The sequence below is a fragment of the Cygnus olor genome, chromosome 7 (genome assembly GCF_009769625.2).
Source record: "Cygnus olor isolate bCygOlo1 chromosome 7, bCygOlo1.pri.v2, whole genome shotgun sequence".
NCBI classification, from domain to species: domain Eukaryota; kingdom Metazoa; phylum Chordata; class Aves; order Anseriformes; family Anatidae; genus Cygnus; species Cygnus olor.
Genome location: NC_049175.1, coordinates 33,689,026 through 33,761,114, shown reverse-complemented (window position 1 = coordinate 33,761,114; position 72,089 = coordinate 33,689,026). Strand labels below are relative to the sequence as shown.

The following is a 72,089-nucleotide window of genomic DNA, read 5'->3' as shown; positions in this document are numbered from 1 at the left end:
TGTCACATCACCAATATTCACTGAGTTGTGCTGTGGCTATCTGCAAAATTGACAGCTTTCAGATTTCTGGCATCACTTTACCAAAAATTTAAGCCAGGAAGCACACTTGTGCAACTGTGCAAATAATTGTTATATAGTTGTTATCTGCTGCAAAAATAAGATTAACAGGATTTTTTAGATTAAAATTATGGGTGAGCTAGGCCAAATTTTGATTACTTTATTGTAAGTAGTACTATATTGTAAGGTGCCAGGTTGCTGCTTTTCAGTTCTTCCAGCTTGAAGACCAGGTCAAGGGCATTGTATTCACCTTTGTCATAAAGGACCAATGGCTGCCTGGTTTGTCTGTGCATAGGTGAGTGATGACTACAAAAAAAAAATTATTCTTTTAGGAGAAGAGTGGATTTCTCCACCTTACTTTAACCAGTTATAGGAAAATCAAGACATCGTAAGTAAGAGCTTGGGTTCACAGGGCTCTTGCTGGCTCCCCGATCGAGGACAGGATCCCAGCCATCCCACAGGCAGAAAGAGTTGTGCTAGATAGCCCTGGTGTAGCTGCTGCAGATACCTACCCAGTCCTTCAGGCCATGTCATCCCTGAGGACTCAGGTTCTCCAGGATAACGCTCCAGCAGCATTGCTTCTCCCAGGCCTTCCTACCATTTTCCATTCATGTTTCCTTTCTCTGCAATGCCCAGGAGGGGAGCATCCAGATCAGTGGGTAAGGTGGTTTCTAGCAACAATATTTGTGTACCTTTCCTATACCTGCTGAGCGCTACCCACTTCACCCTCCTGGCAGCCACTGTCCCTGCACACCCAATGTACACCCTGCCCAAGTAGCACCCTGTGATGTTCACAGACTGGTATTTTTGTTATTTTAATTTGCTCAGCGACAGTTTTCAGAGGCCATACACCAAAAAATATCTCTTTCTGCAATAGTTGGAAGAGTCAAAAGTGAAAACCTTTTCAATTTTTACAACCTTGCCTTTGTGGCAGGCCAAGTCATTTCAGAGCCTTCCTGGGCAATTTGTCTGGAATCAGTCTATTTCCCCAAGCATCCAGAAAAATCAACTTTTTTTTTTCTTCTTCTCTTTTTTTTTTTTTCTTTTTTGCTCTGCCACTTCACAAACAACATGAAAAAAAGCCACCTGAAAAAGAAGCATGCCACTAATGCTAAGCAAAGAAGCTGCAAGAGAAATATCTCCACATGGAAAACCATAAAAATGAGAATGTGTGCAATCTTGGTGACAGTTATTCCCTGATCTTAACATTTTTTGTCTCAGTCTTCAAAGCTCTGATATTTTTCATTTTGCATCACCGAGAATTTGTTTGGGTTTAGGTTTAATCGCAGACCAGTGTATGATATATTAAAATATGTCCATAGGCTTGGATATGCATGTCAAGAAGAAAAAATATAATAACATGGGCAAATAAAAAGGAAGGCTAGATGATGTCACTTCTGATCATTTTTATATGATTCTAATAATTTTAATAAGTAATCAGTGTCTTTGTACAGCTTTTGTTTTGGAACAAGTCTTTAAATTTGAATTGATCATTAACGACCTAAATCTAAAGTGCTTACTCTGGCATACTATACATAAATCTGGGGCAATACCAGCAGAGTTAACAGCCACTGCACATGGTCCGGCCCTTCCCAAAGTCACAGCTGGATTCTGTCATCACTTTTACATTTTCAAACCAGACCAACCCTGTCTTGAAGCAAAAAGGAAGTATTATGTAAGGCTTCCCGTGCTTTACCAGCAAACCCTTTCCTCAGTTTCACTCACAAAGAACTTTAAGAACAAACTTAACTTTTCTAAACAAAAATAATTTCATCATTTTGTGTGGCATTAACACCCTGCTATTTCTATATGTTATCTATATTTTTCTTGTTGACATTCAACCAATTCAGAGCTAAAAATCCATCCTGCACTTTTTCTGGGGTCGTAAATCATAAAAAGGTTATATTTTATGAAAGCTGAAGCTGAGAAGTAAACAGCATATTTGTATCAAAAGAGTTTCATCTATTAAGCAGCAATGACAGGGCCCTCTGGGCCAAAATCTAGTTTTCTTACTTAAAAAGCTTAGTTCTTTTGTAGACTCCTGCAGGGACCTATAACAGTTGGAATTGGGTTTTTTATGCCTTTGAGGCCTCCAAATGAATGTTACAGTTTTCCATTATTTTCTTTTTTCTTTTGAGAGAACGAGGCTACCTGCTTATTGCCTAAAACCTACACCCTGCAATTGTTCTGCTGTAAAATCTGTCTTCCAGCCAGTAGCCTCACATACGATCAGGCATCCTTAGCATTTCCTTCCTATTGCACCCGATGCAGGGACAATGTACGTGAAAAAAAGAATTGCAGCACACAATCGTGGACAATTCAACATTTCATGCTAAAGTTTGTACGTCTGCAAGATTTCTGAAATTACCTTTGAAGAGCAGAAGCTTGCAAAGACGTACGTGTGTTCCCTTTATATCCTGCGAATATGCATGTTTTTTATTGAGATACTTATGTGTCAGTGGTTGCAGAGGAAGCCTGAGTGTCTGCAGGCTGGCAATTCAGGCAGGCTCATTTCTTTTTCCTTCTCTGCTTCAGCCTCTTACTGTGACCTTAAACTTCCAGGCAGATGCTGGAGTGTTTCTTAGAGCCAGAAACCTCTGTATCCCAGGGGGCCCCAGGTTGTGTATCTCTGTCTCCCACTTCAGAAATCCCTCCCTTTTGCACCTGGATCTGAGGACAAACACATTAGGTCCCTGTGGTACCTGGATACCGTGGTGTGGGAGTCATTAAAATATCACCGCTGCTTTCCAAGGCGTTGCTCAGAGAGTACAGCATTAACACGTCCGAATCAATCTCTGTATGATCGGGACCTGCCTGCATTAACCTTAGCCATCCTCACCCAGCAAAAAGCCTCAATTCTGACTGGGGCAGATTCCTCCCAGGTACAACCCAACCAGTCCCTGTCAAGCTGCACCGAGGCTGGATTTGGCTCGGCACCCAAGGTGATTGTCCTCCCATTCATCCCAGCGCAGGTGCAGCTGAGATTCTCCGGAGCACTTTGTAACGTACGATAGATGTGAAATGAAGACGTCCGTCTGCATCTTTCTTGTCATTAAAATGTTGCTATTAATCCACCTCCAGCTATTAGAAGATGATAGGCCTGACCCTTTTTGAATGGTGTAATTTACAGCCGTGAATATCTATATATTACACTCTGATTACATCACAAGCACGAGTTCAGAGTCAGCAAATTTACCACCTCTAAACTAGTAGAATAATCACTAACAATTAACGAAATGATATATCTAAGTCACAGTAATCTTTTTAGCCACTTTGAACATATATTTGTTCTTTTGATGTCCTGTGTGAATAGGAGTGCTTTATCTGACTGATGATGGGCTAAACAATGGTTCAGAGTTGTAATATAGAACTCAATTTGCTGGAACTATCATCTGAAAGGCCTGGACAATTTATTGAACACTGCAGATGAAAGAAAGGGGAAAAAAAATTTAAAAACTGACCACTTCTAAAATGAAGAAAATAGAGCAGTAAAGGGTATTGTAATATACTTTAATCTTCCTTAATGTAGAAAAATATGAAATGCCATTAAAGCCTCCTTTGAAATGGATGTGTCCGCATGGCTTGAGCACCAAAATCTAGTTAATGAATCTATTGTTAAAGCAAATAAACAGGAAAGCAGCAGAGAAGGAGTGATCTATGCTTTACACTGACTAATTCAGAAGATGAAAGCAGAGAAAAATTAAAGTTAAATTCATATAAATATTACAGCCAAGGAGAATAGTTGCAGGTGTTAAAATAGAGAGAGAGAGAGAGAGGGAGGGAGTGATGAAGAGAGAGGCAGAGAAAAGGTAAAGCACAAATTTTCATTGAATTTGCAAGTCGCAACCAGGCGACATTTTTTGTGTAAGAGCAAAGTCAGGCAAGATGAAAGCTTTTCAAGGGGCACAATAATTAACATTTTAAAAGGTTTTAGCAATAAAATAATGATTCCACAATAACAGCAATTTAATCGTTTTATTTGAGAAATTAAATTGATTGCTAGTGTTCATTTGTAAGAAGTGGCATTTATGCATTTGTAAGAAGTTATCAAATCACGTTTTCAGTTTTAATAGTAGTGGGATTTTTTTTTATTATTATTTTTTTTAATACGTATTCGACATTCAGACAGGGGAGAGACGTTGCTGTCACTTGTCTGCCTGATGTTGCATTCGTCATGTACATGCCCGTGTTTACAGCACGGAAGACGGCCGCTGATTGCAAGCAGGCAGGAGCCGGAGACACCAGCACTGCTTAGCCAAGGTTTCAAGCAGAAGGAGCTGGAGTTCCCAGTTCCCCCTCAATGACACACCAGGAGCTGGCAGCCCATCACTGGTGATGTCTCTTTTAAGCCTCTGAGGATGCTAGAAGGGAGATGTTTCCAGACCTCTGATGTGACCTGGCCGAGCTTAACACCACCACCTCACCTCATGGTGATGCTTTCCGAGCATCAGAGGCCAAAGCTTTTCTTCTGATGGTGGTGGAGGGTGGCTGCACTCGCACACGGGTGTTTGTGCAGAGCATCCGGGGGGTGAGCAGGCTCTTCGTGGTCTGTTTTGAATCCTGACTGGTGAAATATGTGGTCAGGAGGATCCCACAGGGCTGGAAAGCCACGCACAGGGAAAGAGTGAGGCCCAGCCTCGCTGAGGTCAGTGGAAAGATTTGCAGCAAGTCCAGAGGGTACAAGCACAGACTCATCCCATGTAAAAATATATACATACGTGTATATACACGCACATACATACAAAAAAATCCTTCAATTTGCTGACATAAAGCATGCAAGATGGGCCCAGCTCCACTTCAGCTTAGGTCCATGAGAGAATGACAGGGTCCTAACTCTGCGCATCTTTTGCAGTAATTAAATCACAGCACAGATAAAGTGAGCAAATCATATATCATCTCAACCAGACTATCCATATAATTGTCAAAATCTAATTTATATGACAGATCCGCTGCAGCATACGTTTTGTGTACGTTTAATGAATTTGTATTTCCAGCCCATATATTTTAACTTTCTGATTGCATTAGTTCTTTGGTTGAGTGTCCACACACCAAATAAACATCTCTAAGATAATGATAATGCACCGCTCTGCTTTCTATATCTGTCTGGATCAGAATGTAAGACGAGATGAGGCTCTCGTAGCTGACAGTGGCATGTGCTCTTTTTCTTCCTTTTTTTTTTTCCCCTCCAATGTGCATTGTTCAAAATTGGGCTATTTCAATTTTCCTTTTAAAACTATAAGCTTTAACTCTCAGAGGTGGGAGTTGTGTAGGAAGAAGCTGCCAGGTAACAGATGTATGTGTTAAAGTTGCTGCTTGAGTGTGGACAGTAATAGGATTTCCAGAAATGAACTGCTATTTTGTGAGGCACTAACACAGAAATGTACAATGGGAAATGAGAGCTTGAACTTTGCTTCTCCTGGAGAATTGAACTGTCTGTTTCAGAGGAAAAAGAAAAAAAAAATGAAAACAAGCCATTTTCCATTGCTATCCTTTAATTTATGTTTAATAATATGAGCAATTTTTTTGCTTTGTTTTGGCAAGCAGAAGGCCAAAATCACATAGGACAAATTCAACCTGAATATATCTCCATATCTTTGTCTCTATCCGCATCTGTCTTTCTGTCTCTTTTTTGCCCACGATAGCTCAGCATAACAAGGTGATGTTTTACAAACAATATTTCCTTTGATGGGACTACACCAAGGATGTTTTTTGTTCCTTCTGGGCACTGTGCAATGCCTTTATAGTTTTTAAGATGGCTGAAAAGATTTGTGCCAACCCTTAACAAAAAAAAAAAAAAAAAGTCGTGTCCATTAAAGCAACAGCTTGATGAAGGCTAAAGGTTAGGTCCATGGAGTGACTGCAAAGGTTTCAGAAAACACTAAGAGAGCTCACGGTACTGCACAGCTCCTGACCTCCTCTGGTCCACCCCTCACCTCGCCCTTCCCCAGGCAGCGCTGAGGGCACAGCCCTCCCAGCCAGAAGAGAGACAACTTCTCCTTCCCCAGCTGACTCCTGGGACTGCCACAGATTCTGGCAAAAAGGCTGGTGATTATAAGATCTTCTGTCTTCCTTTCCCTCAGTAAAAACTGTATTTTAAAAGAAAGAAAGCAAAAAAAAAAAAGGAAAAAAAAAAGAGTGAGCTGGTTGTGTCATTCCAAATGCAAATCAAAATTAAACAGGCATAGCAACAAGGTACAGCAGAAAGCAGTAAGATCAGGCAAGAAAATGTATGCTGTTTTGAAAACAGGCTCATTAAACACATTTTTCTTCAGTAGCAAGTCAGGACATTTGCTGCCCCATGTGCTATCTTTCAGGCCTCCTATGCCCACCGTGTGACCATGCCCTCTGGTTTTAAAGGGTTTTAACCTGACTTCCAAAACCACATGCCCAGCATGCAACTTCTCATCACGCTGCTGTCACTAAGTGCTGGGATCGGGCCCCTAATTTCTTTCTCTTGCTTTTTCTTGCAATTGCTAACACTTTGATAAGTGACATTTCATGTGGCAGCCTTCCTATTACACATTTAGCACCTATTCCCTGCTTGGCCGATAAGCTGTTTGCAGCCCAGCACTTGCCTAATTTTTTTTCCTGTTAGCTTTCTAATTCTCCTCTTCACCCCAATTCAGTTGCAAAATTCAATTAAGGCTGGTTAAAAACTGCAAGAGCAAGTGAGCAGCACCTGGCACGAGGGCAGGCTGCGGAGCCTGCTGGTGCAGGCAGCATGTCTAGAGGGCTGCTCAAACATTTCGATTTGCTTCTTGGGTTTAGGGTGGTTGGCTTGTTTTTGCAATTATCTTGACCTCTTTATGATTTTACCACGGCTACCATAGACAGCCAGATGCCCTCAGACCGTGTTGACAACCGTTTCCTATTTTTAAAGCTGTATATACATACATATAAAAATTTAATTTCACCTTTTGCTTTGCCTCATATGGGGTTCTGAATTTAATCAGCAGCTTCAGCAGGGATAACGCCGCTGGGGCTCGGAGGCGTGATGCTCAGAGAGCTGACGAAAACTCTGCTAGGAGGAGGGGGGGTCTGGCACCCCCTGGAAGAGGGAAGTTAGATCACTTTGGGCTTTTAGAAGCACTATCTTTTAAATAAAATTGCAAGATGGTGAATAAAGTGCAGCCTGAAACAAAAGCCTTAGTGATCTTTGGCAGATTACTTTGGGAAAAGTATGGCCCATTTCAGAAAAATCAAAGCAAAGAAAAACATTGACTACAATTCAGAGGCCTAATGTATTATTATGGCTTTTTATGGATTTTATATATAATTTCCTGTAAAGTTAAGAGGTTGAAGTGATCTCTTACATTCGGCTGCATTATCAGCATAGCACCAAACAATTTTCTACATCTTATTATGTTCACAGTTGACATACTATTAGAGAAATGTGCAGCTGTCTTACTCTGCTATTCATTTCCTCATTACTATTTTATAAATATATGATTAACAGTTATTGCAGCTGCCTAATTCACATTTATTGCAAATGCAACCCCACAAATGAATGTTCAAAGCAAAGAGATGTGGTTTTAGAGTAATTTAAATTTTACAGTTCCATTTACCCTGCTTTTTAATTTACTGTATAATGACCCTATTAGAATAAAACACATCTGGAAGTTCTTTGGGGAACATTTAATTTTCTGTGGCTTCAGTACTAACAGAACTTGTACCATAAAGGCCACAGATGCTTTGAACACTGTACAAATTTTCACATTTTATGCCAAGATGCTGGTTAATTGTACAGATGAGACAATTACAGCAAGGCAAAAGATAAAGTTCTCTGTACCTTGAAAGCAAATGAAAGCACCTTTCCCTTGGAAAACGGCTTTTTGGTAATGGCTGTCTCTTACCCTCATCTCTGGAACAGGGGAAATTTGAGTTGGAACATAAAATTGACCCTAAATTTTCATATCAAAAACAAACAGCCTTTTTCAAAGTCCTGAGCTCTTCTTAGTCTTAACACTCTTTAAAGTAAAGGGAAAATGCTCTCTCACGTGACTTTCCAAGCTTCATTGCCAGCCTCCAAGCTGCTCGTCATCACTATTAAGTGAAATAGTAAATCAATGAGACCAGAGAAGGCTTTGGAGGTCAGTGAGCGATTTTATAAGCATCCCCTATTTACAGTCTATGGCAAGGATACAGATGCTGCGAGTCCCAGCCTGCCATATTAGCAGAATCATCCTGAGAATTTGAAATTGATTTGAATATTAAATACAGATCACTGCAGCAGAGCTCTTTTACAAGAAAGGATGTGAATCCATTCTCATTGATTAGTTAATTTATGTTCTACAACTAATCGAAACACAAATCTCATTAGCCACAGGTCAGTAGACGTGGGGAGGGGGAGAGAAGAAAATCATTTGGATAGCCCGGTTAGCTGTAAAGATATAATTATAAGCCAAACTCTTTTAAAGCCAGTGCCTTGATCAGCATGTGCAACGGGCTGTCAGAAAGCCATTGTGTGAGTTCTCCCCAACGGTACGAGTCTTAAATCTGTTTTTAAGTAAGATGGTTGCAGGCACTCAGCTATTACAGAGAGAGCAACAGTACCGACTCATTCAGAGGCAAGGCAAAATGACACACCAAAAATATATATATATATATATTCACGCAGCATACACACAGCTTAAGGAACCACAAGCAGCATTAATTAATTAACTGTGACCTCCTACTAATTTGAAATAACTAAAACACTCTCTTTGGCCTCATGCCCTTTGCCTAGATATGTTTCAGCCACCTCCAGTAAACCACTACCAGATATTAACAACAGTAAATGTAGTCGGATCAGAGATCTGTTGTCTGATTCTCATGGCTCTTCTGTAATAATTCTACACCTGTGAGCACCAGCTTTAACCTGATGCCTTTTCAGATAAATAACTGACACAGTTTCCAGCTTGGAGGTGTATAAATATGGAGACATTCATGCTAGAAACATTTTCAGTTCATTGCTTAATATTGTTTGATGAATTAGAATTTGACAACTCTATTCTAATACAAATTATTTGTTAATTAAATGAAAATTTTCCATGTGGTATGTAGGTTTTTTCCATTTATATTAGAAGTAATGGGAGTCATTTCATTAAAAGCTCATATGTTGCACTACAATTTTACCCTGAAGTCTTTTAGCAACAAAGTTTCCAAATCAAATTATTATTCCAGGCAGATCTTTCCGTATTTCCGCAGTACCTTGCATTCTGTAATTGCTTTCCAGTATATTAAATGCATAAAATAATATTCAGTATGTAGGAATAATAATAATAACGAGCCCTTTGGAGCTGCAGAGCTCTGTACACATGCCAAACCAGGAGAGACAGGCAGATAGCAAGAGTTGCATCACTTCTGCAGCTGAGCAAGCTGAGGTGAGACGTGCCCAGGTGTGCACACCTGGCCAGCATCTCTCCCAGTGTGACAGCTCCTCTCCTTCTAGCGGGGGCTCGAGAAGAAGCTGGAAGGCCAGAGCAAGGCTTCTGGCCCCATATGTTGTGTTCTTCATCTCCACCGGTGCTTCCAGCATGGAGGTGGTGGTCCCAAAGACACACAGAAGAGCTCAGAGGGAGCATCATGGGCAGATGGAGACCTGGGGGCCACACGGTTGCCCACCCATGGCCATGCCTCCTGCAACTCAGTCTCCATGTCCACAGGGCTTGGAGGAGCAGCACCAAGACCCATTTGTCACGTGGAGGCTTTCCACGTGGAGGGAGAGGGACACCACTGCAGCAACAGTTAAAGATGGCAAACATAATTAAGTCTAAACACCCTTGTTGTGTTGGATCAGCATTAGATTTAATTGTGTTTGCCAGCTTCCATGTGTTTACTTTGCACAGGGTTGTGTTTGTTTGCTTGTTTGTTTTTTAAAAGACAATTATATGTTGCAAGGACCAAAAAAGCCTGTTTGCATTGCAGCACTTCTGCTCTTCGTGGTTGTTTCAGTGAGAAATATGGGAAATATTGCTTCGTGAGCTTCAGATTTCTCCAGTGAATGCCAGGCTTTGATGCCTCCTCAAAGCAGCAGCACAAAGATATAGCTGAGGTTGTGCTGGTCTCAAAATCTCTCTGCTTTACTATCAGTCACAGCAAAAGACAGAAATCTAGGAGGTTCTCATATTTTATTCTCAAGAAATTCAGTGACTCATTGTATAACCTTTGGGAAGTCACTTGACCTCTTTGGCATCCATTAACCAACATGAAAACTCAGTAAATGGTAGGACCCTGCTGAAAAGCAGATACTTAAAACTGAATTTTCCTGGGTAAATAAATGAGAAAAACAACCAACAAAGAAAGGCACTGTTCAAAACTCATCCCATGACCCCATTATTCATGGATCATTAGTGTAATAGGCCACATGGGATCCATAAAAGACATTATTGCCTTTTATGTCATTGCGTATTTAGAGAGTGATAATCCATATATTATTGGAACAATATAGACTCTAGCAACTCCTTCCAACCTATTTTATGAGATCCTGAGATTTCAAAAACAATACCCCACGAGCATCCCTTATATCTGCATGTTACTTATGAAGTAATAGTAACTACAGTGCATTTACAAAGAAAACTCCTTTTAATCTCTGGACTGAAAGCATCTAGTTCACATTATGGTAAGTAGTTGGCAAATGATCATTTTATTAAGTTAAAGGCACTCATTAGTGCTGCTTTGAAAAGGCTATGAACCCTACCCCTCCCTGCAGAGAAGTATTAACGTGTTAGATGGCTGAAAATACTCATAATCAAATGACGTGCAAACAAAAAAGCTGGATCTAACGGGACATATGCAATATTTTCTGTATTCTGTTCTCTTTTTTTTCTTGTCTGCAACATATGGAGACAGATACTTTACTCCACATCTCTGAAAGAGGCATAGGAAGCTACTGTCTTGAAATTGTTTCTAATAATAGTCACAAAGGAACAAAACCAAACCCCATTTGAAACAGAAATGTGTTTGTACAATATAAGGTTCTGCCACTGCCTTGTATCTTAGCATTATCTTATTTTTGTTTTCTGCATTCTGCATCCTCAAAGTATTTCAGCAGGAATTTGGTACATAAAAATAGCTTAGAATTTGTACCCAACATACTGAGTAGAGCCCTAAAACATATAAAGAGATACAGACACTATTCTCTCCACCTAGACGAGTGGAGGGAAGGAGTCCACTAGCCTCTTTTATATTCTTATTTCCTACAGCCATCAGCACCCAGTTAAGATATCAGCGCACCTTACACCACCATCAGCATCCTCCTAGGCTCCAACTAGCAGGTCAAGAGACAAATGTCCCTGGTTTGTGACCCTATTTGCCACAGCGACCATCCTGCAGATCTGCAAACTGACCAGCTCACGTGGTTGCTCCTGAATGCATTTCAAAGAATGGAAGCATGTTAGTACAGATCTGCTACTTCAATGACCCCAGCTCAACCAACTCACGTTGACTGACAGTGAGTTGGGAAACAAGCACCCAGAGAGCTCAACCAGAAGCTTGGAGGAGAAATCCACTTCCAAGGGACTCGGGGAATGACAACAGGCCATAACCTTTTCCATCAGAGATGTGAAGGGAGTGCCTAAATGGGACAGCTGTCCTAATTTTAACAGTGTCATATGTTGTCAAAATTATGTAAAACTCCTTTGTTAGAGGCTAGGAGCAAGCTCTTGGTCCTTATCTCCAAGAGCATACCGCTGATATGACACAAAACATTGCAGTATAGCCAAGGAAATCAGGAAAGACCACAAGGAGATTACAGAGTCAGGTAAATTCAGGCCACGGTGAATTTTAATACGTAGGCAGCATCTCTGCTTGTAGATGTGACAGATATGTGTGTTGCCTTGCACCCATTGTCAGAAACATTCCACAGAAGAAATAGGCTCCTATATCCTCCCCAACTTCTTAGGCAGTCAGGTTTTGAATTTACAAGGAAATAAGATTTTGTGAGCCTATCTTTATTACTGTGTGATTAGGCTACTATTACCTGGAAGGGGGCAGAAACATGAATAAAAAAAGATTTTCTGCATTGACCATAATCATCCTGCTTATTAAACACTGCCTCACTCTGGCAAAATATGAAAAAAATAAAAAAGAAAAAGAAAAAAAAAAGTAATATTTTATCAAAACACCCATTAAACTGTTACAGGCCTTTTCTGCCTTTTTCTCCATCCCAGCTGATTACACAAGGTGCATATCTCTAAGTGTAAACACCAGCTTTCTTCTTTTATAACCAGTCATCTCCCTCCTTCTCGTCTGATTCACTCACAGATGCCAGAATCTAGTAGATGTTGTATTGCAATTGCTTCCAGGGCGATTATTACCAAAAATAAATACATTAAACTCTATCTCCAATATGACAGTGGAAAATTCAAAGCCATAAGTTTCTATAGTGGGGTGGCAAACCACAGCTAGCAAGAAAGGAGTTGGATTTTTTTATTTTTATTCAACTTTCTATTTTTTCTTCTGTCAGTATTATAAAATAGTTGGCTCAAAATCCCTTCATTCTTCTTTAAAAATAAAAATAAAATAAAAATAAAATATTTTTTTGAAATATTTGTTCTTCAGATGCCTTGGACTGATCTTTTATGTTCTTGCAGCACACATATTTGCCAAGACATACTGAAGTGCTAACAAGATTGAGAAACATCATGAAGCATCCTCAAGCTTCCTGATGAAATTAAAATGTACTTTTCACTTTTATTTTAAAATATTGCCTTCTCTCTCAGCAATTTATGCAGTTCTTTTTTTGACACTGAGTCACCCATGTGCCATTTGGAGACAAAGAGCCTAGCACTCCACATAAACTAAATACTGTATGACTATAGTGGGTATATTTTTTCGTATTGTCTCTGTAAGGCACAGTCAGTCACGTTATAACACCTTTCTGTAGGGGAAAAGAAGAACATGGAGAAGGCCTCAAATCTGATTATTCATAGGCCAGCTCCACAGGAGAGTCCACATTCAATAAGCCCCCACACTGCCTCTTTACTCATGAGCTTTGCCTCCAGACGAGGAGGTAAATGCTCTACATGTTGAATTTGCATGCTCCGATAGAGTCATGCCATGGTTTTGCTTGAATAACTCTGTATTCAGAAAAGACAGGTTGAGGTCTCCGGGCTGTCAAACTCACAGTTTTCACAGACTCTATCAGGATTTAAGTCCATGAAGCCACAGTGATGTATGTTAGCTAAAGGTCTGTCCGCTTAAGTTTTAACTGAAAAACTAGATATATGTCAAATAGTATTACATCCTGCTCAAATTATTCTTCCTAATTTGGTCTGTAATGGCTACAAAAGAGCTGGAGTTATCCTCAAGGCACAAGTAGCCATATGAATATTATAGATATTCTGTCTGGTTTATTGGGAGAATTTACTCACAGCTGCAGTCACATTGAGACATCAGCTAGGATATGCAGGCGGGCAGGTTAAATGTTAATTTCCTTTCTACTGTACCATTTTCTAACCTCCATCCATGAATCAAAGTGAGTAAAAGGTTCTTCACTTAGAGACATAAAACAAATTGAACAAATTACGTTACTTAACTGAGGAAGAACCAGCTAGTTCATTGATTTTTTGTTTGGCTTCAGATGTCCCTTTTTAATTAATATGAATTTTCAAACATGATTTTTAATTTTAGACCATTACGTTCCATGTAATCAAGCCAGGTTTTTCAAAGTAATGCAGGTCCAGAAGTGCTCATGTACCTCAAACTAAAGAGAAAAAATCCTGCCTTTGGTTGCAACAGTTTGACTTCATTAAAGCCAATGGCCCCATGGTCTGCTCCTCGACAAGCGTAAGTCAGGGGCAGCTCCACCAAAGGCAGGTTCAGCCATGGGAGGAGTACGAAACCAGGCCCCATGGGGACTGAAAGACAAAACAGCCACTACAAGACCTCTAAATGAATGTAAAACTAGACGCCAGGAGACCAGAGCACAATGCGGTTATCAGGATACGAAAACCAGCCATTAACTTCCCAGTTCTTTTAGATAGGTCATGAATCACGGTCATCAGCAGCAACAAGTTTCTTAAGCTGACAATCTGCTATTTAAGGAGTACAAGGAGAGAGGGGATTTAAGCTTGAGCCAAGCTGAGGTACATTTCTCTTTCTATGGCAACACTGACAGCATGAAGAGGAAATGTTTAATACTAATGGGGACTTCTAAATTTTTTACTTAGAGGATATTTTGGTAAGTATCTAAAAATTGTCTGAGTTTATTCCTACATTGAGGGAGCAAAATTTCTACCGTATTCTCTAAGCACGTGTGTAGAAATGGTACACAAATGCAGGTTTCAGAAAGACGAATGTACCCGTGATTGCAGATTTTGGTTTTGCAGCTGACACTTATTCTAGACGGTTCATTCTCTTGTCAGTACAGCATTAACAAGACATCCTAGTAACAGGAAATATGCTTTCATTTTCTGGTGCTGGTGAGCCCATTTCCATCCTGCCCATTAGCTCTTTTTCCTCTGGAAATACAGCCTTCTCCTGAATTACTCATTCACTTTCTTAGCTCAACTGGTTTCTCAATAGTTTAGCCTGTTGCATACTCATGATGTGGATATATGTGATAGATTTGGATCTATCTCCTATCTTCCACTGTAATTTCTCAGACTCTTGGTTGTGTTGCCCCAGGTGTCCTGGCTTCCTCTGGCAATGGAGACCACACTCAGACTAGACCTGCATTTAAGAACTTTCTGCTGCAAATCGGTATATCTGTAGGGTAAGAAAATTCACAGTGATGGTGCTTATGCACCTGGATTGCCCGTGAGTAATGAACAGGGAAAAGTGTATGCACAGGTGTTTGCATGAAAACACTTATTCCATCATCATGTACCCAAATAATGATGTATCCCAGTAATGATGTAAGGGAGTGATATGCTCAGAACTGCCTAGAAAACATTACACTGCCTAGAAAACTGCGGCTCAGTGCTAGGACTCCTGCAAATGATGAAGAAAAGAGTGGCTGTTTGATGCTAACTGGGTAGAAAATGGGAGGCAAAAAATAGCTTTTGAAATATTTGTCTCAGGAATAAAGGTTACAGCACAGTAGTGAGCAACACTCCATCCAAAGCCAAGATGTCTTTCCTTCCCCACTTTCTCTTTCTGTGTTGAATGCTGATACACACAGATAGAGCTGCTGTTTAGGTTTCACTGAAGGGCCTTCTAGCAAAGATTCTCTTTTTTAATTCGCATTTACCAGCAGAATACATGTGATACAGCTCAAGATTTACAGTTGTGTTTATATTTATCCACTAGAAGAATGGTACAGAACTTTCTCCCTCTCTCTTTTAATGATTTTATTCCCCTTCCTTGGAAAAAGATAGACTAAAAAAGTTGATGAAAGTGACTTTTTCTTCCAAAATAAAAATTGTGAAAAATAAAAGTTATAAATAAAACTCTCATCTAGCACTCTGGCAGAGAAAACTTCACTTTAAACATAAAAACAGCTTCTCACAACAATTACCAGGCTGGATTTCTTTTTTCTTTTGCTTCCATAAAACTACTTCAGAGATGCTTCTTGCTGATATTCGGCTCTCCTGGAGCAAGGTTCTTTCATTGCAAGGAATGGTCGCAATTTGGTTTTGAACCTTGTACCATCTGGAAGAAGAACTGGGCAGCAGAGCAATCAAACTAACGCAGGGTCTCCCTGGGACACCACGTAGGTACCCCCTACCCAGGAGCCGCAGGAGAGGAGACGACCACAAACCCAGGTGGCCAAGGCTCCACCACTCCTGATTTCAAAGTATGTGCTGAAGTCTGTGGTTGTGTAAATCTTGTTCTGATATCAGTATGATATTGTACCTTTCTTCTGCTTGCAGTGTTAAATGTTAACCTAAGGCAAAAATGTAAGTTATGGCATAATTTATTAAGAAATCAATACCATATTCCCCAGTAATGGCACAAGCTTATAATAGCTTTACTGTAGTACTGCATTTTTTTATCATTACTTTCCAATATGATAACGCTTGTTCTAAGGTCAACAGACATCACATGACCAGGTAAATATTTTGACAAGAGTGAGCTGCCAGAGTGGGTGCAGCCTTAAGCTGGTGCGTGCGTCGGGCTGAACTTACTGCAGGGTGGGATGATGCATGCTCAAAAAGTGCCGTAATCAGAAACACGCTGTAGACCCCTGTTTTCTGTCCTTAAAAGCATTATGCCATGTGTTTCCTTGATGGCTCTTTGAAGGGTTTTCTGCAAAACCTCTCCTCTCAGGAGTAGGTCCCAGTCCTTTACTACACCAAAGCACCTCCAGCTACTTGCCGAGCACACACCGCTGCACAGCACACAGCCCTGTATCCCCAGAACACAGGCTGTAAAGGGATTCTTTTAAAATTCATTCCTTTCTTCTCCTGGTTGTCTCATTAGTTGCTAGGTTATCTAACGTACATGATGCAAAGCTCTAAACTAAGGAGCTGCAAAGGCACTTTGTGTATGCAGTTGGAGCAATGAAGAATGTGCTCAATGAGATTATGCTAACTTTATATAACTTATTAAAATGAATATCAAACTTTGTTTTGCTTCATTCAATTTTTGATGTTAATTAAGTAAGCACAAGCATAAGAAAGGAAATTGGATTTGCTACTTAAGGAACTTCCAATAAAGCCATGGATGTTAGTGAGATGAGTTTCTAATAAACATTAATAAGTGTCTATATAACAAGCAGTGCTTGTCTTTTAAGAACATTGGATTTTTCTCACAGGATATGGACAGCAATAAAATACATTTGCAAATATGAAGATATATTACAGGCACATTTTTCACTACTAGTCTTAACAAGCCTGTGATCCCAGCTTTCTGATTTTGTGACCTTGGGAACAATCATGGGCCAAGAAATTTAAAAAACCATTTTAAAATTCATACAAATGTAATTTAGGAACAGCACTGGCTAGATGGGAACTTTAGACAAGATTTTTACAGTGAATAATGCTTTTCTTTGTCCATTTCAGACAAATTTAATGTTGCTACTACATTTGACATCAATCACCCAGCCATGAGCAGCCACATCCTTGCTCAGCCTAATGAGAGGAGAGAAAGGTGTGCAGTCCGGACACTTGGGCTGTGCATATGAAACCGCAGGGACAGGCAGAGCTTTTATTTCCACCCTTCCTGCTGCAGCCAGAACAAAGCTATTAGAGCCAGGGAGAAGGGAAGCATCTCCCTTGCTGTTATGCTCATTTATTGCTCCTAAGATTGGGTGTTTTCTAAGAAATTCATAACTGGGCAAGAGCCTATTGCCGACATACAAAACAGTGTTGGGAACAGATTTTGTATGCCTGCTGCCCTTGCACTTGGCAGCTGGAATCAGTGACAGATGCACAAGGAGAAGAATTGTTGAGCAAGATGGTGACATTTTCACATCATCTTTTGAGCATAAAATGCCACCTTTTAAATGCAAAGGCATTATAGGGTGCTGAGGGTGCCACACATGATGGTTAAAGTCATAAATCTGGTGTCAGTGAAAACATATAGCAAAAGAGCAGAGCTGCTTAAAAAAAAATGAGATCTTTTTCATCAAAACAGAAAAAAAATACTTTTCATCCACATTTTCACATGAAAAGGTTAGCTTTTCAGAATGTATTTCCATTTAAAACTGCTGCCGGTCCAGAAATGTTATTTCTGTACCATCCCTGATTACAAGAGACTTCCCTGCCTGGACTGTCCTGCAGTGCCCACATCCTCACTTTGGATAAAATAAACAATTTCACCGAGGAGCGCCATGCCTAAAAGCGGTCTCTTTTGCAAGCTGTGTTTGCCTTCTCCCCACTAGAGGCTTACCTGCCTGAGAGCCCAAACTTTACTGAACTGAGAGCTGATTCTCTTTGGGCGAGGAGCTGGCTCTCCATATGCTCCCATTACATGAGCAGGGAAAGGCACATCCTCAGCACAGACATCAAAAAGACCAGTTAACACTTCTAGCAAAACATTTGCACCATTTTCTGCCAGTGTAATGAACATCGTAGGCTATTCCTTACCTCACTGTTCAAACCTGCTCAGAGGCTTCTGGGAGAGCTGCATAAATTTGTTTCGGGTTACATCTGGTTTTATCAGTTATTCTGCCCATTTGAGTGTGGGTTGTTCAAAACAACAAAGCCCAAAGAAGGTTCACTGGGGGAATGACTAATAAAATTCAGCAAGCCTTTTAGCAAGACAAACTTCTGTGCTGCAATTACTAGTCAGGCAAACATACAGCAATTTTCAGTATCAAACATATTATGGCACCAGAGATACTTCTGGCACCGACTTGCCCACTGGCATCAAAGTTGCTAACTTCAAATATGTGAATTTATTTGCCCATAATTAATGTGATGTATCTCAGCCCATTCAAAATAATAACTGCATCCCCTCCTGGTAATGAAAAGTGATTAATTTTCAATTATGATAAGCATCCAATTTTTCACAGTGCAGCACTGGTCTAAGTCACCCTATCTCTAACGGTCTAATTACAGACATTAAAAGTTCCTTATAATTATTGCAGAAAGATCAGTAAAATTAAAAATATTGGTTACTTGCCGCTATTATTACATTTGCTCTAATGCAGCCAAAGCTTAAATTTATGTCTGAGCTGCCAGCCATTTCATCAATCTCTTTTTGTGACTTGTTTAGAACAACTGGTTTTATTTCACGGTCTCAGTAACTGTTCCAACAGGTCTATTAACGGTTTGGCACTCTACATTTTGTAAAGCTTTAATTAAGTGAAACAAGCTAAAAATCACTAATATGTGCCTTTAGCAAAGTAGCAATGTAATTATCTCATTTAACAGATAACTACTTGTATTTCATTTTTCAAAGCACAAAGAGAAAACTAGCTCTAAATGTCACTTTTCAGGCTCATTAAACTCACTAGAGAAATATCAAATTAGAGATTTCCACTACAAATACTATAATAAACTCTATGAGCTGATATAAACAATGTGAGTATTTGGGGAAGGGACAAGTATTATAAAATAATCTGTTTTGCGGAATAGTTTTTAGTTACTTATTTACAAACATCTTTTATTGCAATATTAACTAAAATTCTGGTCCTCTTTAAAAGAATCCAGAACTTCAAATTCTATATTGTATATAGCTGATACTATAACATGCAGAATTTTATATTCAAGAGACAAGTTCTTTTTTCTTACTCACCCTAATCATCTTTTTTTTTATTATTTTTTTTTCCGTAATTAAGCTTTCCTAGATCACTCTTCTGAACTGCATAAGAACTGGCTGATGTGAGAAAGTAGTGCAGATGTGAGTACACAGTTTAGAGGTATGATTTATTTGTGCATGCATCTGATGTAAGCACTAATGAGGACGTGATCACCTGGCATAATCACTGCTATCTCAAGCCAAAACATTTACATGAGAGCCTAAGGCCTACACTACAAAGTTTTCATGCAATAATCACGGAATAATGCATAGATGGCCATTTGTTCACTCGCACTAACACTTTAATATTCCTGGATGCTGGGCATATTTCCGTAAAGGAAGCCTTACCTATATTTGCATATATTTCAGTGTACGTGTGGATGTATCTGTCCCACTCAAAATTCTCCTTGCTGATGCCAAAACTAATGCCCACGTATAACGTTTACGGAAAGCCTATGAGATGCCACCACAGCAGAGAAGCCAATCAGCTGGAAAGGGCAAAGGGAACCCTTGCAATTCCCAGCGACAACAGCTCCACCTCCTAGTGGGTGTTATAACCCTGCCCTATAGCATTTCAGTGGGAACAGCCCTGACCAAACGCGCTTACAGAGCTCTTCTGCCCCAGCACCTAAGTTGTGCAGAGCATTTGGCATCCCAAAGACAGAAAGGAAAAATATCCAACTGGTGGCTGAAGACCCCACAGTCTCGGTACAGCCCCACAGAAAAACCAGCCCCCTGCTTGGTTGCTTGCCCAGCCACCCCATTTCATTCTTCTGTCCTCTTTAAACACCGCAGCCCACCCTATTTAGCAGCACAGCCAGAGTGTGGCTGGCCTCAGGAGCCCACACAAGCCACCAGGAGCAGCTGAATCCATCCCCTCCGAGCCGGTCTGGCAGGGCAGAATCAATGAGGTTACACCAGGGATGCATTTGGCTCAGTGTGACCGATTCACTGGGGTATTCCTGAGAGTGCAGCCACAGGCTTTTGGAGTAAATACACAGAAATGGTACTGCATTACAATGCATTTGTATTCTGTTGTGTTTCTTATTGTGTATTATAATATGGCTTATAAGCCAGCTGTAAAGAAAGTTGAAGCAATAAAGCTTGACTGATTGATTGATGCCTCGCCATTTTTAGGGTCCGTTGCACAAACTATTTTGATAGTTGAAGCCCATAAAGTATAATGTCTGTGCTAAAAGTGACACAGTGAAGAAGATGATGCACCTGCTTCAATTTCAGCTTTGAGTCATTATTTAGAGCTGGGGGTCTAGGAGTTGCAAAATACTGCCTTTCTTGTTCCCTACTGGTTCGCCAGAAGATAAATGTCTAAAACTAAGGACCCCGGGCGCACAATAATAAAAACCTTTTTAGAGTCTAGACCCTTCCACTAGTTAAAGGAAACCTATTCCCATTTTTCTGTTAGGAAAAAAAATGGGATGCAGTTTCCCAGTGGCAGAGATCAAGTTTTTTATTTGTATTAAAAATGCAGGATTGGAAAAAAAAAAAAAATCCTTGTGCGGACAAGACCAGTAGGATGAGGGGTACATCTGATCCCAGCACACTGCAAAAGTGTGCAAGACTGGCCATTTCTCCATGGTTAGACACTGCCATGAAAGCCCAAGTGCCGGCACAGCAGCCACCACCTGCAGCATGGGGCAGAGGACAGCACAGACTCATAGCACTCCTGCTGTTCTCATCCTCTGCCTGCCACTGTCACCTGCAAATATAAAAGTTATCCCCAGCTTCCTCCTGTCTTTATCAGCACCATAACCCTCAAGTGGAGGCGCGAAGAAGCAAAGCCAGAAGACAATCCTCCTCTGCAGCTGGTAACTCCAATGGGGAGGGTTTTGTTTGTGTTTTTTTTTTTTTTTTTGATGTTTGTTTGTTAGTTTGTTAGTTTTGTTTTGTTTTTTTCTTTCTTTCTTTTGCCCTATACTGATCATCCTGCTCTGGAAGCAACACCTAGGCTTATTCTACTCACAGATGCTGCCTGGGATGTCCTGTCTAGATGAATTTCCAGGTGGGGAGAGTGGGGCTTTGTGGGCCCCACGCTGCCCTCCCTTTTCTCTGCCACAGAAATGTCTTGTGCAAAACAAAGGAGGCAAAATGTCAAGTCCCCAGCTATTCAAGCTGGCAAATTTGGGGATCTGGAAGATCCTAAGCAATAAGATCTATCTGGGGCATCACCCAACACAGGGTTCAAATAGGACGCAAAGAACAGGAAAATTAGGATGACATGGAGGAAAAGGAGCTTTATGCTTTCAGTCGAGCCTGCACCTTTCAGTATCAGTGGGACTTCAGCAATGGGCTTGGGCAGGGGAGGTGCCAGGGCTCACACCTGGCAGGAACAATGGGAGAGCTGTTCAGGGACAGTGTAGTTAGCCATTGCTAACTTTCTTGCCTTTCACAGCGACCATTGCTAGGTGCACGTCAGGTGTGAAGAGGAATGAAGTCAGACTTTGTTCAGAGACCATAAAGAAATTTACCTTGAAACGAACCTTTCTCAAGCAAGCTCGATAAATAGATGTTATTCTTTCTTCTGTCACATTTCTAGCATGCAGGTTTGTATCTGTGAAAATTGTAAGCGACTTGCTTTGTATTTATGGGGAAGTGGCATGGATATCAAATGACCAAATAGCGCTGAAGAAAGGTTAAAGAGTGTGACCTATTGAACACTAACCTTCAACTGCTCTTGCAGGAGATACATTTTCCCTCAAGGAAAATAACTAACCTTTGAACCTCAGACCTCCATATTTACCTTTTGCCTTCTGGCTCTCACTGACAAAGTTTCAGTAGAAGAACAGTCCTGAACAGATCAGGTTTGCTTCACCCTTCTGATCAGATTGGGGTACATCTGACTATATTCTGCCCTTTGTACTTGCACAGGAAAGCTAGATCCCATTAGGTGTAACTGGCAACATCTCAAACCAGAAATAAGTCTTGTTTTTTCAGTCATCATCCCAGAATGCATAAATACTAGATCCCCATCCATGCAGAAGTTAGTTAATCTACTGTAACTCACCATCATGAGATCTTGTATCTGCGTATATTATCTGCAGGATTGCACTATAAAGCAATGGCAAACATCCTTTCAGATCAATGGATCCTACTTAGAAATTAAGTATCCTGGATAAGCTTTGGACATTTGTGTAGCATCAGGAGACTATTATCCTGCAACAAACTTCTTCTCCACTGACATTATCTCTTAATTTTTACCTGTTGTAAAATAAATTTGCATCTATCAGACAAGGAAAATACGTACAACATTCTCCACTTTGGTGTCATCACAGCTGTCATTAAAAACTTTACTTTTGAGGGTTTTCTACTCAGATTTTCCCCGCATCCAAGCAAGCACCCACACTTTTTATAAATTATAATAATAAAAAGAATATAACACTTCTGTAAGCTACATCCATCAAAAGGCTGTATGCATCCTTCTTTCCCTCATCTAACACGCTCAAGAACTGCCCCATGGTTTGCTGGTCTGCTGTTGGGAGAAATAGCAGGTATGAGCTACAGTATGCAGTGACTCAAAATACTGGCCAAAATTCCTAGCTGTTTCACAAACTTTCCTTGTAATTAGCATTTAGTTTCCCTCAGGCAGATTACAAACTGCTGCTGGTATTCTGGTGTCTGCTCACGTATGCAAGCAGATTTATTAACACCAATGAAGAAACCTAGAATATTTCCCTCGGTCTCCTTGAAAAATTAGATTATTGTCTCTTCCCTTCTTGGACCCACCATCTGAGTCCAAGACAGAAAAATGGATTTTCAGCTGGGTTGAGTTGAGTTATACCAACTATGCCAACCACTGAGGACTGGCCTAATGGAAGAACTGTAAGAAAACACTAAAATATTGAAGACTAGCCCAAAGCAGTCCTTATCCCATAAGCATTTACACATGCAATTATAACCTAGTAACTCTTCAAAAGGGTTAGGGTTTCTCCCATTCCATTCTCCAGCCATGACCATTTTCCTGCATTTTGCCAGTCCACCTACACTACTGCTTCATTAATTATATTAGTTTTATGCTCCTCAAAAATGTCTGAAATCATTGAGAATGAAATCATGAGATGGAAAGATGTCCATTTGGTCCACCAAGATGATTAGTGGCATCAGCAATGCTGTGCACAATGCTTTCTGACAAGTGCTTTTCTCTCTTCCTCTTCTCTCCCAGTAGTTTCAGACTGAAATACTGCAGCTAACTGCATCTAGGGCTGAAGATGAAATCTGTGCAGACCAGCTCCCCACCTACAAGTAATCCAACAACTCAGCCTAAGTCTACAAAGTAATGAACAGGATGGGGAAGCTCTGTCCATCAACCACCATAACAACTGTACTCTTCAAGCTTTGACAATTTCTGATAGCCAGGGTAAACTACATGGACACTAAGGATTTTGCTCTGGAATTAATTTCTCCAACACTATTAGATCAATCCAGTCTGATCACTTTCTTTCAGACCAGGCTTTCTGCTGAAGTTAAAATATATATATCCATTTCTTAAATGGTGTCCTCTGCAAGCAAGGAGACCAGAAGACGCCACTAAATCAACTATGCTCTTCTTGTGCAAATTTAATATGCCTAAGATCAAAAGAACTGTGTTAATGATGACCAATATTTGGGAAGCTATTTCCTGACTTTCTCTCATGGTTCTCCTGATTCATACCAGCCCTGGCCTTCAAGCTCCCTCCTATTTTACGCCCAGGCCTCCCCTGAGGTGATCGTTTTTTGTTGTTTGTTTTTGTGGACAAATATCCACTAAGGACCATTCAGCTCATCTTTGTGTATAGGAAACCTCATCAAGCTCTGACAAAATAAACTTAGCCAAAAAACAGCTTGTTACCTCACTCCCTTTTTGAACTAGCAATGCAAAATAAATAAATAAACAAATGCAACCCCTCACAGGAACAGCACTAGGCAGAGCCCATCCATAAGATGCCATACAAGATTTCCTATGGGTCTCAGTACCAGGAAGCTCAGGATCTCTTAGCTAAGCATCACAACCCATATGGTATGGAAAATGCTGTACTGTTTTAAGAGTACTACAATGTCTTATCACAATGGAGCAGATAAAAAGGAGGACTGCAGCTTTAACTTCATATCTCTGGCTTTTGTTGGCTGAAGCTAGATCCTTGGTGTTATTTTAATGCAGTAGCAAAGAGCTGCATTTAATACATGATGGGCTCAAGATGCTTCTTTTTTTTTCCCTTTTTTTTTTTTATATCTGTGCTGAATATCCAGCATGTAATTGAAAAAGGAAAAGGAGCTGCTTGTTTGCTGCCTGATCCAGGAATGATTAAAGGTAGAAGTTTTTCAGACATTACTGACAGAAAGGGTATAGTTAAAGCTGCTTTAAAAAAGAGGGCCTTCATAAAGAGCCAGTACTCAAACCGCTATTAAAAGCATCATGCTTGTTAAAACCTGTAAAAAGGCAGGAAATCAGTGAGTGAAATGCAGCTTCTTCACCAATTACTGAAAGGAGTGTACACCTTAAAGCACTCTTTGAATTGTGTCATACCAGCCTCTCTCCCTCTCCCCCCTCCGCCAGCGCGTGTGCGCGTGTGTCCGTGTGTCTGGCTCTCTCAGCCTTGTGCCAGGCCATTCATTGGTACATTAGTGATGGGGGGAAATAGAGGGGGCTACAATGCTGCACCAAGTTCACTTCTCGCTTGTTGTTTGCGACCCATTTACAGCTGAACGACTCCGTGCAGAGACAGCTCTAAATGACTCTCTCCACCTCTTCACCAAGCCACTTGTTTTTGTCATTTCTTTCTCTTTTTTAAAAATCCAAAGGAAATAATTGATAAACCGAATGCTGTCCACCTTAAAGGCAAATGCATGTATCCACCTGGTTAAAATTCCTCCTCTTTCTATTTTCCATCTCCCTATATCCATTTTGCTAGGCGCTGTTTAAACAATACTTCATCAAATGCAGCCTGAAGCAAATAAAAAGCACAGTAGAGTAAATAAAAAGTAAAAAAAAAAAAAAAATCACAGGCTGGAGGGTAAGTACTTTTATTCCTGTACTTTCATTGCCTGGGGAATTATTATTCCATTGCTGGTTTCAGGAGGGGGGAGGGAGTGGGGGGGTGAAAGGACAGCCATGTTATTCGCAAAATGGATTGCTCCTCTCACTGCTTTTCACTCCTCTGGGTTCTCAAGAGTCCACTGATTACAACAAAGTGTGGCCATCTATTCCGTCTTATTGACAAAGGTCCTTAATTACTGCTGCACCAGTAATACCTCCTATTAAATTCTGCTAAACAGAGGCTGCAAATTAGCTGCGGATCCCAGTAACCTTTTGTGTGTAATTACAGGCAGCGGGATTGACGCTAAGGCTGCAGCACTGACCCGAGTCACAGCAATGGGAAACCTTTGTTTATCACCTGTGGTGGGGGCCAAAATGTGAAATTAAAAGCTCTCCATCAGTGGAAGGCCTTCAGGAGCCCAGGAAAGCAACAGGAAGGCAAAAAGCAAACTGCTCTATATTTATGACTGACTTCTTCAATTGCTATTTAAATTTGAAGCTCATTAACCTGGGCGGCTGTTCTAGCATAGTTTAAAATGGCAAAAATTTAGGTTGTCTTTCCGAGGCATTCTGTATTTCATCGGGGCCTTTAACCTGCATTTAAGAGCCAGTTTGATACAACCGCTGACTGTACGCAGGCTGCGACATGGAGAAAGCAGGCCCTGCCACACAGAGGGGTTTCGCACTTCTCTGCAGGAACGCTGGCGTCCATGGAGGCCCAACCCACCTCGGCCATGCCACAGCCCAGGCCCCGGCCTGGCCACCATGGCTGCAGGTGCCTGGCAGCATTCAGGTCACAAAGGGCCTTTTCCTGCTGCACTGTGTCACATCACTTCACTTCCCCAACTGTGTTATGGTTATGGATCCTGTCACCAGTGAGGATCTACCAGTGCTTCTGTCAGGCTCCCCCAGTGCCCCACATCTATGGCTGTGGTGACAACCTCACTGGGGGCCATGTGGGGCTTCACCTCCACCTGCTGCTGAGCAGTGGTGGGGAGATGGCAGAAGCCCTCACTTCACAGGCCCACACTCATGGAGGTGAAGAGCAAGCCTTCTCTTCCTGTCTTCTACCTGTTTTCCAACTTCTAAAAGGCTGCTTAAAATTTCTGCCTCCATCTATCAATGGGAAACATTTCTGAAGTAATATCCAGTCGTGATTTGCAGGATCTCAGCTGGTCTTATGGAATAAATAAGATCTTTAACACCATAGTCTTTAGGACTAAGGGAAGATCAACATGGCAGGCAGATTATTTCCCACCTAGGTGCTTCTCATGCTTTCCTCTGAATCAGCTAGCCAAAAAAAATCTTTATTTCACGTAAGGCATTTAATTCTGAAGGGAATGCGATTGAAAGTCATTTCACTGTAAAACAAGCAGGAGATATTTTGATCTGGAAAAAAAAAAAAAAAAAAAGATGTTTCAAGCTGTTTTAGTTAGTCTTTGAGAATTTAAATTTATATATTAAATATATATAATTAAATATATATATTAAATATATATATTTAAATTAAATATTACAGCTGCATTGTATTTGTAGCACAATTTCATATTGCAGTATTTCATGTTAAATTCAACTGAGATACAAAATGCTATGAAAATAACAACACATTTTTCCTTAACACTGGAACAAGGTCATACAAATTAAGATCATACAAATGATTCGTGTACTTATATCCCCAAACTTTCATTAGGGCAAGCTTTCCGACATTCTTACCAGCACATCTGCATCTCCTCAACTCCCTGCTGCACACTGCCCTTGGAGAGCATTTCATCTCTTCATATAACTAGGCCAAAATAATACATATTCAGCACTTACAAAATAATATTTTAACTCACATTTGAAAGATTCAAAAATACATATTTTAACATAAAATATGGAAATTCAGTGGGAATTTATGTTGATGTTACACAAGCGCATACACACATAGCCTCCTTAAACCCTTTTCCTCAGATGAAAAATATTCATTACACACAAATTGAGAAAATCCTCTTCCATAAGAGACATGGTCAGCCTGTGCTACCCCTGACTGCCAGGTCCCGATCCTTGAGCCAAGGGCCGGGAGCAAGCAGGGGGCTGTTCTGTAGATGGGCATCCTTGCGATGATGCCACAGAGACACACATTAACAAACTGCAAAGAGCAAGATTCAAGCATTTCTGTTCCTGTACCTCACCATTAAAAGCACTTCTCAGATTATTTTTTTTAAGAGGCAACTAACTAATCCTGCCTTTTTGAAGATGAAGGTTTGTGAACAATTAGTTTTTCTGGGTCTCAAGGACCCTGGCACAAATCCTGCAATCCTCACACCAGCAGCACTTCTACTTCTCCCAGCAGGTGGGAGCTTCTGCTAAGAAATTCCCACTAATTTGAGGGCCAGCCTGGGTCCTATGGCCGCTATTCTCATCTCTCCTCTCTCTCTAACTCCGCGCAATCAAATGCCGGGCTCTGAAGTTCTTTAATGCTTTATATGGGCTCATTTCTGCAAGTTACCGAACAATCAGGGTAGAGTGCACAGCACTTTGCAGTTCTGAGCCACAGATAAGGTTCCCTAAGGATTAAATTTGATTCTGTCCAGAGGTCTAGAACTAGACTCATTCCACCCCTGAAGTCCCACTTAAGCATTATTTTGAAGGCATTAGTGATATTAAGGTTAGATATTTCTCAGTCTTTAAGGATGTAGTAGCTGAGCATTGCAGCACCTTATTATAGACACAGAGACATAACTCTTAGCCTTTCTCCAGATGGCAGCCAAGGCCAAATGACCCATCTGAAAACAGATACCTGATCCTTCACACCAGGCATCTGAGCAGTCATCCTGGCCATGCCATACCTTTATGTGCTATTGGCAACACCGCCATCCTGCCCAAACTGTGCTCTCCCAGGTGGACGTCCAGTCTGCAGCTGCTTACTGTGGCATTTATATTTCACAGGAAAAAAAAAAAAAGAGAGAGGAAAAAAATCTTAGGTCATAGTGTCATAATGGCAAAGCCAAGAAAAAAATGTGGTCCTTGCTCCCAGTCCCAGGATAGATATGGAGCATTAGAGAGTCTACAGATTCATTGTCGTGGTAACATCGCACCGCCAAGTACATAAATGTGTATTTCTACAGCAAGGAGACCTGTCCGTTAGGTTAACATCTTTGAAGAGATTATATTTATCTTGGGGTTGAAAAAAAAGTAAAAGGCATTGCTGACAATGCTTAAGCTGTTTATGTCATAATCACTTGAAATCTTAAAGCCCAAGCTCCTGAAGCCTTTGTACTTGTGAGAGGCTCTGCTGACCTCTCTCTATTTTCTTTAGAAAATAAACTACATCTCTTAGATTCAGAAAAGAGTTTCAAAACAAGGTCTGGAGGTTTTAAACTCAAAAGACAAATAAGAAATCATAGTTCATTAGCTTTTAGAATAACAAGGTTTTTTTCATTGATTCTTTTTTGGTGAACACTTAGTATTTTATAGCATATGAGCTTAGCAGTATCAGAAATCATCTTATAGATATGTATCAATGTTTTTGCACAGCCTCACACAATAATGATGCTGTGCAAACTGAGAATTATCACAGGAGAATGTTTTTATAATTAGTAATAGTACACATTACTAAGTGATGTTGTAAGTATAAATCAGCTGTTTTAAATCCCCTTACAATGTTCATTTGGCATTCATTTGGAGTCTACTTCTGGAGAAACTCTTCATGATCCTGTACTGAGTCACAAAATAAATAATGTAGACACCAAAGACACTGCCAGAAATCGAGGGATGAGACCTTCTTTTTATTACTTGTTATTATTTGCATTCCTAATAAAGTTTTAAGAAAAAAAAATGCATATTAGAATGCATTCCATTGTGCTATATAATAAATATGAAATTTAAAAAAAAAAAAAAAAATTACTCTTCTTTCCTGACCACATCTTAAGAAAAAATCTCAAGACTGGCCTGAGGACTATGTTATCTGGAAGTTTCTATAGTAACAGATATTCAAGTATTTCACTGGGGTGGCTGCCACCTCGTTGGTTTTGACTGACTGAAAATTGGACATCTACCTTAGCCCTTCTAGATCTAAAGTCAAAAGTTCCCTCCAGGTGGCAGCTCCTCCCATCCTGACCCATAAACTGTTCCCCCCAAAGCCCCCGCTCTCTTCTTTGAATGCATGGACAGTCCAGAGACTAGTTTAGAGACAACATTTAACTCTTGGAGAGTTTACGGCAAGCTAAACTAATCATAGTCTATTTTAAGCTTATCCTGGACAGCATTTTTAAAAGGGTTGCCTTAGGTGTTTTCCATCTCAGCTGACCTTTTTTTGTCCTTTAATTTCAGGCATTCATTTGAGGGGATGACCTGAACCTCATGACGATCAAATGGGAGATGCCTTCTGGTACCTTTATTGGGTCAGGGTCCAAGCACTCACCACCACCTTCTGCAGTGTCACCTCTGAGCCACACCTAGGACACCTCCTGATAAATGCTGGTGGCTTTATTACAGCAAGCTGAAAGGACAAAATTATTGTCCAATATTGGAGGACTGCACCAACAGCTGGCAAGTAGGGCTAGCTGCAGAACAGCCATAGTAGCAATTACTCCACAGAGACGTTGCAACAACTCCACCTCACATCACCTTAAGGCCTTCTGAGGCCACGTTCAGCTGTCCTTATGGCAGTTGTCTGACCTTTACTCAGTGCAGGAGTCAGAATCTCACCTTCTGTGAACAGGCTTTATATTAACATTTACTGTGTGCACCTTAAAATATTAAAATGTAATCACGGGTTTCCAGACCAGGACGAGGGTTGTTTTTTTTTTTCCTGCTCACTTCAAAAGCACTGAAGTCCCAGAAGACGCTGTAAAAATATGTGGCACTCCACAGCACCAATGGCCAACACAAGCATTTTCTAAATTGCTTGCCTATCAAAATCATATTTGAAATTGTGTTCTGTAAGTATGAGCAAAATTTACATTACAAAAGATGCAGTATGACATCGAAAAAGAGTTACTACAACTGTTCTGAAACACTGTAATGTGGTAAAGGGGCCTCCAAGGATTATTTTTATCGCCCCTAGGACTCCTGTTTTGAAGTGCCTCAGTGTGACAGCAGAAAACCTACAATTAAATATTTAAATCACCATAACAGTATTTTTTAAGGAAAAAGAACTTCAAGAGACCTCTTTAGAAACCGAGTACTCCCTTGTAACATTATACATGCCAGTGAAATAATTTTAAAATAAAAGGGTAATCTAAATTTTATATTGCCCTGGATCTAATAAGCTCTGGGTGAAAACAGTAACATTGCAGTAAAATATGAAAGTGCAATGCAGTTTCTGATTACATCAGGGTTTTCTATTTGCCACTTTAATCCTTAGAATTCAGCTGTTCCCTGTTCAGTCCTTTTACATCATCCTTAGCTAATCTGTCAAACATTTCAGACAGCCAAACCAATTTTCAGATTGTTCAGGACTTTGCCACAAGCACCGTATGCTGTTAATAAGATTTTCATTTGGAGTGATGCCATGTCGTCCATGTTTTCTATCATATATAAATACTGAGATTTAATGGCTTCAGGTTTTGTTTAATGTTAACATCAACAATAAAAAAAGGGAGGTTCTCAAACGCTGAGCCCCATAGTGAAATGCACTAGTGACAGCTATTTGCAAGGTTAATGTTGTGGAAAACAACATCCATCTTTGAAACAGTTTCATTAGCCCCATACAGCTGACCTCTCCACATAATGTTGTCAAATGTGACGTGCATCAGATTATTGGGAATATGGAGATCAATAAATATGCAACACCAGCGCTCAGAACGCTCCTGGCATCATAGCCATACAAACGCCATCTAACATCCCAAAGAGTAGCTGTCATCTGTCAAATCTACTAGCAAATAGACAGGCTTAAGGGGAAAGCTATCGGTAATAGTAAAATATATAAGTAAAGATGAATTAGGGAGTACAAAGTCAAGGTTCTGATACATTACGTTTCCAAATGAAAAGCTCCAGATAAACACTTTAGAGCTACAACTTGCCTTATTCGTTGTGTTAAATGTAAACCCCCCTTCGATGCTGCAACATCCATGACATTAGCATTTTCGCGCACCCACTCTTTTCTCCGCTGTCACCCTTGTCCCACACGCTTTGCCATTTTGGAGCAGCGTGCTCGGCGGTGCCATTCCCAACGTGCCAGTCGATCGCCAGCGCCCAGTCCAGTGGCAGCAGGGAGCTCTGGTCCCCACCACTATGCAGCACCCTGGATTTGCAAAAAAACCCTACAGAGAAGTTCCTAAGGAGAGGAAAGGCATGGCTGGATGTAGCAGTTTCCACAGAGGTCCGCATGTTGTGATGATAAAAACATAAATAATGAAAAAATAATATTTCTTTTTAATTTTTCAAATAAATTCTATCGGCATAGGCTTCTGATTTATTGCAATTCTAAAAAAAAAAAATAAAAAAAATTATACAACTCAACAGGAGATAGAGAAATCAATGTGTTTCATATCAGCATGCATGCTTTGACTTTAGGTCCAGCGGTAAGTAGCAGAATTAAGAGAGGTTTGGTAGCTGATTTCAAAGGGGAGAAAGAGCACCCAGGACCTCGCATGACTGAGCACCCATTAATTTCAACACAAAAGGGAAACGAATCTACAAAGATCCCTCCTACCCGGTATTTGACTGTAAATGCTTAGTTACTATGAAGATTCCTGTTTTTTTGTCTTCAGTTTTGTATGTATTGCATCGTTCTCATTATTGTTTCCTAATTAATTGGCAGTAATCCCCAGCTCACAGCTTTGGAAGCGCTGGCAGGGCTGCCACACTGATGGAATTTTGCAATAAATCAGCAAGTCAAATCACTCCCTGAATGAGAGCTGAAAACTCCCTCAAAACTTTCAGTGTTTAATGCTGAGAAGGACACGCCTGTAAACAACTTCTTTTGCAGATATATGTGTATATTAAAGAGTAACATTCTTGGTCGAGAACATGCTGTCCAATTAAAGAGCTAGCAAATTGTTTTTTTTTCCTTATGTGTTTCTAAAAACACCGTTCATGTTGTGGAAAAAAGAGAACAAACAGAAAGCAAAAAGGTATTTTTGAAGTATACAGTTATAAGGTGCTTGGCTGATAATTTGCAACCTTGGTACACAACATACCTTTTAGCAAGGCTATTTATTTCTCAGGGAGAATGCTACAGTACTTACGATAAAGGCCTCTGTTGGACCTCTTCATCAATAGCAAACCTTTAAGCACAGCACATTTCATAAATAGGAGTTCCACTAACACAGACTTCAAAAGGATAGAACCTGATAATTCAAAAATAGAGCTATATTAAGTGTTCCAACAGTCCATCCATAAAAGCAGCCTCCAAACGCCTCCTCTGTGCAGCATGACAGTCTATTAGAATAATAGCAGGGGAAAGCATAATTACAAGTAATCATTGGTTGGAAAGGAGCTAGTTGTTTTTGTAGAGTAAAATGCCTTACTGAACCCAGCAGAAAATGCAATGCTGGTTCTAGCAGCGAGGGCAGGTAGCCACGGAAAATAATCAGAGCACATGTCTTGAGCGATCCAGCTTTACTTTTTAAGCCCTTTTTTTCCCAATGAATCACACTTTGTTTGCTGCCACTTTTTAGGTTTAGTTCCCATGTTACTTCTGTTGGTCAGGCAGTGACATTACTCCTGGAATTTCAGCTTAGTTTGGTAAGATATATAACTTAATGACTTTGTTCTTGCCAGCATGAGGTACCTCAAAACATTCTAAGATGAAACATCTCCAGCCACCGTGATCTTTAACCCATAAAAGACTGTCTCCTTCAGATGGAAAAGGTGGCTCAGTTACTTGTACGAGAAACTTCACATGGCTGCACGGGTCTCCCCCTCTCCCCATGGACATAGCACTTGGGCCCATGTCTCCAAGAGCAAGGAAGAGCACAGAAGTGAAATCAATTTCTCTTTGCATGTAACTGACCTCCAGGAAAACCAATGCTAAGGGCTTCATTTTCCCTACTGTTTTCTAAATGCCCTGCCTTCATTCCCACCTCTTTTATTCTCTGCAGCCTTACACATGTATCAGCTTTATGCTCCACCCTTTAAGACATTTGGAGATTTGCTGTTGACTTCAGTAAAAGTAGTGTTGTGGGTTTTATTCCTACACGTGACGCTCTGGGAGTATTTATGGATATTCTTGTTAGAGTTGTATCTCTTGATAGCCTTTGAACAGCAGCAAACCTGTTACATCGTACTTTAGAAGATCGCAGTGGATGGCAAGGCTTAGGAGCACACAACTGTATTTTGGTGTTACTTTCCTCAGCTTCACTGCCATTGCAAAAAATTAACAGTTTCCCCTCATAGGAAAAGCACTCAGGGCCATATAAAGCACAAGAATATGCTTGGGCCAATTAAGCAATTATAATTAATACCACCAACTGCCAATCATTTTATTTATTGTGCTATTCCAGGTAAAGGACCAGCATCTCTTTTGTATTCATCATGCAGAAATCACCTTTGTAGACTGGCCTATATTCCCTTCCTCTTATGATAATGCTTTTAAGGTGAAAACCCCTCTTTGTGAGGACAGTCCCATTATAAAGTGATATGCTTAGTCACAGCCAGCACTTACTGAAAAGTTTCAATGTTCATTACATTAGCTAGTCTTAAAAATGGAACACAAACCAATTTTAATCAATATGTAGTAATAAATAAATATTAAGGAACTATACCACTGATGTACAGGTAGCCTAATTAAAGTAACAGCATTTGCTGCACTTACATACCTTAATTTTCCCTACAAAATCCTTATTGAACCGCTACTTTTAAAAAAAATTGCATCTGCAATTAGAAACACTGAAGTTACATTATCGATTTTCTGCTAAAAACCTTTTTAGTAAACAAGCACAAACTACATTCATTAAATGTAAGTGCTTGGAGCTATGGTGTGAAATTCAATTCAGCCATTATCATGAATTACACTGATTATTGCTGTAATTATTTTCTCTTGGATACAACTGCATTTCTGTTCCTTGCTAGTTGTGTTGGACATATAACCATGTTCATTTTATAGCTAATAATACTCAACTGTAGTTTCAGCAATTACTATCACTTATACAAATCATTAAGTTAAGCTATGGGTACCTAGTAAAAAAAAAAAAAAAAAAAAAAGGAAAACATCCTTTTTTTTTTTTACCTCTGAAATAACTAATGGCATTGGCAACAGAGGAAAATTACTGATGTTAAATGATTTACATTAGAAAAAGTGATCACCTGTGATCCACTTTCACTGATATTTTGGTCAGAGTGAACTCGTAACTATCCATTTAAAACCTTCCAGACAAACTACACTTTTGCCTTTACCACACAGGATAATAGAATAACCCTCTTTTTGAGGTTTATCTCTTGCGAGAACAAACTTTTCCCAGGAGCCATTTACAAATTGGCCACAGCCAAAATTAAATATCCCGATAATTTAATCCATTAAAACAATCTATTTCACAGATCATTTCAAAAATGGCAACAAAAAACGTTTTACAATTAGAGACCTTTTCCCAAACCCAGCAACTGCAATCAAGAGGCTGCACTGACAGCAATGGTTATTGCTCTTCAGCCCAATGAACGCCCAAATCACCCGGCATTTTTAGGCCAAATCCATAAGCGTCGATTTCAAGTGTTGCTTGAATAAGAAGCTCGGCATTAGTTACTGTAATAGAAGTGATTTCTTGAAAAGCAGTTATTTCTAGAATAGATACTGTAATAAAAGTGATGTTCTTGAAAAGCGGTTATTTCTAGAATAGGGGGGTAAAAGCAAATGGTGAATAACACACTGCAAACCAGTAAGAAAAGAGAAATTGCTTAGCTCATGATATCAGCAAAATTTCATTTGACAGAGAGCCTCCAGGAATACCAAATGTTGCTGCAGAGAGAACAGAGGTCTGCACACATCCGTGCTGCTGTTTTGTGCTCTCAGTTACAGCCTCTGCACCCAGAAATGAAGAATGCGTTATAATTTGCCTGATAGTTGTGTATAGCATCATGTACACTGCCTCAGACAACATTCACCAGGCTATTTGCAAGCTTCCTGCATGTAGAAAAACACAGGAAAAAATCCCAGGCAGCTTTGGAGCTGAGGGTCAAAGCAGAGAGTGTATATTCAGCTACGTGCAGGAGCTGGATTTGATCCTAAGTTTGGCAGAAGTGTTATGGTCTAAAGAGTCTTATAAATAAATTGTTCCTAATAAAACCTGGACTAATAAGGGAAAACAAATACAAGTGAAATGAAAAATCAATGCCTTTTAATATTGGATCTAAAATTCAAGTTCAGTGCAGCATCCACTGTTCCTCCAGCCGAGCCCAGCCAAGCGAGGAGCCATGCTCGTCAGGTGGCTTCATTTGCATCTAAGCAAATCTTTGCCCAAGTTCTCCTGTCTTCAGGCTCTGACAAATTCTGCATTCTTACATCATTTTATGCTAGCAGAGGCTATGACCTGGAGGGATTTTTAGCAGAGGAGGCATTTATGCAATGTTAGCTGTGTCATCATTATTCAGAGTATTTTTATTCCCCTATATGTTCGTTGTAGGAAATCCCACTCAGAATTTACTTTATATATGTCATTTTAAATTAAAACACTGAGACAATAGAACAAACATTGAACAGTCTTTTAAAATGGACACACCAGTCCTGTGTTAGCAATTTTCTGTAGCTTTCTTGTATCTATTCTGATGCATGCATTTAACAGGATCATTATTATCTAAGTAATATTTCAACTATTTTACCTCTTTTTTCTCAAGGGCAGAGGATAAGCCAAAAGAATCCCAAAACAAAACTGCATGCATCTCTTACTTGCAGCCATCCCTGTATATCACGGTTTAAGGGGTGCTGCCTCCAGAGGGTACCAACACTCAAAGGCTTCATTATTTTTTGCCTATAGCTATCTTTCAACAGCAGTGCAAATGTTCATTAAGGACACAAAAATAGTGTAATGAGATACAGTATGAGAGGGTTTATTGCAGGTTATCCACAAAATTGACAAAGTGTTCCACCTCCCTGGGTACTTTCTAAGACACTGTCTATGTTCTGGGAGTGGCTGATACATCCATGTCCCAAGGAAGAGCACCAACAGTATTTTCCCCTGTAAATACACAGAAAGATCTCAGAGCATGGGGCAGCCAGCTAGGACATCCCTTTCAGAAACACAGTTCTCCTGAAAACACCGCTAAACCCGTCAGTTACCAATTTGCACTGAAGGTCTGACTGTATTTCTAGCTCTGCTTCTAGAAGAGTCATTTTAACTCTTTCTGCCTCAATTACCCTTGCTTATAACAGAGGAAAAGTGGTATCACTTTTTTTTTCAGAGCACTTTTGAGTTCTGCTTAATGAAATGTTGTGATCTTTTCAGTGAAGATCAAATATCCAAAAGTACTCTGTACAAACAGCTTTAGAAAAAAATAAAAAAGTTCACTGTATTTTCAAAATGGAAAAATTGTAAGAAAAACACATGAATTTTCTGAAGAAGTAAAAATACCTCCTCTCCACTAGAAGCCAAGAACGAGATTGGAAAGCTAGGACAAAATTCAGTGCAAAATTTTAAAACTGCTGAGTTCTTACTGGCTGCCTGACTTTATGTGCTAAATTAGAAAGCACTGAATTAATAAGAAGGAAATCCTACCTGAAACGCAAGCATTAAATACACAAGAAGACAATGGGTATTCCCAGATATCTTCTTCATATAGGAATCTCCTTTGGCTGCTTTGAAACCATGTAACATAACCTTCAAAGCAGAGAAGAGTTGTTGTATAAGTTCTGCTCAGCTAACCATGAATACTAATTGCAGGAAGAACAATCTGCCCGGGCCCGGAGGCCATGAGCTCACCAACAGGCACAAAAGTTTCATAATGCTACTGCACACAATGGAGCACGGTGCCAGCCCGGAGTGTAAAACAACCTCCCTGAAACCCAATACTGCCTAATCTTTAACAAAACTCCAGATGAAAAAAAAAAAAAAACTCCTTATCGAATAGCTCTGAAAAAGAAAGGCAAAGCAACAAGGATTTTCAAGTGTATGTACTTCTGCATGTCTCTGGACTTCCACACTGAAGACAAAACTTTTATTATTCAGTTCAACTGAGCAAAACTATTGGCCCCAACGCAGCCGAGCATGCCTTCCGAGCATGCCTTTTTCCTTTTATGATGCGAGGGACAAACTGTTCCACCTATTTCTTTCAGTTCATAAAGAGCAAGCGGTCCCTCCACCAAATCCCACTGATTTCTTCTTTGTTGGGAAGGGGGCAACACTGGCACCAAAACAGCTTCGGCCACAGCAGCAGAGTCCCAACTTGTAGGTGTGCCTGAAGGAAAGTGAATCACAGGGCGGCATTGCCACCAATGAATCACCATAAAACCACCATAACCACACCAAGCACTGAACCTGCGACCCCATCGCACTCAGGTTCCACTCAGCCCAGTGTCACAAGCAGGACCAGATGTGTCGGTGTGGGACATGCATCAAGGGAGAACACTGCTATGCTTCTGCCTGCTCCTCTGGCCCAGGGCTCGCCACACCTGGACTGCTCACTCATCTGCTAACTTCATCCAGCCTAAGGTCAGCCTTTTTCCAATGTTTTGTTCCCACCTTGGACAAAGGGAAGAGGTGCATCGCCTCCTTTTGGACCCGGAAACCAGAAACCCCTTTCTCCGGGAAAAAAACCCCAAGAGCACTGGTGGGTACAGCTGCCTGTAAGCAGGATCTGAACTAAAGTCCACCTGAATCCCAGCTGTGGGAGGAGGTATCAGGGATGGACAGAGGAGGAGAAAACAAAATTCGCAAGAGGACTTGCAATACATATGTGAGCCACAGACAGAGCAAACCTAGAAAAATCAGGAGCCAGCAAGCTAGAGCTGTTCTCAGCTCAGCAAGTAGGGTGAGCAAAGCAAAGCCTCATGCAGTGACCCACGGGGACAGCTGCTGTGCCCTGGTTTGTCAGTTTACCACAGGTTTGCCTTCAAGACCCACACAGACGAGCAGGTCTGGTCTGTGACGTTCCCCTGCTGGCAGGTGAGACCCCCACGTGTGGAACCTGCTCTCCAGGTGCCTTTTTTTGTAGACATTCGGTGCTGAGGGCAAAAATCGGTGTTGTCTGCTTCGTAACCCAAGCGCAAGCACTCTCCCTTTCAACTTGCAAGATGATCTGGTTGGCAGCTGCATTATGCTCCTTGAAGTCAAGAGAAGTCACCATATCGGATCCTTCCCACTCTTTAAGAGCTCTACATGCTTCGTTCAGGCAGTGCAGGACAAATGTAAAATCTGTACCCTGGGGTAACATGGGCAGCCCAGGCCCTGAGGCCTGGGTGAAGGGACGAAGAGAAGTCAGCTTTAAAACATGGGATCCCACCCCCAGATCACAAACTCTCCGAGTGGTGAACTGTGAGGGATGGAGGAGAATGTGGGGTTCATTGCCATGATCTTCTGCATGTCCGCAGCACCCTCGGAGCTGCTGTTGAGAGCAGGGATGCTGGGCTAGGTGGACCTAAGGACAACAGCATTCATCTTTCTTTCTTACAAATAACTCAGATACATCCAGTTCTGCCTTCAGACAAGGAATGAGCTCAATGGCCTATTTCACTAGCTCCATTAATTTGACAGTGCCAGATGGGAGACAATTTTAAAAGGCTTGATGTTCAAAAAGGGAGTTGCTATCATTGTTTCAAAGTCAGGACCTTTTCTCAAGTCCGGCATTCGAGACTGCAGGATTAAAAATCACATTTGAAAAAAAAAAGAAAAGAAAAAAAAAAAAAAAGAAAAAAAAACTTGTAGTTTTATCACAAATTCAGTAATAATCTGATTGATACCAATTCTGTGATGCCTGTCAGCCAATACAGAACTGCAATACTATAAGGAAAACAGGAAGCTTCTATTTCTGGGTCAGAGAAATTTCTTGGGCAGAGAAACAGACCAGACAGGATGGCAGAAGCTGGGGAAGAGGACAGGTATCCCACACCAGGAAGTCCACGGAGGTCAGCAGAATATCTCAGTGATTATGTAGACAGATCGACACATCAACCTGCCAGAAATGATCTGGCAGAAATAGTTCATAGAGCTTTCCTATGAGATAGATAAACGTTAAGAATCATGCAGTGATAGCACTGCCCACCTTCAAAAGAACGGAAAACCAGATTAGAGAAAGAAATGGCCTAGGATAAGTCAATTCCCCTGATGAAACGTACAGCTGCCTGTGGAAATTATATGCATGAAGGTTAGTGGGATAATATTGTTAACTTAACCTGCCTGAACACAGCTTCATAGAACTTTGCTTTTTATTTGTTATTAAGAAAAATTGCAGCTGAGGTTTTTCCTCTTTCTTTGTAGTACTCAGATCTGTACAATTGAAGTACTTAAAATGACATTTATATGACTGCTAGCAATGGTTGATCAGTTAGTGTGACATGGTACAGATAAAAGCTCCAATTAGGCCTTAACTGTTTACTTAATAGAAAGACCTGTTAGGAACAAGAAGGATTGCCTGTTAGCAGAAGAACAGAACTTTTTCACGTGGCAGATTATCAGTATTCTTTAGATTCACACACAAACAAGGCTGAAATGCAATTACATTTTCCACAAGGACCCAAATGCTTTTAACCTTTTTGAGGTAAAAAGAAAAAAAGAAAATGCTGAAACTGCTGTTGAAGTAGGTCCAACCAGATTCTTTTTTATTTTTTATTTTTTAAGTTTTTGTTTCATTTTAATAATGGTTTAGTCTGTTTCACAGCCTGTGGCCTCTTCAAACCTGTTACTTTTAAAGATATAGCAGATGCTTCCTAAATGGAAAGGAAATTGTAATGATGCAAATCCCTATTCACATGATTTTCCAAATAGGTTTGAGCACTACAAGCTGTATAGGGCAGGTGGGGTAGTGTTACTGACAACCAGAAAAAGGTAAACTTGAATACAAATAGACAAATCAAGCACACGTGCTCGTTTGAAAGTTTGTAGTCAGCTCCCCAATCTGCATCTGAGAAAATAACCTATTATCATCACTGAGTGTCCTTCTCAGCATCAGAAAGCTAGAAATTAACTTAATTGCTGAACTGCACCTAGAATCAGCTGCTTTGAACATTACAATTTGGCTTTTAGTCTCATCAAAATTCCAAATATGTTAAAATTCTAATTTGCAAATGTGCTAAATTAACACTTTGAAACCACAATATTTAACCTGTTGGCTAATCTGATGTCAAGTGAAAACAAGTCAAACAACATGGAAACAATATACAAAGAGCCATGGCAATTTACCTAAAAATCCTTATTCTGGGGGTGCCATGAGGAGTTCTGAAGTTTGGTTTCATTACAAGCCCTATTATGTCTTTCCTCCTTCCCCTCCTAGAAATTCATAGATATTATTCTGGATAAACGGGAGCTTTCTATATTCATGAGTTTGTTAAATCACTGTGCACTGTATAGCTGGCCGTTGGTGATACTGCCAGAACTTCTCACATTCTTCTTCACTTTCTCCTTTTTCTCAAAAATGAAAAAGAAATCATGGGGCACTAGTGAAAATGTTACTTTACTTAGGCTGCTTATTATTTCTGTTTCTTTGTAATGTTAGGATCTTGTAGGGAGCAGGGAAAAGAGAAATTTGGCTTAAGGCTTTTGACAAACTTTATCAAAAGCTGCTCAGAAGAAAAGGCAACAGGAGACAAGAGGCAAAATATTACCCTGGATTAAAAAGTAATCTGCACTGATCAGGTTCAGAGAAATATCAGAGAAACATAGCAAGTAGATAAATTGTCTACATGACAGCAGTGACAGGCAGTATTGACAAATGCCAGGCAGAGGCAGAGCTATTTGAACTCAAACACAGAATTTTCTGTAATCGCATACCTTACACTCAATTACCTGTGTTATAAAAAATAAAAATCTAGGCAACGCACAGTCAACAGTGGTGCTACAAAACAGTTGTACAGAAAATCTCTGCTCCTTTCTGTGCAGTTTCAACTTTGCATTTGCAAATTGCTGGCATACCTGGTACTATAGATGGGCTGTAAAGGAATGATACAGAAGACACTGACAACAAAGATATTGTACAAACCGATGTGTCATTGACATTTAAAACATGGTATAGGTTCCTAATCGCTGGATCTCAATGTAGATTTAGCAGATACTCAACACACTAAAATATGCTCAATAATTTACTAACATCAAGCTTGCTGGCTCTGTATTGAGCCTCACGTGAGCCGGAACCAAAAAATAACCTCTATTTCATAATTGTCAAAGGGCCACTATTGGGTGTGCAGCTCTTCCGTGCTGTCCTATGTGCCTAAGAAAGTAAAACAGTAAAGGCATAATTTGCTCTTAACATGACCATGGAGTTGAATTATTGGTGTGTGCAACCAATGGCTCTTAAAAAACGTGCAGGCAAATGTGGGGATGTACAGAAACAGCACAATGAATGCCCATCCTGACTGCCCAAAACAAAGGCTATATTTCATGCAAAGACCACGAAAAACTACTTATCATCAAACAGTTCAATATCAACATCTTAAACATCTACAAGAGAACATTTGTAAAACAAAGCTTGTTTTGAGCATTTTGTAGTTTACAAGGTGGACAAAAATGGTAATTAAAAAAGTAAAGAAGTGCTAAGGAAAATATAAACATTTACGCTACTAGTTAGAAATGGGTAGAATCCCAGTGCTCTGGAAATGTACCAAATACTATCTCTGTGTAGCCAACCATAATTTTATAGGAAATTTTATATTTACATTAAACATTCTGGAAGTAAAACAGCAACAAAAAGAAGCTCTAATACAGATGTAGATGTCATTACTATCTAGCTTTGTTCAAACAAGTAGCTCATGGTACATGTGGAAGCACTGCTGCACATTCATTGTGCAAACACCTGTGTGCAGAATCAGGCTCATAGAAAGGAAATGAGACTTTAAAAAGAAAGATCTTTGTAAGCAGTTGGGTTGCCACTACAGAAAAGACAATACCTCTTCTGATCTCCTTTTTTCTTCTAATATATAACTAAATATATATAAATATATAACCAGCTCTTATTTATGGAACTCTATGTGATTGAATATTTCACTATCAAAGGTAGGGATTCCAACAGGAAACGGTTTTCTGGGGAAAATATTTTTGTTTAGTCTTCAAATTCTAATGATTTTTCGTCTTGAGGATAATCCTTACATGGAAAGCTCACAATACACAGAGCCCACACATTTAGCAAGCAATTAAAAAAACTTTCCAGATTCATAATTTAAATTAAAACTTGCATTGATGGGACATTATTGGTACTGTTCAGCCTGGAGAAGAGGAGGTTCAGGGGGATCCCACCCATGTCCATAACTACCCGAAGGGACGGCACTAAGAGGACGGACCCAGGCTCCTTTCAGCGGCACCCAGGGCCAGGCCCAGAGGCCTCGGGCCCAAGCTGGAGCCCCAGGGGCTGCCCCTGGCCCCCAGCAGCACATCTGTGCTGGGCGGGTGCCGCAGCCCTGGCACAGGCTGCCCAGAGAGGGGCTGGGGGCTCCTCCTGGAGAGCTTCAAACCCACCGGGACCTGGGGCTGGGCACCCAGAGGGACCTGACGTCCCTGCCCACATCAGCCAGGGATTTGGTGACATTAATAGAAAACATCTATTCTGCTATCGCTGCTTGTTTGGGCCTCCGCTTTTTCAACAAGCTTAGAAGTATCCCTTATTACATAATGGCATCTCAGCAGCAACACAAGAAACTGCTTTTTGTACAAAGTCTGCCAGAGGACCTCTAGTTCTAAGGCCTTCTAAGCTTCTAATGCAAGGGCGCCATTAAGGAACAGCTGCCTCCTTTACCTAAAAAAAATCTCACCCCAGAAAATTTCAGCAGAAATGAAGTTGTGAAGCTGGGAGCTTTGGTGGGATGGGGGCAGTGCTAGTGACAATCCTGAGGAGGGCACCAGCCCTGGGGGGGCTGCAGCCCACAGTGACTGATGCAAAGAGTGGAACAGCTCCCTCACAGGACTTGACACCAAGTAATGGTTACAAATGTGTTTTCAAGAAGAAGGAGGGGGGAAGAGCTTTAGAAAATCTTCCATTCTACTGGATGTGAGAGCTTTTGTCTTTTTTAAAAAAACTTTTATTTTAAGCATCTCAAAATAGCCCTGTTCAAGACCATTGTGTTCAGAAATGCTATCTAAAATGGCGTAATTCATTTCATATGCCAAAATCAACAGCAGCGTTTTGTAAGCGGTGGCCAAATAAAATAAGGCAAGAATTGAATCAGTATAACACCTTCTAAGGTTTCTACCAAGTGTTCCTAGAGAAAAGTGTGGTTTTGTTTTCCTGATGCTTCACTGTTTGCTTCATTAATGGTCTCTGTTTAATTTCACCCTGCGTCTTCTTCACTTTTGAATACTCGGTGTCAATGAGCACAGCTGAGTAGACAGCTAAGAAAACAAAGCACATCCAGAGAAACAGGGTACTAGATCCCTGCAGAGAGCAAAACTGTGCTTCGCCTGGTGCAGAGCCCAGCTCCTGACCTGGATTATTTGCTGCAGAGCATGCCTGTGCTGGGACTCCAGCTGCAGCTCTTACAGCCACGTGCCAGTGACCACCATCCACTGATCCAACACCAAAACCCCCTCACCCTGTCAGATAGCCACCCAATTCAAGACAGTGCTTTAAAATGCCACAAAATTAATGTATGGTAGAGTTTACTTCCAGAGTTGATAAGATCAGGTTTCCCACTGCTGTTTAAAGCTGTCTGGGTTAGTTAAGCTATCTTTCTGCACTGGGGAATAGACAGTGAAGACTCTCTTTTAGTAATGCATCATCGTTGCTTTCATAAGCTATTAATTCTGTTTTTTAATATATTGTTTATCTGCATATATAATACTAAATAATATACTCTATCTATTTTAATCTGATGTTGAAGAAACAATTACCAGTCTTTTGTTTGCTTCTTTACTGATAGCACTTGTGGTTTATGTAAATACAAGAATAACTACTAGATCAACTACTAGATCAACTACGAAGTTAACTCCCAACATAGGAATTATGAAATATTCTCTTCACACATACTTATATTGTCCCTATAAAGTTAGCTGGAAGGATTTTGCCCTGTAATTAGTGACTTTATAAGACATAAGAAACAAAGGAGCAAGGCTTCAGCAGGAACACATAGGCAGCATCACAATGCAGTCAACGGAGATGGAGCAATTACACAAGCTGGTGAACTGAGATAGGAGCCAACATGCAGCAATAGCTTACTAAAACTGTTAAAATAATGAGGAGTCATTCCAGCCTGAAGACAGAACTCATCTTCGTGCTTTGCTTATGTCCTCAGTACAGAAGCATGCTAGGGAGAGTTGGCTTAGACCCCCTGAACATAACGTGGAGCTCTGAAGGAAGGGGCTTTGGCGAATCAGGGCTATACACAGACTGACTAGCAGTTTGGGGCATGAGGAAAGGTTTTCCTGCTTTCTTCCTAGCTAGATCAAATCCCCCTCGAGGCAAAAGTCTCTGCTTGGAAAGGAATGCTGTATGCAAGCCCATGCTCCAGGTAGTGCATTCGCAATGAGATGTAAAGTGACATCCATCTTGATTTAATGCCGCTCAAGAGCCATCAGGATTCTGAGCAGCACTTGGACACAATCCAAAGGCGATGATTGTGCATTGCAGGCCTTAGAAACATGTCCCAAGACCACAGCTCTCTCCTTTCTGCCAGTAAGTAAAATATATCCCAGAGGCTTCTTTTGTTATACAGCAATCAGGTTCTCCAAATCCATTTGCTGACTGCAGTGCATCTCATTTTCAAGTTTCTTTCTCTTCCACTGTGCTCACTGTTTCCATTCGATCCTAACAGCTGCATCTCAGTCAAAAATCAAACTTTCTGCAGACAAGCTAGGCTTGAGATGAGAAGAAGGCTTAAGAAATACCAAAGACAAAAGAGGATCAGGCCTTTTACTCCTGCCTTAGTGTGAACACAACAAATCAGGTGAGAATACTGTCTGTAATGGTTCCCTATGCTTCTTTCCACAAGTAATACATGGGTTAAACTAATTCACATACATCTTCTCATTATTTTCTTTCTTTCGAGATCTTAGTCTGGCTTTAAAAAAAAAAAAAAAAAAAAGAAAGGCAGGGTTGAGGGACAGTTTCAAGACACATTCAATCAGATGGATCTGGCCATGCAGTATAACAGCTGGACTCTGAATTTCTGACATTGTAAATGTATCCCATAATTGAGTAGGCGTAAGTAAAGGGAGGCACAGTTTTGTGTGCATCTGAGCCTGCAAGTACACATGAACTTTCCTCTCTTCTTAGTTTTAAACTGCTAGAGAAAATCTTCAAAATGGGCAACAGTCACAGTGCAATCAGACAGACAGACTGTCTGCAGCAAAACGATTTAATTTGGTCCTGTTGCCCCTTCTGAAAAATGATGTCGACAGAAGATAAGGAGACAGAGAGTTTAAAATTGTTCCATCAGAACCAGTTGCCTGTTAGGAAGCTTATTCGAGGCAATTCAAAATTGTTCAGTTTTTTACAAGGTGATTGCCCATCAGGAAGACTGTTTGTAACTGAAGTAAAGGCTAAAATGGTTTACATAGCAGGAAGAGGCGCTCTGGGTTTGTACATATTCTGTGCAACAGACCCTTCTGTGCATATTTCCCTTATTTTGCTTCGCTGTGTTTCTTCTGTTTACTGCTGAAGCTTTTTCTGCCTGACAGTCTGTTTATTAGTTGAAAATAACAGGAGCTTTTTCATTTTTGTTTTCCAAGGCAGGTAATTCAAATAATCTCAGAAAATTATTTTCCTATTCAATTAGGCTATGTAATAATGCAAGACCAAATCTTGGCATTCATAAATGAGCTGAGATGGATTTAATAGAGGAGAATAAGAGATGATATGGCTCTAGCACATCCTCTTTAACACCACAGCGGATTGGGACTGCCATTATCCAAGTATAGGGGCACACATCTTACCATAGTAGGAGTTATTGAGTTAAAAAATAATTTTCATTACCAAATATAATCATTCCTTTCAAATCTATACTATGGTGGTGATTTCATCATTCTGATATCGTTTATACATGCATGCTTGGTCACTTTCAAGAAAGTAGACCTGAGATAATCTCTGTATTCTATTGGCATATTATATATATATATATATGGCAGATTATATATATGCCAATATAAACACTTGTATGCTAATATACTACTATTAGCAAAGCAATGGCATTTGGAAGGTCCTGAGCCTGACCAGTCAAGGTCTGTAACATTCTGGTGTATGTCCCAGCAGCGGAAGAGGGCTGTGAACAACACCAGCCACCTGAGCCCCTGAGGAGCATCCTCTCCATCAGGCACTGGCCCAACAAAAGGGGTGAAACCAAAAGCCAGGAACAGCCTTGCGCTCTCCATCCTTTCTTGTTCATTTTCTGATATAGTTTTCTCTCTCCACATTTCTGTCCAGTAGATGTTCAGAGAAATGTTCAGAGGAACATTACCTCAAAGCTTTGGGGGGCTTACAAAAAGTCATTTTGTTAAAAGTAGAGTTGAAAGGAGCAAAGCCAAAGCAATTAATTCCTGATGTTAACTAAATGTCATTTCCACCTGCAGGTGTTTGATCTGAGCTCATCCATCAAGTTCCTAAGAGCAACATTCAGAGCCTCAACATCACCAGCACTGTTTTGCCACCTGCCTTCCCCATCTGAAGGCAACACAAGATAGAGACCTTTCCTTCAAGATGCATTTCTCCCCTCTGCATTAAAGGAAAGGGGAACTGCCAGGGTGGGAAGGTGGCACAGGCAGCAGGTGCTCAGCCTGGGTCTGTGTGCCTGTGGACAATCCAAGAAGGGTAAGAAGAGGCTGCACCACAGGTCCCCACGAGCACTGCTGTGGATCCTACACCTGCATCATTGGCCAGGCACCGAACAGGGCTGGACCCTGCCAGCATGTGCCCACACTGCTGTTCTCCTAGAGTTTTTTATGCTGACACACAGAGAGACATAAAACTGCTCTTGTGTGACAGCCTTTCCTCCACAAAATTTTCTTCTCAAAGATAACCAATTGAAGGAAAAGCATTGCAAGCCAATTTCATCCACATACACACAGAGCAGCAGGCACAACACCATCTCTGCTGCCTTATGAAAAATGGCACAGAAACATATTTGCACAGAAACAAATGGCTTCTGCAGAACTCATTATGTTAAAGACTAACTAACCCTACTGGCAGAAAATGCAAAGATCTGTCCTGTCCTATTGAACTAAGGCTGAACATCTTCAGCCTTTATTGGGCACGATTTGTGCTTAAAAAGGATAACGGCTATTAAGTAAAAGATAAATGTTTATCAGCAAGAATCATTTCTACTGATGCTTATTAGCCATTCAAGACTATATGGCCTACCCAGATATATTTTATTGTCTAATGTAATAAAATTTTCTACATTGGATCATACTACAAAATAAAATTGTTCTTAAGAGAAGATTTATTTTACAAAGTTAGTCCACAAAAACTGAATAAGGCATGAGACATTGGATAGGCCAGTTGCAGATCTGTAATTCAGTTTATGAGTAGATCATAGACATCAGTTAGGGACTTGATCTATGTATGTTTGGAACATCAGTGGGTTGGCAGCCTTGGAAGACAGCCTCATACGCATTGCCCCAAGCAGACAGGTTTTAGTAAAGGGGTGATCCTAGGTAAATTGTGTTGCTGTGAATGACACACACGAGAAACATGAGCCTCAGAACTGAATATCAGTCTCCTCACCAGTCAGCAGTTCAGGAAACCAGCAGGAACTGTGGTTCCACAGGTTTGCTTTTAAGGACAAGAAAGCATTACCTAAAGCAGTGTCTGACTGGAAGGGTCAGGGGTTGCCTGCCTGTCCGTGGCACTTTGTGCACACTGAGGTGGAATGCCCCCCTCCAGCACGGCGACCATCGCAGCACCTCAGCAGAGCCTGAGGGAGCTGCTCCTTCTCCTCGCAGCACTGGCTGCCCAAGTGCAATCTGTTTTGCAATCTGTTTCTGATCAACACCGAGCCAGAGAACGACTGCTCAAGAAAGTTTAGGAACAGGGGCCAGCTCCTCTCTGATTTAGGGCAGCCCTGTGTCCATATCCCCACTCAGAGCTGCACCGGAGCCATTTTCCCCACCCACAACGCAGCGAGCAGCAGTGACACCATCCCCTAGTCACTGCTCCTCGCTCCCGAGTTTAATGCAGCGAGCATGACGTGCTCCTCACCTCCTCATCTCTCTCATCCCTGAAGTCCTTAAGCAATTCTCGTCTCTGCCAAAAAACTGAGTGCTGAGTACTGTTTTTATGATTGAGCATAAAGCAACGCCAGAATGAGGAAAGTGCAAAGGTGACACTTGTAGGTTCATGGAAAAGCACAATATTAGATCACTAGGTCTGACCTTTATCAGAAGACAGCATGGAATTTTATATGGAAAACACTTCATTGAGCCTAATAATTTGCATTTGACAAAGGCTTGCAGCAAGAAACTGAAGCCAGCTACAGCCACGTTTGAAAGGTGAGCGTGGCTAGCTGTGGGAACCTCTGACAAAAAGGTACAGTGGATTCCCTGTCTCATAACATTTCAAATCGAGTCTGAATGTCTCTGAAAGACTGACATTAACCAAACAGAAGTCATTTGGCTTAATTCAAAACAGGGTGAAGTTCCCCATAGCCTGTACTACACAGGATGACCTAATCAACAAGATAACCTCATTCAGCACCTTACCCTACAAATATCGTCAGCGTATCCTACAACAAAGGCTACCAACAAATGAGTGCAATGTTCAAGGCAAGACAATGGAACGGCCCGGGGTCTGATCCTGCATCTCACAAGGTCAATGGGTATTTTTGTCATTGAATTCAATGTGAGCAGAAATGACGCTAAGATTTTTCTAGTTCAGATGTCAGCTATTAATTTGGATGATGGTTATTTGATTCCAAGGAAAGCCAGTGGAATCAAGTTAAAAAGACAGAGATATATTCATATATTCTTAAACTGGGAGACACCGCAACTCTCTGATAACCTAAATTAGATTGAGCTAGTGCTATCTCTAATTAGGATCTTTCACTGTGAACAAGGAAAGAGGACAAAGTGAATTAGCAAAGGAAACAGTACATACATTGGCTCAAAACAATAACCAGAAACGTTAGCTTCCATGTCAGATGCCATGCACGAAGAAAAAAATGCTTGAAAAATTATTTTACTAAGGAAAATCTGAAACTATTCAGAATTAGACTTGCTAGAAATGTTGGTGATATTTATTAACTAATTAGCTAAATGACCTTTGCATCATTTTTATACACAATTTTCTTTCATAAATATTTCATGAATTACATGTAATTATTAGTAACATCAACTTTAGCAAATTAATTACTGCCAATTCCTATTAATAAAATGCATCTTGTAATAAATAATGTTAGTTTATTACAGAGTATTGGTCTCAGAGGTATTCACATCTGTCAGTTGCCTTCTACTTCAGGCTAAAAGAAAGGTAATCAAATAACTGTAATTATTGTACTAAATATATCACCGTTTGTTTAAAATGTCAATGGGAATGGATAAAGGCATTTGTAACAATCTGAACTGAATATCCTAATCTGCAGTGGTGTAAGTACATCCGACAAAGAGCCACGTTGCCATCGGGATAACGGCTGATGTCTGGGGCTAACAGACAGAAATGTCAACAAATGGTTACTCCTCTGATTTACTTACAGGTTTTTGCCTACTGGCCATTGGCTTAAAGCTACTTTAAGCTAATAAGGAACAGTGAATTTAATCTGATGGCTCCTAATTAGCCCTTGTGAAAGGGGTGTTGGAGTTAGTCCAGTTCCAGTAGACAAGTGTCCACGCGGATGCTACCATAGCTGGTGCTCTGCAGCATGAGTCCTGCTGGGAGTCCTTTCCTGTGCTGAAAGCAGAGAGGAAGGCAACCTGTTTTCTAAACAGACTCCAGAGCTCTTGGACCACGTACTACAGGAAGGCATAAACCAGCACAGGCCACCTCCCTCCTGCCTTACAGACAACTAAGAGTCTGTTGCCAACCTGCATGCAACCTGCTCCTTTCCCAGAGCACCAAGATCACATTATGGGCTCGTATGCTAAAAACATTAAAATCTAATTCAGAGACTGCATTGCAAAATACATTGCAGTAGATAAGAAGTTTTCAGCAGAAGGAGTAAGAAATGATTTTCTACTTGTATTGCAGCAAGACTTTAGTAGGGCTTACACCCCCAGCAAGATGGCACCGCAGCGGGCTTAGTGGTTGTGACAAGCTCTTCCAGCTTTTGGCAGCACACAGCTGAGAGTAAGCCCCCTTCCACGCCAATATTCAGAATAGGACAGCCCTCGAACAAGGCTGAGGCCAGGCCGAAGGGCTCACCCTGGAGCAGTGCTGCCGTATGGTCCCACTGCTCCAAGCAGAGGCTGCACTCACACCCGCAGGCCCAGCCGCCTGCTCAGCCGGGGCACACAGCACAAATGTAGTGTTCATCCACTCTGTTTATCACCATTTCCGCACAAGAACAGTGAATAATTCTCCAGCACTACACTGCTCCGAACATCTTTTCTTACATATCTAGATATCTAAATGCTGATAAGCAGCGCAAGCTTAACGTGGTGATATCTGTCAACACAAACCACATATTACCATGATTTTTCAGGCTTTTAAGCTGAAGCTTTCCAACCAGGTATTATCTAAAATGGACAATATGAGCAAATATATTGAAAATTCAGTTTTCCCTTCTCTACTCCCATCCTCTTTTTTTTTCCGTTCATCGGATATAAAAGTTCCTAGAGAAAATGAAAGGTTGACTGAGGTGCAGATGAAAATGGAAACCCCAGACACTGCAGCTCAGAAAAAACAGCGTTTGAAAAACAGCAAATTGGATTCTTCAGCAGCCCCAGCCTCCTGTATCAGCCCAACTCACCATTACTCCACATTACAGTGCCCACATACACAACCTTCACCACACCATCCCGTGGCTACTGTGACTTATACTTTCATCTGCAGCCTGTTACACGACCAAGCTATTGCAATGTCTATGCTATAATCCTTTAGATTTCCACTGGAAGGAAATACTAAGCAGAGAAAACTGCAAAGACGACCGCATAATTTCCAAATTCTCTAGATTTGGCTTCTGGTTTTTATAAACTTACACAGGGATATCTGCAATGACAACCTTCCCCTAGTGAACCTGGCCTCATCCCTGGAGCCTAGAGCTTCTCAGAAGTCTAAACGGTAGCAAAATAAGTCTAATCATTTTCACTTGCTTAAATATGAAAGTGAATCAGTTGTGATGGTGATCATTACCTCTGGCATTATAGCTGCCACCTCAGTAGCTCCGCACCCCAAGAGTTGTGGCAGTATCCAAGAAAGGTGCTGGAATTCCTTCTAGCAGAGCACACTCTCTCCACTAGAAGCTTTTTTTTATTATTTTAGGAGAAAACAGCATATATTAGGCCAGTTTTGAAGACCCTACCAGAGTGTGATAACTGGGAGACACGAGCAGAACATTTGGTCTGGTTTCAAACACAAGGAAAGTGCTGACCTTCTCAGGTCTATCGAGGAGCTTTGGTTTCAGAAACACGGAGAAATTTAAGGTAAGAGAAAGTAAAGCACCAATTGAATCTAGGTGCCTCCTAAAGTATCTAGCATTTGAGAAAGTGGTTACATTCTTCATAAATAGTGCTTAAGGCTTAAGCACCTTAAACAAAAAGAAGGCACCCATTTTCTCAGAAAATTACTTCTGAGTCTGAATAGCAAGAATGACAGTAATTCCTGCCATGAGTGTCATCTGGTTTGAGTACAGATTCTTCTGGGTGAGTGCTGTCTCTCGGGTTTGTGTAGCTCTTTGCCAGGGAGCACAGGTCTCCACCCGAGCTTCCCAAACTGTGTTCTTACAAGAGCAGCAGTAGATGGACAAAGTCTGTGAAACCTGATTTTGTATTTTGAAACCTTTTGCACTGAACCTCTTTAGTGTAAGGATGTGGCTTCCCCATTTGTTTAAATAAAATAGACATGTAAATGCATTCTCTGGTTTCCTGAAGCTGAGGAAAACTTTTTACTCACCATTTTGGCACCCATAAAATATAACCACCATGTAGCATGTGCCCTGCTTAGCAGGGATGAGTATTTGCTTAGAGTTGTAGCAGCCTGGAGGTACCCAGTCACAGCCAGCCGGTTGTATATCGCCTAACATGGCTGTAACAGACTTGTTTCTTCTACGTGTCGGCCTCGTTAGGGTGATATCTTAACACTCTAATTCCATTTGTTCCTTATTCTTTAGATTATGTACTGAGTTGCAGACAGACAGAAAAAGGTTATTTCACCACTGCATGGTAAAGAATTTTTTCAGGAGCTTCTTTAATTTCTCCTCACAATGTACACTACAAAATTGAGAGGCACATTTTTGAAAGTTTGAGGGAAAGAACTAGGAAGAAAATGGAGAAAATCTAGCTTAACAACTCTTTCAATTTTGAAAATTGCAATTTGACAGCAATCCTGTGGGCTGGGAAATAAACGTTCATGCCTTTGCCTCTATAGTCACTTGATTGATGTCAAATTGCTTAAGATGAAATAAAGAGTGAGATGCAGTCATATTTTTCCAGCTTCTTTCTATAGAATTGAGGTCACAGTATTTGGGATCAAAAAGTTATTTATGACATTTATTTTCTATTGCTGATTGCACTTTAGCCTCTCAAAATCTTGGTTTTATCATAAAGATGTGCCTTTATATTTAGAACTTTGCTGCACCATGGCTTCTCAGACAGAGGAGGTACGCTTTTGATACAGGATCCCACCATTTTCAAGACTTGATCCTTCAATCTCTATGGATTTTGATGCTGACCCTACAAAACCCTTTAAATGAACATTTAAAGTAGTCTCACTGACTTAAAGAGCATAAAGGCAATATACTTACATACAGGAACATATCTCACCCTATAGATAAACCTTCTTACATGGTCTTCTCTTACCAGTATGGTACTGCTGTGACGGGACGAGCAGGAAAAGCTTTCCGAACTGGCTGCAAAACTATCTCTTCTGAAAGGCAGGAGCAAGAGGGACTTCACACAAGGCTTTGGTACCAAACATTGCCCACGCTGCTGCTGCTCCCTCCCCAGCTCGGACGGCCCCAGCCACCCCCACCATACGTTACGGCTTTCCCCAGCACAACCAGATTTTGGTTGTATTTTGTCTCCTCCTGCAAGGTGGGTGTGCACAGTACGTAAGTCTTTTATGTATGGCTAGGTGTAATATTCACTGCAACGGTGTGAGAAAGTTCTAATCGCAGTGGATCGGGCTGCTGTATGGTATTTTCAGCCTGTACCTTTCATAGGGTTTTGCTGAGAAAATGGTCATCATTAACACTGTTATCACTGGTGTGGAAAGGGTAAAGGGATGCTCTCAAAGTCCACCAGCATACCAGATACACCCAAATTCAGGTTTTGCTCGCTGCCAGGCATCAAAACCTTTAAGCCCCATCTCAGGCCAGCCCTATTTCAAGGCAGAGATGAGAAAAAGAAATGAACTAGAGGAACACCGTGACCACTACCCCTCACCCTTTGTACAAGTTTCTTTCACAAACAAGTGCCATTTTACAATACTTCAGAGAACTGGAAATTGGGGAGCCTCAGCAGCTTCCTAAATTAGACTAAAAACGTCGCTTTTAGATAGCTAAAGGTAAGTGAGACGAATCTGACCCTAGATTTTCCATAGGAATTAGACACCTAAATGTTTTTTGTTTTCAATGGCCATTCAACCCCTGATGCAGAGATTGTCATTAAACAATTTTATTCTCAAATCCTATTCCATTCATAATTTTTGCAGCATTTTTAGTTAAAAAGAAAAAAAAATCAGACAAGGAACACCTTATCAGTAACAGGAAGAAAATGGCTCTGACAAAAAAAATAGGAAATTCAGAGTAATCAAAATTACTGTTGATTCTTTTTTTACTGAAGTTCAATGTTGCATTATTGTTTAATTTATGTATCCTACAGCTTTTCATTCATTGCCATACCCTAACTATTATTCAAATGTAAGAAATTTAAGAAAGAACAGCCCTCCAGAACTGAAAACAAAAGCCCCACAACATTTAATAATATGATAACATGCTTAAAAGTAAATGCAATTAGTCACCAATGGGGCGGGTGGGAGTGTTACTAAAACTTTATGAAGAAAATTACCTGATATGAAAAGCAACTAACAAGGTCATTCTGTACTAGATAAAAAATTAAACCTATGTTGCTGCTTCAATACTGCCTAATACTAGGAATTGGCAGAAAAACATCTATTCTATGAATAATAGCTCAACAGTCCCAAAGGACATCAATACATGAATAAGGAAAAAAAAAAAATCTCAAGCCTTTCCAAAATGGTGCTAATGCTCCACTGAAACTTAATTTTATAATTTACTGGCAGTCAAGATGGCAGGAAATAAAGTAATTTGCTATATATTCTGCACAACAAACCCCCTGCTTTTCCTGGGAAGGGTAATTATCCCTAAAAAAAAAAAAAAAAAAAAAAAAAAAGAGAGAGAAAAAAATACGACATCTCATATTAAGCTAAAGTCTCATCAAGAAGAGAAAGAGTGCCTCATTACATGTAATTACCAGGGAATTAGAAACATCATTTAACTAAATGAGCGAATAATGCTCAGGATATTGAAGAAACTTGCCTGCACTTCTGCAGAGCACTCTAAGTCCCATTACAAAAATTGCACCTCTTTAATGGAATAATTTTAGGCCTTGTCTGCCTTGCTTTAAAAATAAAGAGCCTCAGAGAGGCAGAAAGAGGCTGAAACTACCATAAACAACTGTTGAAAAGAGCTGCAGAGTAGGAGTAGTCTCTACTGGATACCATGATTTAAAATGACTCATAATCTAACATAATCATGAAAATTAAACCTAAGGACTTGGGTGGGAGGATGGGAGAGAGGGAGGGAAACGAATTACCCTTTTTAATTGTACTTACTCAAGACTACAATGTATTTATAATTATACATTATAGATAACGGGTGAAAGATTCTAGGTTAAAGGTAAATCTTACAGAGAGGGATGAAAGGCTGTGGCATTAGGAGCTGGCTGAAAAACAAGGAGAGATGCATACCCGCCGATTGATACTGACTGTCCTGCAATGCAATTTTTTTTTAATAGTGAAGAGTTACTAGGGGAATTAATAAGGACCACGGTAATGGAGTGTGCACAAACTTCACAGACTGCAACTGCTATTTTAGGAATATCGTTTCTGTCTGTAAAGGTGATTCTGGTGTTGTTAGCAACAAATACGGTCTGGAAAACATTATTTGCCACCATTTTGACACAGAGGTTGAGCTGGTGCCAAAAGAAAGGAGGTTCTCCTCACTGATTTTAGCCAAAGGAATTGTCTCCAAGCCATATAGCGAGTCACCAAAATGAAAAGATCTCCTTTGAGTCCGGAAGGTTTTGGTCAGGGCTTGAATCCTCGCCCTGCCTCACCCCATGTGGAATTAAAAAACTCTGGTGACGTTACCACAGGGTCACTCTGAAATCTCTTCAAGCTGATGCAGAGGAAAAGCCCCATATTTTTAATATAACATCCCCAGAAAAATGGAAAATGCACAGCAGTGAAACAAGAACTAAGGGGATACAAATAATGCATCATCTGCACCGCGCACGCTTCCTCTATCAACATTTTCATCCTTCATTTCCTTCCCTCCACAAAAACCTCACTGTAGAAATTCTAGGCAAATCAGGGCAGCTGGTTCTTTCCTGTAAACAGTCCCACAGCAGACCAACATATTAACAGAATAAGTACTGAAATAAGAGGAAGAAAAAGGAGCTATAGCCCACAAAGTGCTGAATCTGGACATCTCATCTGGATGTACCAGGATATCAGAAAATTGATCAGTTTTGTTGCTCTCAAGACAAGACATAAAAATTTCAGGCGGCTCACATGGGCTTGGTTTGCGATCATAAAATAAAATAATAATAATAATAATAATAATAATAATAATAATAATAATAATAAAAGATTATTTTTAGTTTTATTTTGGGGGAAGTTGAAGATGATTGAGAAGACAGTCCAGAAAGCAGTACGTGAAAACATCAGGGTTTTATTCAGTGCTTCAATATCTTGGCCACTTACAAGTCGTATCTGAATTATTTCTGGTTGTGGGAACAGAGGCTTAATGAAACATTAAGTGTTTAAACAACAACAAATTAGCAATGACATGGGGAGGGAGACTAAACAGCACTGGAAACAGGTGAAGTGCATTTTCCCCGCCTGTGGGAGGCACGGGGAGGCCATTCAAGCACATCCCAAAATCGCCTGAAATTTTGGTTGCTGCTCAAACGTCACCCACCCAGACCAAAGCAGTGGTGAATGAGGTCCTCGAGCACTTGGTGGGTGTTGAAAACCTAGAGCTGTGCTCACCTGTTGGAATAAGAAGGGCAGGTGGTGGCATTTGAGACCCGTACCATCAAAGTGCAGCCTGCAGCACGTGAACCCCTGACTCCATCAAAGGCTGCGCATCTCCAGCCCCTGTTTGCAGAAAAGCCAGATTTCTGTCCCGTATCACTTGCAAACAACTGCCAAAAGAGGTTTCACCCAATGCTGTATTGATCCAGATATTTTATATAATGGGTACTTCCGCAAAAGACATTGTCCTCACAAAGTAATTGAAGAAGGGAACTGGAGGATCTTAACCTTAATTGATTTTTTTTTATTCTGGTTTCCTAAGGAAATGAGATTCGTGCAATGAAATTGCCTGTGTCTGCCTGCCCCTTTCTCCTCTCATCCTCCTAATAACTTTGGGGCTGGTCGGACAATTACAGCCAAGTTGGATGGAGGAAGGAGGTCTCAGAGATAGATTCCTGCCTCGCTCAGGAAAGCAGGCAGCCAAGCAAGGGAACAGGTTTCGTAGTGTTCCCCCTAAGGAAGGTCTGGGAAATCTAGCTGGGCAAAAGCTTCCTCCTGATTGTGGAGAAGGTTAAATCTCAACTTGATTTCTCAGATGTCTAAGAAGGCTTTGAGCAACCTGGGCTGGTGGGAGGTGTCCCTACCCATGGCAGGGGGGTGAAACGAGATGGTCTTCAAGGTCCATTCCAACCCAAACCACCCTATGATTTTATGATTCTATGAAAAATCACCAAAAAAAAAAAAAAAGACTGTAGAAAATCAGACTTCTCTCTGTGACTTGCTGAATTACTTGTTTGCTATTTAGACAAATTCTGTTTTTGTATGGGCAATCTTGACATCAGTACAAGAAGGAAGAAGAGAAACAAGAGGAGATCAGGAAAGAAATATGACTGAGATCCATTTTTGCACCCTCCCTATTGATTTCCATCTCCATCAAAAAATATAATTCCGAAAATTTCCTTCTCCACCCCATCCTCCAAAATCTCACTTGTAACCCCATTATCTGCCTAATTAAATTCTGGATGTATAAAACTGTTAGACCCATCTTTTGGGAGACTGTACGCTTTAATCACAATTACATGCTGCATATTTCATGATATATATCTTTTGCGTATAATTAGGAATAAAAAATGTAATCCCAAAAAGATGTTTAATAATTTAAATACTGAGGATTTGATTAAAAGCATTCGAGGATTGCAGATGACAGGAAAAGAGCAGCAACTTCATTATAGCCAAGGGAAAAATTCAAGGACTTTAAGCTCCGCTTTTATTTTTCAAACCAAGCACCACAATCTTAAAAACAAATATTTCAAGCAGGAAAGTATAGATGCATTTCCCCAGGTATATTCCTGTCATTTAATCCGTGGAATAGGACCCAGGATTTTGCACAAAAGGCCAGATGTTTCTGCTGAAAAGTTTACCTACTTCTCACCATGTTTCCCTTCAAACTCTCATTAGCAGAAATTCACGTACTCCAACAGAAGCAGGCACTTATCTCACTACCCGGGCAATGCCTCCAGCACTTCTGTAGTGGCCTGCAAACACACAGGACTTTGTGTGAAGAATCAGACAATCCCAACACACAAAAAAAGTATGGATGGAAGAGAAAAAGCTGAAGTCATGTTCTCAAAACACACAAATTACAAGAGATATTTATCCTATCTCAGTACAACTTGTTACCAGTGGACGTCTTTAAGTGATGCAGAGGATGATAGGGATTATCACAAGTAAAAAATAGTGACTTGGTAGATTAAAGGAATTGTCAAAGAACAGGACTGGGAACAGGGAAGCCTCTCCCACTGACAAATACCCCCGGTGCTCATTTCCAAGGAAAACCCACCTGCAGTCCCCAACAACCCTGCAGCATCCCACGAGGCGCAAAGCAGCAGCTGCAGCCACTGGCTCCAAAGCAGGACGGGAAATGTCTACGTGGGGCAAGAAATCTGATTTGCCAACAGCAGACATCAGAAAGGGAGGGCGTGTGACATGGTAAAAAATAAAGGTAAATAGTCTTCATGTCTCCACTATTTTGTCTGCTGCACAGGCTACAACTGTGCAACATTCTTGAGCTTTACAAAGCCAATTACAAACTTCCTACTTAACGCATCTTAATAACCTTTGGTTTGCAGGGCCTGAATTATACTTTTTTTTTCTGCCTATGTAGAAAAACGATGGCATATTTTTTATTATTTTCAAAAGTACCTCCTCTAAAAATGCTTGCACTTCCTACCTTCATCCAGTCTGTTGCAGCCATCCTTCACTATTCACTAAAGTAGTAAATAAAGTAGATCTTTGTATTCCATTGGCCTCTTTCTATGCCACTTAGCACTGTTATATATCAATACATTAGTGCTAATATATTTTTGTATAAGAAAAAATTGCATTTGAGAAGATTCATGTAAGGTTCTTAAGCCTCCTTTAACAATTTGGTCTCATTTACCTTTACACGGAAGCACTGTTTGTTCGATTGACCAAAAATTACATCACAGAAATAAAAAAAGATTAGCTAAAACAACTCCCCACGGTAAGTCTACATCACAGGCAAAAGAAATTAAACCAATTATGTGAGCTCGGATTCAAGAAATCTCTGTTCAGCTCCTGCCTTTGCTCTGTGACAGGGAAATTCACTTCCTTGCTCTCTGCCTTTGTTGACATCTGTGGAATGAGAATACTTCTTCTCTCCCCACCTTTGACTGTCTTATCTATTTAGAGAGCAAATTCTCCAGCCAGGATCATTTCTTACAATGCATCCATCCAGTGCCAAGAACAAGGCGATTGCAGTCTTTGCTGCATTGTTGTCACTGCAAAACTGCAGCGCTTTGCAGACACACGAGCGGAGAAATGCAACCCTTGCTGAGTTTAACTGAATTATTAGGAACACTTTGGCATAAGCAAATAAATTATAGTTTTGTTTTACCTGATGCTCATTACCTTTGTATCAGAGGAAATAGAGTGGTTTCTGTAAGCAAGGGATTGATTAAAACAGATGACCGCTTGCTAGGCTGTAACACACAGGCTGCTCTGAGTTGCCTCGTGACAGCTGATGGTGACCCTAGCTGCAAGCTTAAACTACGATTATTGTGAGACTGACGCAAATTTTGGGTAAATAAGGTATTTGTATAGCCAGTAAGAATCTTGTGCTCTGCTTTATTAAGTAATTATTCAGTAAGAATTCAGGAACACTTATGAAACGAACACGTATCCCTATGGTAAGAAGCGGTCCTGTGTTGCTCACCAGCACCATCCTGCAGAGCTCTCCCCCAGCAGAGCCCCCAGCACCCGCCGGGCCCTGAGGCTGACACGAGTTTTGCTTGTTAATGGTGTTTTGGGCCACGAAGGAAACTAAAAGCCTGTTTAATAATTAAAACATTTTAAGTAAAACTTAGGAACAAGGAATACTAGTTTGCAGTACGAGACTGATGCCAGGTGAATGAGTGATCAGAAAGAAATTCAGCGCTGCAGCCACCAGAGCTAGCTCCTCTCTCGTGCCCCAGGATAAGACCAGCTATAGCTACACCATTCCTGGCAGAGGCTTTTCTTGAAAAATTCCACAAATGGAGATTCTGCAGCTTCCCCCAGCAATTTATTCCCAGGCTTAACCATCCTCACACTTAGAAAGTTTTTCCTAATGCCTAGACTAATCTCCGCTGCAATTTAAGCTTATTATGCCTCGTCCCGGTCCCAGTGGACAGGGAGAACAGTTTATTCCCTTCCACTTTGCAGGTAATCACAGGAGACTCTGAAGACCTATTACATCGCCCGTGTTGTTATCATGCCTTAGCGCATTCATGCCTTTTTATCTATAGGAAAATGTATGATACAGTCAAAAAGCGCCACACACATAGCCTTAGAGCATAAGGCATTTCGCAAGACGTCTCTTTAGCATATTAGTTATGAGTAACTGGGAGAGTCCAGTATTTGACTTTATATTTCTAAATTCTACATAACTGAATGTATTATAAAGCATCACTTAAATATCATTTTGAACAAAGAAGCCTGTCGCATTTCAGAGCAAAAGCCACCTTGCGGGAGGACTACAAGTCATATCAGTTGCATATTGACTAAAAAATTACTGGCGTTGTGGTTGTGATTATACTAAACAACATAAAAGCAGCTAATGGTGTAATCACCAGAGCAGATGTCTGCTAGTCAAAAGAAGTAGGTTCTGCTCCAGACCGCTAATACCAGTCACGGCTGGTGGACATGTCATTTAGGCCAGCATTTGCAAAAGCATCCGTCAGTAGATGCCCCAAAACTGGCTGTTTCTATCTTCACAGATGCACCAAGTGAATTACTGCCGAACACAGTGACCGCACGACTCCAGCTGAAGAAAACCCTACGTTTTCTCAAGGCAGCAAAAACTGCTGGATGCTTGCAGAGGCAAGAGGCAGTTGAGCAGGACGGAGCTCGCGATACCCACACGGCTCCGCAAAGGTCATTCGCAACGGCATCGCTCGCGTCTTTGTGTTGAGATAGTTGAGCTCAGAGCAGGGACTGGTTTTGCTTGGGAAAACACACATCTAAAGGACTCATCTTTTTATATGTATTTATTATAATTGCAGCGGCAGCACAGAACAGCACGTTGGAGATGTGGCAGAGCTACAGACCTGTGTGGAGTAACTATACACTGATTATCTTGAAGTACCGGCCCACAGAAAAAGTACACTTACCAGCACGCTTTTGTAACGCTCAGGGCACAGAAGCCACTTGGCTTCTAATACCAGTGTTATGAGGCTCTCTGCTTTTCTGCAAGCAGTCAATGGTGATTGATGACTCTATCAGAATGATGGCTGTGACTCCATGTTTTCTGTATGGCCCTCTACATGGCGAAAAGCAATGACTTAAGGAGCTTTTTTAGATCTCGATTCCTCTGATCAAGAGTCAGTACACCCTCTCTGTTCAGCTGCTTGTCGCACAGCTCACAAAAGATTTGTGCCAGGATTTTTCTGCCTTATGAACCTTTGCCTTGACCCGTGTTTCTAGAAGACAGCTTAAAAAAAGGAAGATTAATCTCACAAAAAAAAAAAAAAAACTGTATTCTAACAGCACATATACCTAGTTGGGCCAGGGACAACTGTATCCCTCACCAACTCCTGTTTCTCTCCTTCTCATATGCCAGGTTGCCTCACTGGTATCTACAGGCTCTAACTACATAAAACACCAACACACCACAACAAATTCTCCTACCGTTTTTAAGCCAAAATATAGTTAAATCCAATCTCTCTCCTCCTACATACTTAAGACTACCTTTGTCCATGGCAGAAGCATGCAGATCTTAGTGTATCATCAAGAAAAAGTTTTTTGTTTGTTTGTTTTTCCCTGATACTTACCAAAGAAAAATTGCACAGGTGGTATCATTTCCTCATGTTACATTACAGGTGTACCGTGTTAGCCAAACCATTTGGACTTCCCCCCATTCTTCTCTTTTCCCCTACTTTCTTTAGCTGTTACTTCACTTGTTTCCTATGCTTAACAAACACTTCTGCGCCCTCTCCAGTTCACATGTTCCCTTCTTCACATAAAAACCATCTTTTCATTATCCCAGCCTACTTCTGCCATCTCACTTTACTTATTTGGACCCATCCTCATTTCAGGTCTCTCTTTTTTCCACAAGCAAGTTCACTGTTGTGCTTCTAAGCATCAACAAAATTCCCTTTTCTGTAACTCAGTCCTGTATTCTGCAATATAATTCTGCAATCTTCTTGGTTGAGAAGAGGTGGAGAAGCAGCAGATACTGTGCATGTTTGCTCTGCAAATATGTATTTATACTTACATACATATATATATTGTGCTCTGGAACCTTGCAACATTTGACAATTCAGACAGACACAGAACAAAGCTGCTGCCTCAACCTACAGTGATCTCACGAAGTAGGGATTTTGCTTACTGTTTCTTTTCTACTTGTTCTCACAGCAGCCTTTGGTTCCCATGTTTAGGTCCCAGACCCAAAGCATCATCCCATTCCTCCCAAAAGTCAATAAATAAAAATTAAAACTCACCGAGATACTATCACTCCCCCAAGCTGACATCAGGTGTTTAATCTTTGCCCAGCATCCTGTAGTCATTAACCCTCAATGCCAAAAAGCCAATGAGAATTGGAAGAAATAGGGATGGTGCACACCTAGCAGAGCAAAGACTGGGCGCTACTGTAGCGAGGGCATTTTAATTCAGGAAAAAGATCTTAGGTTTAAAAACGCAATCACAAGCAGTTGATACTATCAAGGAATTCATCTCTAGCTCATGACAAACTATAAAGAATTCCACGTATAACTCATTTACTATCTCTACCAGGTAACAGCTCAAGCTTGTTAGCTTTCTGCAGAGTCCAGCTTCCTCTCCCTCACCACCTTCTTTGGAATGATCTGTTACTCTTTCTGTTGACAAGTTTGTTTTCTTGCAGGTAATAAAGTACTCCCACTGGCTATACAGGCACTGATATCTCAGAACAGACGAAACTGGAAGTGTAGCATGCATCTAATGACCACTCTTTTCCAAAATACCCACACCTTACTCATCTTTGATAAGCCTCACGTAGGAGTCACATTTTGATCTGCCTATGATCTTGCTATTTTGATTACAGATTAGACTTCTTAGCGTGTGGCAAATGAGACGCTGAGGGAAACAGCACGCTTGCATGGTTTTTAGATCCATTCTTACCCGTTTCTTTTCTACCTTTCCACTTCTGATGCTCCATAAATGCTGAGCACCAGGTCAGACAGGCAGACTTGGAGCAGACCTCTCCACTGTAGGCTGAAACTCTACATTTGTTTCCCTCTACTCACAATTTTTCCCAAGCATCATTAGTTTTAGGCTTTTATGTAGTATGTGAAGAGAAAAAAAAAACACGCAACCAGAAGTACCATGTGTTTCAGTTCTTTCCTCCAGAAATAGGTAACGGTTCTCCAGTACCCATCAAGCCATTGAGATAACTTACTACTTACTCCTAACACAAATTCAGGCTTTCGTGGCCCTGTGGAAACATTGCCTGGAGAGCCAACATCCCCAGGGAAGGAAGGTAATACCAGCTTGTCTCACTAGACGAATGTGAAAGGTTAAGAAATTTACCATAAGAAATATCTAGAACTTAAGAATTCTGGTAGGTTAAAGGTTTGGCTTTAATGCATACTTCATAAAAAGATTACACAACATATTTTCAAAAACTTAAGTATATTTATTTAGTAATAATAAGACAACTGCAAGTTTTCATAATTAATGGTACTACAAGATGCAGTGAGTTGTATAAAGGTATACGTAAAGTTACCTACAGTTCTGAACTAATTTAGCTACAAGAGAGCACATAAAGAAAACAATTATAAGCAGGAAAGTTACAATGGATTAGGACACAGTACAACATACAAGCAAATATTTCTTTGTCAAAAAGAACTTCAGCACATAAACTGTTCTTCCCACTTCTATTCTTTTAGCTCAGTCTTGTTAGGAGCAGGTGGGCAACTCTTTTGTAGAGAAGAGATCACCAGAAGTCTAAGTAGACCTGAAATAAAAAAAACGCATTTCAGCAAGCAATTTTTAGAGTAATCATAAGGAGGAAAAACATTCAACATTTTAAAATGCAGAAATACGTTTAAAATGCAGATACGTAGATTGTACTAAATTATTAGGTATTGTATCGATCGTCAAAAGCCTGACCTTGCCAGGTTTTCTTTATATCATATGGCACCATCTTGATACATTTAACAATTCACTGTGCAGAAACATTAAGTGATTCAACTTAACATGCAAAAAAAATCACTATGAAACAACTAAAACTACTAGCCTTCTGTGTTAAGTAACTTATTTTTAGAATAAAACAAAGATGACACACTACTGCAACATTTAAATATATGCATCATTCTTAGTGCCCTAAGGTTGGCACAAGCAACTTATAAATGTCAGAAAAGCATATAAACCTTGTTAATGTTTTCAGAAATTCATTTAAAGATAGAAACAGGTCCAAAAAGATGCCTGTCTAAATGCATTGCAATTACGTTACAATTATTTTCCAAATACACAGATATGTTCTGTCTTTTCTCAGCTCATTACTGACTCAAACAATTTGCCCTTCTGGGATCAATTGTTTGCTAATAAATAATTGTTTACAGTCACAAAATGATATTAAGGAGTATTCTTATTAGTTTTCCTTCTACAGCCTAATAAGATTCAAAACTAGCTGATTCCCAAGAGTCTAACCTTAACCTTGCTGTGTTTAACAGCCCAGGAAATGATGAACCATCTGTTTCAGAAAATAATGGAGGGCCAAGAGGAAATATTGTTTAATTGTAGATTAACCTCCTCATACGGCAGAATGAAGCATCTACAGAATTAGCAACCATAACTAGCAATGAACAAAAATAACTGAAAGCAGCTCTTACTATTACAAGACCAACAGCAGCAAGTATTCTTGTACCACCTCTTTTTTGCTGAAACCCTCCCAAATGTATGTAACAAACACAAACTGATCTTTAAAATGACTCTGAAAAATCACCTTTGGATTTATTTTAAATGAGGAAGCCATAGAAATAAATACTGGAACAGTAATGTATTCATTTTTCCATGAGTATCAAAATTATTTTAAAACAAACATCTCCAAGGTAGAGATGGTGTATTTATTCCTTTGTAACTTTCACCTCACATCTCTATAGTGAGAAAATGGCTGCTCCGAAGCAATATGCAAGTCACTGGGGGAGGGGGGAAAAAAACATTCTTGGTTTTAAATTAAAGAACTTTGATCACTTATGCACGTCTACTGATGTAGCTACTTATGATGATAACAGAGACAACCAGATAAAGTGTAAGATGGTTTGGGTACTAAAAACAAAAAACGGTAACAAACCGCAGGGATTTGAAAATAAAAACACCTATCCTGCACTAGCATAATGAAAAGCAGTGTAATTCTGCGCCATGGTGGCATTTTTTCTATGTAACGTTCATCCCAAAACAAGCTTAACAGAAACCTTTTACCTCCATCAATCAGTTTGCCCCATTTTGACAGCAACAATGATAGAAAAGTGTGTTATCAGAGGGCTGCAGCCAACTCCAGTACACAGGAATCGAGAAAGCTGTTCCTTGATTTTACACAGCCTTCCCAGCACAGTAGCTAGATTCACTTCTGACCGAGGCAGCTGGGTGCATACTCAGCACCTAAAGATTTCATTAATTCTAAGTTCCAAATATCCAAACACAGTAACATTTACTCAAATAAATTATTCTTGAATTCTTCACTTAATTCTCGAAGCAATGAGCTAGCAATAACTCCACAGCTTCATATAATAGCACCTATTCAAAAAGGATAAGAGTTTGACATTCTTCTCCTACTAAACAACTAGGCACAATTTTATCCATCAGACGTCTATCAACCTACGGATATTGAAAGCTTGGGCGAACAAGATAAAATCAAAACCAACCCTACTGTCAAGCTGCACTATCTACTGGCATCAATAATGCTATTCATGAATTTAGGAAAATTAATAAATCTTGGGATGAATGCTCAGAAAGGCTCAAATACAGGTGAAGCATACTCACTTAGGTTTTGTTTCTGCATCTGTCACTTGGCGAATATAGATACCATCTTCAGGATGTTCAATGTCATCCATTTCATACATATATGAAGAAGCTATTGCAAGGGTAGTTCCATCATTGCTGAAGGCAAGTGATGCTATGCTCGTGGGATACCGATGGAACTGACACAGACGCTTTTTATTAAATGGATCCCAAATATTTACAAATCCATCAGAACCTCCTGAAAAATAATGTTTTAAAAAACTGTAAATGATTATTGAGAGAACGGCAGTAGAGACACAGTAAAGAAAAAAAGGAGAGTAATGATACACTAAAGAAAAAAAGAAAACTACACAGACTTACTCTGTCAAAACACAGGATTATACAGTCACATTATTTAGTAGAGAGCACAATGAGTATTTCCTGATGTCTGTTAAAGGAATCAACTCCCACTACATCAAACAATTTAAGAATTAAATGCTCAAAGCAAGAATACAATTCAAAGGCTTAATAAATAAGGCATATGAAAGTAAAGGCCTGGTAAATCAGAACTATAGGAACCTAAGCAAGTGTTACAAAAAAACTGAGTATCTACTCTACCTGTAGCAAACGTGTTGTGGACGTTATGGAAAGAAATAGCATTAACTGGATAAATCTGCTCGATATTATTCTCCTTCAAACGATGACATTTGAATGCGTATTTCTTCTTCTGTATTTCTGGACTTGGATCCAAGTACTCCACTGCAACACGACCTTCAATAGAACTCAAAACATAACCCTACCAAAAAAAATTGAGATATGCATTTTAGAATTTAGTAAGTGGAAAAAGACTGCCATACAATTTACCTTATAACCCTCTAAATTCAAGTAAATGACAAGTAAATAGTCTTAAATTGTGTATAACAAGATTTTTTTTGTTGCCACAGATCCATGGCATCAGCAATAAAATCTGCTCCTGAGAAGTAACGCAGAAAGCTTTCCAAGAGATTTTCATCGCACCATATGTTTAAGCTGATGGCGAGGCTTTTAGTTACCCCTGCCAATCCAAATGCAAGTTGATATGGGGAAAAAAACGTTAACAGTTAAAAACCTCCCAACATTTGTCCACCTATCCTCCAGGGCCTAAATATCTTCAATATTATAGAAACTCAGACTATTTCGCTTCAGAATTACATTAAATTCAGTTCAGAAAATTAAACTAAACGCTTTAAGTTGCAATAGTATTTTTGGTGACATTGATTATAAGGGTGTCCACGCATCCAGTTCATTACAGCCCTGACTTAGAGCAACCTGAGATGCTTTTATAACTTCTGACTCAAGCCCATAATAGGTCTTTTTCAGAAGGAGGATTATAATGCTATCTAGCTACAGCAAGGTTCTTCAAAATCCACAGCACAATATAATCTGGAAGATCAATTTGTTTTACTACAACTAGAACTGAAAATGGAAAGTGTTCATGCCAGTTCAAGCACAAGTAACTAGGTCTCCCAGTGTCTGTACCAGAACCACGTACATTGGAAAACTCTTCTAAATTAGTTCTTGCTTTTGCCAGAAAAAGCAAATCTTGCTTTACTTCAAGAAAAAAAAAAAAAGCTAGAAATACCACAGATACGCCATGCTAACCTGCATGGAACAGCTCTACGATCATCTAAACTGTACAATTTGCCCTAGATAATAGAACATGGATTCTTAAGTGCATGCTGCAGTCAGACTTGAGAAAATTCAAAAAAAATCCACATTCACAGTTTTAATCCTGCCCCTGTTCACATCCTGTTGAAGAACCTAGGACTACAATGCATAAAGGCTGTTGAGCAACCACCAAGTCTGCCTTCATCTTTTCTACTGCAACTTTGTGGGGATTTTAGGTTTTTTTGTTTGTTTGCTTTTTAATTTGGAAGACTATGCATCAGCATCATAATGCATTAAATAAGCAACTTGAAAAAAGAGAGAAAAACTGAGAAAATATGAAAATAATGTGCTGGTAAGTCAGAGGCAAACATTCCAAAGCTATGCTATTCTTCCCAAAAGTTTACCTGGAACAAGGAGTCTCAACACCATTTTCTTTCCTCAAAACTGGATTATGAAATTTGAAGACCAGGAATATTTTTAAAATGAGAGACCAAGGAAGCTTAAAAAAAAAAAAGCCACCATTTTTCCTGAAGAACATTCCACAGAAATATAATTCTCGAGATGGTTCCCATACCTGTTTATTTGGAAATGCTCTGATACAGCGGGTCTGATACTTCAGACTTGATTCTCTTCGCTGCTGAACGTAGCCCATGTTCCGCAAATCCCACACCAGCACTCTCCGACCTGCAGTCCCCACAATTAGTCTGTCTCCAGACACAGAAAGCGTGTACACCTTTTCAGAAAAAAATGACAATATTTAACACTTATTAATCTGGATATCCATCGTTCATTATACACAGCAAGATGTCAGCAACATGCTATACAGGAAACAAGTAACATGTGCAATAAAGGGTGTGGCTCCAAATTTCCCTTTTGCTTCAATTTGTACAGTTTGTTCCAAATTTGTGTTACTAGTGTGCAGTTGGTTACTTACTAAAAAGCAAATGTAGCATTTCAAAATCTTACACCTTTAATTCTACACCTAGCACATACCTTAAAATCAAGCCCAATGCAGCATCATGCTACATAAGAATAATTTACAAAAACAACAGCAGCAAAAAAGATTTACAAATCTTTTTGTGAATATGCACTTGTAAAACTCTAAATTTCAAGCACGTTCATTACATTACCAATCTGGAGACTCTGATATCTAAACAACCTTCCACACGTGAGATTTCTTCTTTTCGTTGGTATTACATTCTAAATGCTACATGTGTACATAAGAATATATGTGCAATTCAAAAGGGAAATCAGTATTATTCAAGTTTTCCTAAAAAATTACATAAATATTAAACTCATTGGATAATTCAGGGCAAGAAGATGATACGTACAAAGTAATGGGTGATAAGGAAGGTGCAGATTTTATCTTTGGTTGGTATGCACAGCTTGCATTATCCACTATCCAATCATGATTGTGCAATTTAGCCCTACAAAACCATATTTTTGTGTTTTTCCTCTATCTAGAAATTGTCTCTTTTTAGACAGAATGCTTCAAGCTGTATTTCATGTTAATAAGGAGAAATAAATTGAAAAGAAATAATTAAAAAATGGTTGTTTGCGTACTTCAGTAAAGCTAAGTGAAATTGACTGAAGAAATATGCTCGATACCCTTTTTTTTATTATTATAAAAAACAGCAACCCACAGCTTTGAATTTTTGCTCTACCCCAAAAATTGGCTCAGAGGTTCTAATTTTTACTTCTCAAAGTTCTCATGAAAATATCCAGCCTATAAATCATTCCATTTCCAACTCTTACTTGCGATGTTGTTAATCTGAGTATAAGTTAAAAAAAACAACAGTCAAAAACTCTGTACTGCCAAATGACCAATTGTTGATACACAAGCAAGATGGAATCCATCTACTCCCTGCTGTCCTGCCACTAAGCTGCTCACAAGAGCACACTATCAGGACAAGCTTTTGAAAAGTGATCCAATACAGCTGAATACATAGGCAACAGATACTGTATATACCTCTGAAGAAGAATGAAAAGCATAAAAGATCTGGTATCCTGCCAGAAGGATTCGATTTACCTTTGGCATGTATTCGTACAATTTAACTCAAGCACATAGTTTCACCTTCTGGCTCTCTGATAAAGTCCAATAAAGCTATTTGGTTCTGGTAAGACTACACCGAAATATTAGAAAAAACAACTTGTTTCTTGGTGTACTATAAACATTTTTGGCAATTTATAATAAAAAAATATGAAGCTATTGACTATCTGACAGGTCCACATATACAAAAAAACTCCTTTTAACCAATCTACATTCGCTAGACTTGCATTACTGCTCTAAACAAACTGCAATTATTGAATTTCCCTCTCAAGACTGATGTCTGAAGATAAGAAATGTCTTAAATGCTCATGTAAGAGTTGCCTAGAATTTCTGATGACCCCAATTGCCAAACCCCATTTATATATAAAACGAAGACTTCAAGCTAACAGTAGTTAAAACACTAACATTTTCAGATCTCCCTTGTTGTTGATGCAAAAATTTATCCAAAAATGTTATTGTATAAACAAAATGTTTGTACACGTACAGAAACAAAGGCATAAGAACATTAAATATCTTAAATCTTCTTTACAAACTTGATGTCACACCTGTACAGCAAGTATTCTTTCTACACCACACAATCATCAATCAAATGAAACCATTGTCATGCAGTTGAGTAGGTGTACACATTTATCAAAGGCAGTATTAAAAAAATGACATAATGAACCTCGCTGAGCCAATAAGCAGCTTGATTCACTGTGGCTGTCCGTTATACGATATTCTGTCGGCAATTCATCACAGTTCTTTACATGCTACATACAACTATAAATCAAAACTAGAAATAATGCAATTACTTTATTCTGAACAAAGGTCTTGCCAGAAGTAGATTCAGCTATGTTGTGACAGAAGTAATAGCTATTTAGATGCAATATGGAACGTAAGGATGGCTCCTATCACTTGACAGTACGTTGTGACAGAGCTCAATAAAAATTTAAAAAAGGTACAGGCAAAAAATATTCACATGCAAAATTAACCAGCAAGCCACCCTGTGTTTTGGAAGCTAAGAGAAAATCAAGAATTTTTTTCTACGATTCTTTCAGTGACACTACTATAAGTAGTATAAAGATTAGCAAACCATATCAGCATTAAAAAACGTTTAGGAAATTATATTTTACTTCTCTTCGTCTCTCCTTAGCACGGAGGATTTTATTATTAGACGAATGTCTGAATTTACTAGACATTATTGCTTTGACAGGTAAATTACAAACAAGCAATTTCAATTCAACTTCTGAGTACTAGCCAGAAACCAAAATTTTATTTCAGGAAAAAAAAAAACACCTTCCTACTGTACCTCTACACACATTTCAAAGCAATTGGACCTGATGACTAAAAGTCTTAATGCTGAGTGCACATTAGAGTGCACATTATAACACTCAAGCCAACAATTAACAAAGTAAGACAAGAATTATCAATGGCTGCCTCAATTTCACATACTGGTTTTGTTAAGATTTCTCTCCTCGAACTTGTTTTAAACTGTAAGATTTTTTTCTATCCGGAGTGCTAAGAATTAAGTTTTGCTCCTACTGATGAAAGCATAAAGCCTTAACCTAAAATTGTAATATATTCTGGATATTAATATTTTAAATGCAACATTTACACGCTAATTTACCCATTTGAAAAGTTACTTCTAAACTTTTCAAATTTACTTCTACATTTAGAAGTAACTTTTCAAATTGAGCTAAGTTTAAGAGCACGCCTTGTATGGTTTCCTGTATGACAACCACTCCCTGGATATATTATTGAACGCTTGACCTGGGATGCAGTATCCAATCCATACCTTTTCAGGCTGAGAGAAGGTTCCTGCATTACAAGGTGTTCTGGGGTCCCACAGCTTAACTGTTTGATCCCAGCTTCCAGTCACCATGACGTTCACTTCTGGGCAATACTCAACACATCGGATAGGTGCATCATGGCCACCAACAAGGTTTTCTGTAAGAAAACACAACTTCAAGTAACTTCACTGGCTCCACAAGCAGTCAGAATAAAGACTTTTTTTTTTTAAATGTACATATTACTGCAGTACAAAAGTGCTATTTTCTGGCATTACCATGGATGTAGTGAAATGCTAGGAGCTGCTTTAGAGATGGTTCAACCTTCAGAAGCACAAATTTTTGCAAACATCAAAAATGTTTAAATTTAAACTTATGTCTTTTGAGACTGTGAAAGGATATTAAGAATTTTAGGCAGCCACACAAAGATTTTCAGAGGTAGACAGAAGGGTTTAGTATCAAATATCACCACTTGTGATGCAGACACTAACATAGAAAGCAATTTAAACTTGCGTATATATTAATGTTATGACAAATTAAGTGATTTAATATTTTTATTAATTTGTGGTAAATATGAACACCTCTAGCAAGTCACCTATACTAAAAT

At 40.0% G+C, this 72,089-nt stretch overlaps 1 protein-coding gene and 1 long non-coding RNA gene across 2 annotated transcripts; both read right to left on the bottom strand.

The window, feature by feature from the left end:
- Positions 1-28,049: 28,049 nt before the first annotated feature.
- On the bottom strand, positions 28,050-59,537 carry LOC121073515. Its single transcript, XR_005821766.1, has 4 exons — positions 59,230-59,537; positions 58,383-58,485; positions 57,964-58,077; positions 28,050-28,098 (listed from the first exon to the last, which is right to left on the bottom strand). It is a non-coding gene; the product is annotated as an uncharacterized LOC121073515 (long non-coding RNA).
- A 4,155-nt stretch (positions 59,538-63,692) lies between these two features.
- Positions 63,693-71,684, bottom strand: BUB3 (BUB3 mitotic checkpoint protein). The gene is made up of 5 exons (XM_040564079.1): positions 71,491-71,684; positions 68,241-68,399; positions 66,638-66,815; positions 66,062-66,278; positions 63,693-64,034 (listed from the first exon to the last, which is right to left on the bottom strand). The coding sequence occupies exons 1-5, from the start codon at positions 71,575-71,577 to the stop codon at positions 64,025-64,027; spliced, it is 651 nt and encodes a 216-aa protein (XP_040420013.1). The 5' UTR covers positions 71,578-71,684; the 3' UTR covers positions 63,693-64,024.
- Positions 71,685-72,089: the final 405 nt, after the last annotated feature.

Coding starts and splice junctions, on each gene's coding strand:
- BUB3 (XM_040564079.1), bottom strand. CDS start 71,577: ATGGTGACTGGAAGCTGGGATCAAACAGTTAAGCTGTGGGACCCCAGA. Junction 68,400..71,490: donor CCTTCTCTCAGCCTGAAAAG/GTATGGATTGGA, acceptor TTTTCTGAAAAG/GTGTACACGCTTTCTGTGTC. Junction 66,279..66,637: donor CCACAACACGTTTGCTACAG/GTAGAGTAGATA, acceptor ATTATTTTTCAG/GAGGTTCTGATGGATTTGTA.